Raw genomic sequence first — 71,597 nt, forward strand, 5'->3', positions numbered from 1 at the left:
TCAATACAAATATGTTAGCAATAGTCTTCATCACCTTTGGGAAAACAAGGTTGCACTACAAAGAAAAAGTAGGCAGGCAGGAAAAACAGGGCAACTGAACGTTGGCAGGTCCTCTGTCAGTAAATGCCGATTGTTTGCAAAATCTGAGCGAGGAGCCACAATTCTAGTCTTGTGTAGGCTTGGAGGTAACCTGGTCACTGTCTGCGTTGTGACCAAGAAAGGCCTGGGAAGAGCGAAGCACGATGGCCCTCGAGTCCCCCAGTGTCAGTGATGTGCCTGACCCTGGGTGGGGCACAGGCTTGTCACACAGAGAAGGCGGCACAGAAGGGCCGCCCCAGAGGTCAGAGTGATGGGGTCTGGGCTTGGTGTCGGGGCCAAGTGTGCACGTCTGAGATCTCTGGAGGCACAGAGGCCTGGCTTCGCCAGTTGACCCAACAGGTCACCTTGAGCACATCACTGTGAGTGGACTGGTGCACCTTACTATCACCGCAGGGGCTGCGTGCAGCCCGTAGGGCTTGAGACTTGCACTGGACAGTGTCACTGGGTTGGACCATGCCCCTAACAGGCACCTTCCCTGTCCTTTCCACTGCCAAGGAAGGTGGCGTCCACAGGAAGCCTCTCCTGGTTGCCAAGAGTAGGGGACCTGGGCTTCATGCTGCTGTTTGCCGGGCTAGGCTCTGTGCCCTGGGGCTACTGAGCACATGGGTCTGGGGCTCCAGCCCTCTTCTGGTCCTTTCACGTGTGGGTGCTCATGGACAGTAGGGGGATCTGCAGAGGAAGGTGTAGTGCTCGCAGGGCCTGGGAACCTCACAAGAAACCCTTCTGCTGGTACAGGAGTTGACTCCTGGACTCGTCTGGCACAAAGGAGAAAGCAGGGCAGATGGCAAAATGCCTGAGTGCCCTGTAGACAGCATGCCCAGTCCGGGTTCTGTGCTCTCAGAAGGGAAGGAAGGGGTGATGGTAATGGTGGTTGCCAAGTTTTACTGAGCACCTAATACATTTCCAGAATGATAGGAAAGGTTTTTTTGAGCATGGGTTAATCTTCCTATAAGATCCTATAAAGAAAGATATTATTCTTTCCATTTTCTAGAGGGGCACAGTTGAGGCTTCCAGAGGCCGGGGAACCTGCCCAAGGTCTTGTGGAGCTGAGACTCACAGAATCATTGGGTTCAAATGCCTCACCCAGGGGTGGAACCTACTGCTCTGTGCCAGCAGCTCCCCACGCCTCCTGCTAAGTCAGGGTTACGGCTACACGCCCCAGACTCACTCCTTCAGTTCTGCCGATGTCTCTGGAGGCAGGGTCGACTCCTGTACCACAGGCTAGCTGGCCCTGAACAAGGCTGGCCTGGAGGAGAATACCCATGGCAGGGATGACTGGGCCCTGACCCAGAGGGAGGCCCCTCAGAGGATCCCTTGACTCAGACTCAGTAGGCCTTATGATGTCAAGGAAAAAAAATCTATAAACAAAGCACAGCACATCTACCATAAGGACTGTAATGCAGACATGAGAGGGGAATTAGATGCCTGAAGGGGTAACATGTGTGAGAAGGTGGCCGACACAGGGCCTGTGTGCAGACCTCAAGACCCCACCCTGGACCAGTGTGTGTGTGTGTGTGTGTGTGTGTGTGTCAGTGTGTGTGCCTGTGCATGCGCGCACACGTGTGTGTACATATTTGCACATGCATGGGAAGCATGGGGATGAGAACAGAGAAAGGGGCCTGGCGGGATGGCAGGGCTGTGATTCCCTCCTTTCTCTGAAAAGGTCCTTAATGAAAAGACCTGATAAACGAATGAAATGCAGGATCTCTATGTCAGGACAATGGGTAAAGTTTGAATATGGACTGAATATTAGAAAGCAGAGTCGCATCACTGTTCAATTTCCTGGCCTCGATAATTGTGTGGTATTCCTGCAAGAGGGTGTCCTCACCTTGTTAACGATTGTTGAATTTAAGGGTACACGCGAATTCATCGTGCTCTCGCAACTTCTCTGTAGATTTGAGATTTTCAAAATAAAAGCGTAAAAAAGGAAAGAAATCATGGTCTGGGTGTTGATGGCTGAAGGCCTGAGGACTCCCCAGGGGAGGCGAGGGTACCCTGCGACCTGACCTGACCTGACCCGACCCGGGTGCCCAGCTGGTCTTCCCAGGGTGTGAAGGTTTGTTCAGAGAGGTTTCAGGCCGCAGAGGCTCTGAAGCGTAAAGTGGAAGGTGGAGGTCAATTGAAAATCGATAATGTGGGACAAGCAGGTCAGCTCCAAGTCAGGGAGGCCTCCTTCTGGGGACAGGCTGCCCCTCCCCACGACAGGAGCCCCAGGGCAGCAGGGGAGGGCTGGGAGAGAGTTTCCCTGACCCCGGAGGCGCCTGGCCCATCTTAGGTGCCCAACTAATACTCAGTGAGCGGTTGATATGTTCGTTTAACAAATAGTTATTTGTTCATTATATGTTCGTTTAACAAATAGTGACTGTGTCAGACTCTGGACTGGGGCCAGTGGCCAACCGGACCAACACAGCCTTGCCCCTGGGAGCTTGTGGTCTAGTGGGAGAGCCACACCTATAAACAGCAGCCTGGGTGGCAGGAGGAGCCCCTGAGAGAGGAGGCCCTGGGTCACTGGGAGGGCCTCTACCCCATAAGGTCCCAGCAATGTGGAATCAGAATCAGTCAGCCAAGGGAGAAAGCAAGCGGGCAGCAGGCGTGCTCACAGCGGTACAGGGTCCTGCGCTCAAGAGCCTGTGCTGGGTTCAATGCTCAGCTGTAGCAAACCCGAAAGTCTTAATAACTTTATCTTTGAACTTGTGTCCTCTAAGTGCTGTCCTGGGCTGAGGGAGCATGGGTGATCGGGGAGATACGTGGATATGGGCAGAGCCCTGTTTGCATATGTCTTCAGAAATCTCAGGAGCACAGGGTGCTGGTGGACCGTGTGGGGCTGGGATTCAGGGAGGACAAAGAGCTCGTCCTGTGGACAGCGGATGAGGTGTGTGTGTGTGGGTTGGGGGTGTGCTCAGCCGCAGAGGCCCTGCTTTTTGTTAGAACCAGCATCGTTGGGCCCTGGTGACACAGGAGAGGAAAAGCGAGTGACTTTCCTTCCTGTCTCTTTCACCTCCTTCCCGAGGTGGAGAGTGTTGGTAGAATGTGCCGTGGTGGCAAGGAGTGAAAGTGAAACAGTTTGTTGTATGACATGTTCACGCCATTAAAATGTACCTGCAAGTTACAGAAGTTTTACTGATTCTGCATATGAATTAAATACTCTTATGCTTGCATTTAAAACTGGCATAGGACAATAGAAAGATGAATGGTAAAGTTCATACCAACAATTAAACATTCTAGTTTTTCTTTACCTAGAAGGACATTAAACATCAAATGAAAACACAGAGAAAAAAAGGAAGACAGAGAAAGGAAGAAGCTTCACAACATTTAACTGCATGTTTCCCTTGCCTCATTCTGCACTGGGTTGGGAGGGCCACGGGCAGGTGGAAAGGGCAGGTGGGAGGATGTGGGGTAGAAGGGAATGGTGGGAGAGGAGGCTGTGAGAAGGGCCGGTGTGGTCTGGGGAGACGGTGGCCGTCCACCAGATCATGGTCACTGTAGGGAAGTAGGGCAGGGTGACAGGGGACCACTCAAGTGTGCTATTCAGTGTTCTCTTAGGGGCAGCCTGGGAGTGGGGGCGCAGGGCAGAAAGGGAGCAGCCCCTAGGCTGATGTCAAGCAGACAGTTTTATGCATTGGGTCTCCATGTAACGTTTCACTTGAACAAGGCTCTGAGGCCAAGACGTATTTGGAGAACCATGGAGTAGGCAGTCCCAGTTCAGGGCTGGCTTTCTGCCTTGCCAGCCTTATGTCCCAGAGCCATCTGGAGGTGGGGGACACTCCCTCCCCACCTGGGTCTGTGGGAGCTGCGGTTAGGGGGAGTGATTGATTTCATTGCCTCTGGTTGTTGTTCACCATCATGCCCCACCCCCAGCCTAGAGGTGATCTTGGCCCCTCGTGGGGTCTGCCTGCAAAGAAGGTCCAGCGTCTCTCCTCATCAGCCCTGTTCTGCACCCCCAGTTGGAAGATGATGGCCTATCTGGTGTCTGGGGAGCTCTGCCTTCCACTTGAAAGCGTGGATGATTAAAGCCTAGGCTGGTGGTGATGGAAGCGGTTCCATTAGCTCTGGGGCCAAGTGGAACACGGCTGCCTCCCTTGTGCACTTGCTTCAGGTCCTCTGCAGCGGTCCCGGGCAGGCTGGAGTGTGGGGGGGAGGCACCAATCACACACACACACACACACACACACACACACACACACGATCTCCTCTGGGAGATCAGCAAGGTGGGGCTGGGCAGATTGGTTAGGGACGTGCGAATGAAGAGAAATCAGCCTTCCTGTGAGACGATGCAGGACTGGGCTATCTCAGTGTGTTATTTAATCCTCACAGGGGTTCTCATAACTATTATCATAGCAACTGCTGTTTCCAGAGCACTGACTCTGCGTCAGAGCTTTTCACCGTTATATCTCGGATCTTCACGTGAGTTTAACTGGCCAAGAGACAGGGGCACAGCCATGTCATGCACTCGGGCTCTGGAACCAGACTTTCTGCAGTTCCCGAGTGCTCTCTGGGATCCCAAGCCGTCCTCCTCTGTTGCCTCACTCACTGTGCCTCCCCCAAACACCTGCCAGATAGACGCCTTGAAGCAAATCCTTGTCTCGGCATCTGCCTTTGTGGGAACTGAAACTCAGATACCTTCTGATATACACAGAGAAGGTCCCCTCCGGAGTCCTCAGCAGAGCTGGGCCAGACCCCAGACCCCGGAGTCTGGCATCCACTTACCTGCAACCCCAGTGATGTTGTCAGGACAGAGTTGACAAATGGTTCTTTCAGTGACTTGGCCCATTTCAGGACCACCAGTAGATGCCAGGAGCATTCATTAGGGAGAAATGGGGATTTTTGAGAATGATTCCTGAGAAATGTGGATACTCAGATGCCTTAAAAAATGAGTCCTGGGAGTCCAGAACGTCTGTGGTGTGACAAGCCCAGGGACTGCATGTGTTGGAGCTGGGAGGTAGGCAGTATGGACGCATAGCTCACAGGACGAGTAGGCACTTGGGGTTAAGAGGCAGAGCCAGGGCAGGGCCAGGCCCTTAACTCCTTTGCCCCCTGCTGTTCAGGTTGACTCAGTGGACCTTGGGGGTGATGGTTCTCAGGGACAGGCATTACTCAAGGACATGGCGAGTCTTGCCAAGGCTGCAGAGCGGGAGGCCCAGCTTGGGGATCTCCAGACTCCCAGATTTTTTGAAGAGGTTTTTTGGGAAAGTCACCAGTGACCTGGCCTAAACAAGCAAGGGGAAAGAGAGAAACAATGAGTCAGAGGCTAGCAACTTCCACTGGGCTCTAGACCGATTCCAAGAACAAAAAATTTTTTTAAAGCACAGAGAAATTTTTAAAAATTGTTGAAACACATGGCAATTTAAAATAATGTCTTTATTGAGCTATAATTCACATACCATAGAATTCACCCTCTGAAGGGTGTATAGACTTAGTGGTTTTTAGTATATTTACAGAGTTGTACAACCACCAACACTATCTAATTTCAGAACATTTTGATCACCCCCAAATTAAGTACCAAACCAAATTATCAGCACACCCCATTCCTTCCCCAGTCCCCAGCCCCCAGCCCCTGCCAAGCACTAATCTACTTTCTGTCTCTAAAGATTGTCTATCTGGACATTCATGTTAAAGGAAACATACAGTATATAGTCTTTTGTGATTGGCTTTTTTTTTTTTTTTTTTACTTAGCATGTTTTCAAGAGCCATATATATTGTAGCATGTGTCAGTACTTTATTCTTTTAAAAATTTTTTTTAATGTTTATTTGGTTTTGAGAGAGAGAGAGAGAGAGAAAGAGAGAGAGAGAGAGAGAGAGAGAGAGAGAGAGAGAGAGGAGGAGGGGCAGACAGAGAGGGAGACACAGAATCTGAAGCAAGCTCCAGGCTCCAAGCCCTCAGCACAGAGCTTGATGTGGGGCCTGAACTCACAAGCCATGAGATCATGATCTAAGCTGAAGTTGGATGCTTCACCGACTGAACCACCCAGGCACTTGAGTACTTCGTTCTTTTTTATGGCCAAATAATATTCCATTGTATGGATACACCAGATTTGTTTATCCATTTATCAGTTGAAGGACACTGGGGTAGTTTCCACTTTGGGGTTACTATGAATAATACAGCCAGTGAACATCTCTGTACCTTTTTGTGTGTAATGTATTTCAGTTCTTTTGGGTAGATACTAAGGAGTGGAATTGCTAGGTCCTACAGTAGGTGTATTAACTTTTTGAGGTACTGCCAGAATGCTTCCCAAAGCAGCTGAACCATTGTATGAGGGTTGTGATCTTTCCACATTTTTGTTAACATTTGTTGTTATTTGACTTTTTGATTCTAGCCATCATGGCAGGTATGAAGATGTATCTTAGCATGGTTTTGACTTATTTCCCTGATGATTAATGATGTCAAGCATCCTTTCATGTGTTTATTATTCATTTGTATGGATTCTTTGGAGAAAGGTCTATTCAGATCCTTTGCCTATTTAATAATTAGGTTTGTCCTTTTATTATTGTCAGATTTCTTTATATAGTCCAGATTTCTGTCCCTTATCTGATATATGATTTACAACATTTATTCCATCCTTCTCTTTTCACTTTCTTGATGGTGTCTTTTGAAGCCCCAAAGATTATAATTTTGAGGAAATTCTATTCATCTATTTTTTTTTTTGTCACTTGGCTTTAGATGTCATATCTAAAAAAACATTGCCTAATTCAAGGTAATGAACACTTACTCCTGTGGGCTTTTTCCCAAGAGTTTTATAGTTTTAGCCCTTACATTTAGGTCTATAATCCATTTGAGTTAAATTTGTACGTGGTGTGAGGTAGAGATCTAGGTTCATTCTTTTGTATGTAGATACACAGTTATACATGTTTTTAATATTTGTTGAAAAGATTACTCTTTCTTCATTGAATGGTCCTGGCACCCTTGTAGAAAATCAATTGACTATAAACGTATGTGCTTACTTCTGGCCTCTCAATTTCATTCCATTGGTTTATATGTCGGTCATTAGCCAGTACCACACTCTCTTGATTATTGGGGTTTTGTAGTAAGTTTTGGAATCAGGAAGTTGTGAGTCTTCCAATTTTATTCTTTTTTCTAAAGTTTTGTGTTTTTGTTTTTTTTCTCTTCTGGGTTCCTTGAATTGCTGTATAAATTTTAAGACTAATTCTGCAAAAAAGCAAAAGCAAAACAAAAACAAAATCTGGGATTAATCTGGGATTAATCTGTAGATTAATTTGAGAAATATTGCCATCTTAGCAATATTGAGTCTACCAATCCATGAACATGGGATGTCTTTCCATTTATTTAGATCCTTTTTAATGCCTTGAAGCAATGTTTTATAGTTTTCAGTGAACAAGTCTTGCACATATTTTATTAAAATTTTTCCTATTTTATTCTTTCCAATGCTATTGTAAATGGAATTTTTCTTAACTTCATTTTCAAATTGTTCATTGCAAGTATATAGAAATACAAAGGATTTTTGTCTACTGATTTTCTATCCTGAAAACTTGCTGAACTCATGTATCAGTTTTAATAGCTTTCTTATGGATTCCTTAAGGTTTTTTTATAGATTATATTACCTATAAATAGAAATCATTTTACTTCTGCCTTTCCAATCTATATGGCTTTTTTTTCCTCATCTAATTGTCCTGGCTCAAACCTCCAGTACAATATCAAATAGAAGTAGTGAAAGCAAACATCCTTGTTTTGTTCCTTAGTGGGAAAACACAAGTCTTTTACCATTAAGTATGATGTGGGCTTTTCATGAATGCCCTTCAGAAACTTGAAGAAGTTCTCTCCTATTCCTAGTCTACTGGTTGTTTGTCACATGAAAATGTGTTGTATTTTATCAAATGCTTTTTCTACATCTATTGAGATAATCATGTGGATTTTCCCCTTTTATTCTATTTAATATGGTGTTTTAGGTTGCTTCACTTTTCAGTGTTACACCAACCTTACATTCCTGGATAAATCTCACTTGCTCATGTATATAATCCTTTTTTTTATATGTTGCTGGATTTGATTTGTTAGTATATTTGTGTCTATATTTATAAGGGATATTGGTCTATTATAGTGTTCTTTTATTGTGGTATCTTCATCAAGTCTTGCAATCATGGAATGGTCTCATGGAAGGAGATGGGAAGTTTTCCCTCCTATTCTATTTTTTCTAAGAGTATGTGAACGATTGGTGGTAATTCATTTTAAAATATTTCGTATACCAGAGCGGCTGCACCAGTTTGCATTCCCACCAACAGTGCTAGAGGGTTCCCGTTTCTCCATATCCTCGCCAGCATCTTTAGTTTCCTGAGTTGTTCATTTTAGCCATTCTGACTGGTGTGAGGTGGTATTTCAGTGTGGTTTTGATTTGTATTTCCATGGTGATGAATGACATTGAGCATCTTTTCATGTGGAAAAAAATTTTTTGGTATAATTCACCAGTGAAGTTCTCTGGGCCTTGGCTTTTCTTTGTGGGTAATAATTGGGATAATAATCAACTTATTTGTTAGAGGTCTACTCAGACATTCTGTTTATTCTTGACTCCATTTCAGTAGTCTTTGTCTCTACAGGAATGTGTTTATGTCATCTAGGCATATAATTTGTTGACATATAATTATTCATATTATTCCTCTTGAACCCTTATATTTCTGTAAGGTTAGTAATAATGTTCCCTATTTCATTGCTTATTTTGTTAATTTTACTCAGGATGACAACCAGGCCTGAAACTTGCCACCCCACCCCTTACCCCCACCCCTCACCCCCACCCATCCTCACACAGAGCCTGAGGTGGAGTTTCACCTCCCTACTGGGGCCAGGCTGAGTGTCAGTCTGAAAAGCTTTCTCCTCCCAGCAGTGACACCCTCTCATAGTATGGAAAATATAGAAAGCCAGGGGGTCCTCTCACATCCTGGGCTGGATAGCACCATTATGTCTTCTAGCCCTCATGGGGCCCTGGGAGGTGGGCACGATCCCAAAGTGGAGAATGGGTATCCTGCCCCAGTGCTTTCCTGTCTTTGGGGTGAATGACCATGAGTCTCTGGCAAGGCCCGGCTCTTGCTGGGCAGTCCCTTCCCTGCGTGTCCACCCCCACCTGGCCCTTCTGGGACCAATCTGGCCCATGGCCAAAGGCCCTCTCTGCAGCATGTCCTCTCCTACCAGGACCCTGCAGAATGCACTCCCTAAGGGCATTCCCCCTCCTTGCATTCTAGCACTAAAAATATGCCTTAGCCCATGTCAGGTGCTGCCTACACAGAGAAGAAGCTTCTCAAGGGCAGAACCCCAGCAGCAGACCTGGAGACCCTCACAGGGAGGAAGGTGAGGCCACCAGAGGAAGTCATTAGATCCACTGTGGCGCTGTGTCACCGCCTCTCCTCGCTTGGAGCCCAGGCCCAGGCAGAAGGAAGCAAGGGGCATCTCAGCACAAGTCTGACAGCCCTGCTGCCTTCAGAAAACAGGCTCCATTCCATCTTCATGTATTTATAATAGCGCTCCCTTGTTTTTTGTCAAGCGGTGTTCTCTGTTTATCAATAAAATCAATGATCCAAATCCTACACAAGGGGCTGATGTGAAATCTCTGCTGGGAAACTCCTCCTTCTAAAGCCCTCCCTCTTTGAAAGGCTCTTTCTGAAAGGAGGTAATGGTCTGGCTGTGCACAAGACATGGGAGGCACAAAGGGCCATGGCTCTGCAGCCTAGCCAGAGGCCCTCTTGCTTGTCTGCACCCTGTACACCACGGCTGTCCGACCCAAAGGGACGTGATACTCTGAATACAGAGCATCAGCAAGATGACAGCTCAGTGGCCCAGGAGGGACAGGCTGGTTCTGGACCCACGGCCCTGCTGCCACCCTCAACACCACGTCTCCACTTCAGCTCGGAGCTATAAGCCGGGCTGGCCATGGAGAATGTCCACATTGGGCCAGGCGGCCTGGAGGTCAGTCTAAGGAGGGTTGAGCACTGAGCACTGTTGCTGGGCGAGCCCTCTGGAGTTTCTATGAGAGGCATTTAGTGGACACTGGCAGGTCTTCTAGGCCAGGGGCCTCTGAGCATGCAGCCCTGGGAGCTGGGCTCTTCAGCTACAGGGCACAACCTTTTTGTGGTGGTCAGTTGTCTCTAGTTTTTCTGCCACCAATTAATATTTATCCAGTGTCAGCTATGTGCCAAGCACTGGGCTGGGCATTTAAAATCCTGCAAGGATTTTATTGCTTTTATTTTTACTTTATTATTTATTTTATTTTATTTTATTTTATTTTATTTTATTTTAGAGAGAGAGTATGCAAGCAGGAAAGAGGGGCAGAGAGGGAGAGAATCTTTTTTTATTCTAAGTTTATGTATCTATTTTGAAAGAGACAGAGAGAGGGAAGGGGGAGGGGCAGAGAGACAGAATCCCAAGCAGGTTCTGCACTGTCAGTCCAGAGCCCGTCATGGGACTCGAACTCATGAACTGTGAGATCATGACCTGAGCTGAAATCAAGGGCCAAGTGCTCAACTGACTGAGCCACCCAGGTGCCACCCCAAGGCAAGTGCTTTTAAATCATTATTTCACAGGGAGGGAACTGGGGCTTACAGGGGGTAGGTAGCGTGCCCCAGGCCATAGCTGGTTGAGTTTCTGAGTCAGGCATACACCTCAGCCCACTGAATTTCACAGCCCATGTTGCCTCTCCTCATAGCAGCACAGACCTCGGGGTGGGTTTCCTAAGCCCATGGCTGCTGACCTTACAGACTGTAGAAGCTCTGGCTGAGGCATCAGTGTGGTCCTGCTCTCCAGGAGGAGCCCTGCCTGGGAGCATAAGAGGAGTGGATCCTTTCTGGGCACAGTGACCCCAGGGCCACACTTCATCTTTGGGTTTTATGCTAGTCAGGGTTCTCCAGAGAAACAGAATCAATAGGATATTCTCTCTCTCTCTCTCTCTCTCTCTCTCTCTATCTCTCTCTGCCTCTCTCTCTCTCTGACATAAGAAATTGGCTCACATGATTATGGAGGCTGAGAAGTCCCAAGATCCACAGTTGGTAAGCTGGAGATCCAGGAAAGCTGATGGTATAAGTTCTAGTCTGAAGGCCAACTCAGTATTTCAGTTTGAGTCTGAAGGACAGAAAAGACCAATGTCCCAGCTCCTCCAGTCGGGCAGGAGGAGTTGCCCTCTGCTCCGCGTAGCGTCAGGCTTTTAGGGACGAAAATCTGCTTTCCTCAGTCTACAGATTCAAATGTTAATGTCATCCAAAAAACCCCCCATAGAACCACTCAGAATACTGTTTGACCAATTATCCGGGCACCTAGTCAAGGTGACACATAAAATTAACTATCACAGGCTCTTAGACTCCAGGCCCAGGAGTCCCAAGTGTGTCCCAGCTTCCATTCACACACCTGGTCTGGGACAAGCTTAGGCTGTGTGGCCTGGATGCAGATGACACCACTTAGCAGTGTGTCCCCTGGGCATGCCCTTTACACTCTGAGCCTCCTTCATCTTCTGCACATAGGTGTACTGCCCATAGCCAGTGACCCATGTAGTATACAGACTAGGGCACTGGGGCTCAGAGAGGGCCTGCTGCCAGTCAGAAGCATTGCTGGGATCTGAACCCAGGCTATCTGGCTCCCAGTCCCAGACCACCCTGCCACCTGCCTCCTGCTGGGGGGTTGTGCCGCTTCCCCTGCTCCTGCTGACTGGTAGCTCTTTCTGAAGCTGAGTGGCCTGCCAGCCCAGGGTCCCTGGAGCAATCTTGGATGTGCATGCAGTACGGTGTTGAGGCAGAGTGGGGGGCTTTAAGGGTGATGAGGAAGACCTTCTCCTTCCAAGAGAGGACCACATCTCTCCAGGAACCCCAAGGGGCTGGCCTTGGGGAAGGCATGTCCAGGAAAGGCAGAAGGATGCTGGATGACCTGAAAGGGGCAAAACTCCCCATGCCCTGGTGAGATGGCCCTCACATGGAGACCCCTAGACTTGGCATAAGATTCCAGACAGAATGGTCTTCACATGCAGTTTAAAAGTGGCTTCTTCCAAAAATCAATACAGGCTCTTATAATATTGAAATACATGCTGAGATTTGTGGAACTCAGTCCAAAGTCATCATGTTTGTGTGTGTGTGTGTGTGTGTGTGTGTGTGTGTGTGTGTGTGTGTGTGTGAAGGAGGGGGATGGTGCAGGGAAGGTGCTAGTAAGCTTGGAGAGAGGTTATAGTCTTAAAAGCCCTTGATAAGCCTTCCAGCCCACAGGATGGCCTATGATGTCCTCAAGGGTAGATTCTGATTTCTGCTCATTCTGGAGACAGGGTCTCTGTAGGCCAAGGATGAAGAGATAGAGGCTTCTGGGATCAGGAAGGAACATCCCTAGAAGGGAAAGTCCTGGCCTTGGGCCGCTCACAGTGAGGCCCCACCTCACACAGAATTCATGCTCTCCAGGCTTCAGGGTTCAGCACACCCACCCCCGTCCCTCAGATGAGGCCCTGAGGGAAAGGAACAGAATCCCACCAGGCCCCCGACGCCAAGACCAGCCAGGCTCTGCTCTGGTCACTGCCCCACAGGGGACCCCAGGAGTCAGCCCTTCTTTCTCCATTTCTGCCATGTGTAAGCCTCACGGTAGTTCTGTCACCACTGGCTGTAAATCAACTCTGTTTCTTACCTAGTGTCATTCTCAGCAACGACAGACTTCATTCAAACCATACATTCAATTACTTGGGTTCGTTTCCCCCTCCACCCACAGTCTCCCTGAAGGTGATCTGGGCAAATTCCTGGCTTGGAGAGTTAAGGCACGCTTAATCACTGGGTTGCCCCTAGGCTGTTGAGGCGGCTCCACCCAAAACAGGGTCCAGCTGTTCTCCAGGAGCCAAGCTGGATTGGGATGATCTTGAACACACCCCCACAACCTTCAGGAAAATGCCTTTTTCTTCATAAATCTGGGTCACACGCTCTGACTTATTTGGCCTCACAGGAGTGAGGGTTCAATGCATTCGAGCAGGCTACACTTTCTCCCTTTGGTTCACTCTCTAGAAATGGCCCTCTTTGTCTCCAGTGACACCGGTATCTTCAAGTCCATGCTGTCTGCAGATGAACACGGCCACAATTAGTATTTATGTGGCAGGGTTCCCCCATCTTCTCGCCTCCTATGCTCCAGTGTGAAGTTCGTAAGCAACATGTGGCTGGATTTTGCTTCTGTGTCCAATCTGACAGTCGCTGTTCAGTACACTTGTGGTTGTTGTTTTCATTGATCTATGAGAATTTATTTCCATCACTTAATTTTTGTCCTGAATTTTTCTAGACCTCTATTTTCCCTCTGCTCTCCTAACATCTACTTGAGAGACTGAGTTTTCTGTATTTCCTTTTCCTCTTCCTGATATTTGGAAGTTGTGGTAGGCTGACAACTGGTTCCCCCAAAGATGTGATTAAATTAACAGTCTCGAGAGGAGGAGCTTATCCTGGGTTATCCAGGTGGGTCTTAAATGCAATCACATGTACCCTTATGTCAGAGAGGCAGAGGGGATTTTGACAAAGACTTGCGGAAGAAAAAGCTTTGTGAAGACAGAGGCAGACATTGCAGTGCTGAGACACAAGCTCTCGCAGCTACCAGAAGCTGAAAGAAGCAGGGAAGGATTCTCCCCTAAAGCCTTAGGAGGGAGCATGGCCCTGCCTTCTTGACACCTTGGTTTCTGTCTTCTGGCCTCTGGGCCAATAACATTTCCGTTGTTGTAATTCACCACATCTGTGGTAACTTGTAATAGCCGCCACAGGAAACGAATGCAGAAGTCATATTTTCTTTTACTTTAATAAATTGCCCTGAAAGTTTTAACCCGTGTACTAGAACATGCAGACTAGTTCTGGACACAGTCAACCTCTCTGCCCCACTCCTTAAATATGCACTGGATTTTGTTCTTAATATATCAGCCTTGTCGTGTTTGTACGGCCACAAATTAATCATTATTGTTTTTCTTTGAACTGTCAATGCTTTATTGGATCTCCCCACAGATTTACCAACTTGTTTGCTCACCATTGTTTCCTTAACATTTTTTATTGTAATAGGATATTTTATTGTAATAGAATATATAGAATATATTTAAGTTTAATGGCTTAAAAATTTTAGCCATTTTTAAGTGTACAGTTTCATGGCATTAAATACACTCACAATGTTGTGCAAACCTCACCACTATTTATTTCCAAAACTTTTTCATCATCCCAAACAGAAACTCTATGGCAACTAAGCAATAACTCTCCATGCCCCACCTCCAACTTTCAATAAACTCGAATCTTCTTTCTCTCCATAAATTTGCCTATTTTAGATATCTCATATAATGGAATCATACCATATTGGCCCTTGTATGTCTGGCTTATTTCACTTAGCATAATATTTTCAAGGTTAATCCATGTAATAGCATGTACCAGAACTTCATTCCTTTGTAAGGCTGAATACTATTCCATTGTGTGTACTCACCACATTTTATTTATCCATCCATCTGTTCATAAACATGTGGGTTGTTTCCACTTTTGATTCTTGCAAATAATGCTGCTATGAACATTGACATATAAGTATTTGAGTCCGTTTTCTATTCTTTTGCGTATATATCTAGGAATGGAATTGCTGGGTCATATGGTAATTCTTCTCCAGACGTTGTACCATTTTACATTCCCACAGGCAATGTAAGCGGATTCCAATTTCTCCATACCCTTGCCAACAGTTACTTTCCACTTTTGGTTTATTTGCTTTTAATTATAGCTATCCTAGTAGGTGTGAGGTGGTAACTAATTGAAGTTTTTTTTTTTTTCATTTCCCTAATGATTACTGGTGCTGGGCATCTTTTCATGTGCTTATCCGCATCTGTATATCTTCTTCAGAGAACTATTTGTTCAAGTCCTTTGCTCATTTTTACATTGGTTGTTTTGTCTTTTTGTTGTTGAGTTTTAGACGTTCTTTGTATATTCTGGACATTAAACTCTTATCAGATATATGATTTGCAAATATTTTCTCCCATTCTGTAGGCTGTCTTTTCACTTTCCTGCTAATGTCCTTTGATGCACAAAACATTTAAATTTGATAAAGTCAGAGTTATCTGTTTTTGTTATTGGTGGTGGTGCTCAGGTTTTTGATGTCATAACTAAGAATCCATTGCCATACCTAAGTTAATGAAGATTTACCTATATACTTTCCTGTAGTCTCATGGTTTAAGCTCTTATATTTAGGTTGTTGATTCATTTTGAGTTAATTTTTTGCATATAGTGTGAGGCAAGGGTCCAGTTTCATTCTTTTGCACATATATATCCAGTTGTCCCAGCACATTTGTCGAAGAGACTATTCTTTCCCCATTGAATGGGCTTAGCACCTCTGCTAAAAATCAGTTGACCATAGACTGTACTCTTAATTTTATTCCATTTGTTTGTATGTCTATCCTGATACTAGCTCCATACTGTTTTGATTGTTATAGCTTTGCAATGAGTTTTGCTATAAGTGTGAGTCTTCGACATTTTTTTCTTTTTCAACATTGCTTTGGCTATTCAGGGCCTCTTGAAATTCCATCTGAGTTTGGGTATCTGCTCTTCCATTTCTGCAAACAAGCCTTTTGGAATTTTAATAGGGTTGTGTTGCATCTGGACAATATTAAGTCTTCCTGCCCAAGAACATGAAGTATTTTTTCACTTATTTAGGTCTTTAATTTTTTCAACAATGTTTTAGAGTTTTCAGGGAACAAGTCTTGTATATCCTTTGTTAAATTTATTCTTAAATAATTTATCCTTTTTGATGCTATTAGAAATTGAATGTTTTCTTAATCTCATTTTCCAATTGTTCATTGCAAGAATATACAAATATAACTGATTTCTGTCTATTGATCTTGTATCCTGCAACCTTGCTGAACTCATGTGTCAGTTTTAGTACTTTTCTTGTGGATCCCTTAGGATTTTCTACACATAAGATCATGCCATTTGTAAATAGAGATAGTTTTACTTCTTCCCTTCCAATTTGGATGTCCTTGTTTCTTTTTCTTGCCTAATAACTCTGGCTAGAACCTCCAGTACAGTGCTGAATAGCAGTGGTAAAAGTGGGCATCCTTGTCTGATTCCTAATTTTAGGAGGAAAGCTTCCAGTCTTTCACCATTGGCTATATTACCTGTGGGTTTTTCATAAATGCCCTTTATCATGTTGAAGAAGCTCCTTCCTATTCCTAGTTTTCTGAGTGTTTCTATTGATAAAGACTAATGAATTTTGTCAAATGCCTTTTCTGTGTTAATTGAGATGACCATGTTGGGTATTTCCCCCTTCATTCTACTAATCTGCTTTATTATGTTGATTGATTTATTATATTGAGCTATCTTTGCATTCCTGGCATAAATCTCACTTGTCATGGGATATAATCCTTTCAATATGCTGCTCAAATTGGTTGGCTGATGTTTTATTGAGGATTTTTTTAATGTTTATTTATTTTTGAGAAACAGAGAGACAGAGCATGAGTGAGGAACCTGAGCCGAAGTCAGATGCTTAACCGACTGAGCCACCCAGGTGCCCCTTATTGAGGAGTTTTATATCTATATTCATAGAGAATATTGGCCTGTAATTTCTTTTCTCATGATGTCTTTATCTGGCTTTGGTGTTAGGGTAATGCTAGCCTCACAGAAAGAGTTAGCATGCATATCTCCTCTTCTGTGTTTTTGAAGAGTCTGAGAAGAACTAATGTTAATTCCTCTCTAAATATTTGGTGGAATTTAGCATTGGAGTCATCACTTCCTGGAATTTGCCTATTCTCTAGGTCTCAATTCCTACTCTCTGCCTCTCATGGGCCCAAGCCCTTGACCCCTCTCTTCTGAGGACCTTTAAAACGAGAAGCAGGCTGACATGTTCACCAAAGTGCCAATTTACTGAAAACCAATTTGCCAAAAGTCAATTTCTCAAAAAATCAATCTGATGAAGACAGAACTTGTCAGATGACCAATTTACAAAATTTGCCAAACTGAGGAATATTTGTTTCTTTGATGATAATAAAGTATGCAGCTATTGGGTGATATAGTTTTATAGTTTTGTGATGTTTTAACTAGATGGTTGTTGTTTTATTTCATGACAGCCCTTCAAGAAAGGTTCATGTAGCTGGATGCTAACATCACACAGTGCAGTCTTTTTGTGAGTATATTCAAGCCTCAGCCCTTCCCCAAGCCACCCCCCTGCCTCCCTCTTGGTCAGTGCAATATCAGGAAGGGAATGGGGCTCTCTCTCTTCATATATGTCCCTGGAAATGTCCCTCACTTTCTCAAAAGCTCAGCCATGTATTTAAATGTTGCTTGTTATATTTTTCCCAGTTTTTCTAAGGCATGTCTGTGTGTGTGTGTGTGTGTGTGTGTGTGTGTGTGTGTGTGTAGAGGATTTCCAGGATCTCCAAGACATAGCATTGCTGAAATGGAGCCTGCTGTGCCCTTTATACAGATCAGGAAGCACAGGTCTACAGCACGAAACCCAACTGATGACTGCAATGCAGCACCTGGGGGCAGAATTGGGATCTGAACTTGGATCTACCTCCTGCCGCCTCCTGAGCTGATGGCGAAGGGTCTTCCTTTGAATACTTGAGTCCTCCTCCTGGTTCACAAAGTAGCTTTGAAGAGGAGGGGATGTGAGTTCTCTAGGTGTTGACTCTACCCATTGCCAGGACCCTGGACATCTAAAACATACACTTCAGTGAATTCACGCAGCAGGTGCAACACCACACTATCAGTGCCATTTACAGACAATGTAACTGAGGCTCCAAGGGGCAAAACGGCTCCCTAACTTCCCCTAATTGGCAAACAGCAGAGCTGGAACACTTATCCATTCCCCTGACTCCTAGTCTCGTGGCCTCCAGAGTGATGTGTCTTTCCATGTCTCAGACTCTGGCATAAGATGGCCCATGAGGCAGAAGGCAGGGGGTGCCCAGGCCTGAAGAGCAACAGCTGTTGGCAGAGATATCTCCATCACTAAGGGTATGAGCAGTGGAGGTACCACCTACAGGCCTGAGGAAAGGGAGGCTGGGAACCTATATGGGAAATCTGAAAGCAGGTCAGGAAGCCGCCTCCAAGTCTGGATTCCCACCATGGGTATCTGGGCAGATTGGCACAACGTCGGGCTCTCTCTTGGCCTCAGTCTCCTGGCATATAAAATAGGATCATATTGCCTGCTCTGTGTCTTAAATATAGACTTTCCTGGGTCTGGTTTCCCCAGGAGCTGAGAAGGTGTTAGTGCAGACATTGTGAATGTGCAGGTAGCAGAGGTAGGTGCAGTAACTACCAGGGACCCCCTAGAATTATGGGGCGTCAGAGCTCAAAGTGTCAGAATAGCTTCAACCTTGTTGTCCACTCGGGTAGCTTGGTGTGGCTTCCTGAAGCCACAGTGGGAGGGGGATCTGCAAGTGATTACCAACGCGCTCCACGGGGAAGGTGGGAGTAACGCTGGTGTGAGTGGAAGCTCCACAGACGGAAGCAAAGGGGGTGCCGAAAGGACAGGGCGTTCAGGTTCTGCCACTGGGTCCAGACCTCCCGTCCCCAGCCTCGCATGCTATGGAACCATCCAGGCCCATTCTTGTGCCTCTTCCTCCAAGTACCAGCAGATTCTGCCGTGCTGGCTCAATCCTGGAGTGCAGGTTAATGTGCTGTTACATATTGCATGAGGCAGCCTGCTGATGAAGCACCCGCGATTCTTGCTTACAGGCAACCCTGCCCCTGAACCCGATGCCCAGAGGGTCCCATTAGCTCAGCTGGGCAGGTCGATTGCACCTCAGATGGGCCTAGCTGGGCTGAGGCCGAGCTGCTTCCCTGAACGCTTTGTGCGGGGAGGAACATCTTCCCTCCATCCTGGGCCACAGCTCATGGGCGTGGCCTTGTCTGAGGCCACCTGAGCCACACTATCGGTGAAGCAGAGCACAGCCACTCCCAGCTGGCAGTGCAGAGCCAGATGAATGTGGGACTGGCTCCGAGCTCCATTCTCCGGGAGTGGTGGTCACAGCCCGCCATGACCTCTTCTGACCTGCCTCCCCTGACCTGCTCTTGCCCAGGACTGCACCCACCCCTCTCTACCACCCCTCCAGCCTCCACGTGGCTGCCTCCATCAGTCATTCTTTTAGCCATTGAACCTCACCTCCACCTTGAGAGAGCTCAGATGGCACGTGTGACAGACTGTCCTCATGACTGGGTGGCACACCGGGCTGATCTTACCTGGTGTGGGAGGGTAGCTGTCACAGGTACATTGGCCTGTAGGGTTTATTCTGTCCAGAACTCTCCAGGTGGCCTGCAGAGCAATGCAGGCTCTATCATGCTTCCGATCAACATTTCCCACAGTTACGACTGCCTTGTTCCTAGACCTGTTTCAAGAGAGACAAGGCGGGGTGCTTACTTCCTGGTGGGAAGACATGGGCAGTTCTGGGGGGTCCCTGGCCAGCTCAAGCCCCTCAGGCCTGCTGTCCGTACATCTCTTTGGAGCCACCCCCAGGCTGGATGGGCATGGACATCTCTAGGTACACATCCCATGTAGGCCAGAGAGAGGTCTGCGGTGCTGCAGTATGGACCCCATGGGGACACCCAACCCTCCACTAGCAGATGTTTCCCTACAAGCCAGGTCTGGGCTGGCTAACACGGGAAGCCATGGGGCCATTGAATGGGGTTCCTTTTTCTCATGGACGTGCATGCATCTACCCACCCACGGGGAGCTCCTCTGGGCCTAACCCTGCCCAGAGGTGACATGGGTTTGTTAAAAATCTTTGGTCCGCCCAGGGGTGTTCAGTTTGGGAGTTAAGCTCTCCAGCTGGTATTTCTGAGCTGGTATTTCAGAGGAAGTGATATCGGCCCCCCAAATCACATTGGGGCTCACCTTGTGGCCCAGAAGAGGCAACGGTGTGAGGGGGATGCAGGAAGGAGGTCTGAGGCTCCAGTACCTGCCCTGTGTGGCAGAGATGTGGGGTCCTGCACAAGGGGCTGACTGGAGCCCATGGTCTCTACCCCACAGCGAAGTTCTGAAGAGTAGCAGCCTCACCACCATGCACAGGTCCTCTGGCGCCCCGCCTCTCGGCTCAGCCTGGCCCTCGGTGCCAGGGCACAGCTCCCGCACCTGCCCCTGCACCGGAGCCGCTAGCCAGGCCAGTGCAGGGCTCAGGCTTTCTGGACTCTGGGAACCCAGAGACTGGCGGCTGCCCTCCCCCAACCCCACTCTCAGGAAATGAAAGCAGGCCCACTGGGATAACCACCCAGGCTTCTGTCAACATCCTATCCTTGGGGGTGCCCCAGGGGTCTGTGAAAATGGAATGCCAGCCCAGCAACGTGAGGAAGGTATAGGTAGGCATCACTCTCACCAGTCTCCTGATAGGAGCAGTGTCAATAAAAGTGTTGCCATATTGCATTAAACTGAATTATGAAGGGGATCTGGCTTGGGGCAGCAAAGTGCTAGGAGCTGACAGACATGAACCTTCTGGCCCAGGGGGAGGGAACCGAGGACAAAGGGCTCCGGGCCCCACCGGGCCACCACAGTGTCCAGAGGATGGGGTCATGCCAAGACCCTCACGTCCTGGCAAGGAGACTGACTCCCAGGGAGGGTGGCCTGCTCAAGCCATATAGCCAGCTGGGCCAGGCCAGGCTGGGGACCTCTGAGTCACGAGCCAGCCATCTCTCTGCTACCTGGTCTGGGCTCCACACCCTGGGAGACTCATCATCCCATGTGCTTATGTATCTTACAGGGCTTCAAGGGACTTGGGCAGGCACAGTGGCTCTCTAGCTTCACAGGCCTGGAGTTGTACCCATCACATAAGGGAGAGTGGTTAAGGGCCACAGGCCACAGGTCAGAGAGGATGCAGGCCCAGGCCTGGGCTCTCAGTTATACCCATTCTCGAACACTCATGAGGGACACTGTGGGGCATGGCCACCCAATTGAGGGTTATGCAAAGGAGAAGCAGGACATATTTGGGGCCCAGGTGTCAACTCCCTACTCTGTCACCCCATGTCACCTCCACATAGGAGGGCTCTAAAGCATCCTGGAGGGGCCCAGGGAGAGGCAGGCCCACGTACAGCACCACAGCACAAGCCCTACCAAATCCCATGCTAGACCTGGGGTGGAAAGGAACCTTCTTGTACTCTCCCCCCAACTCTGGAGCCCAGATCTGATGTTCCCACCTCCCGCCTGGCTGCCTCTCCTTCCAGCCCCTCTACTAATAGGGAGAGCTTCCATTAAGGCTGATGACAGGAACTGCCACCCAGGAGACACCCTTTGATCTCAGGGCAGCAGGAAGCAGAGGGGGAGGGGGGAGGGCGGGTTACCCTTCTGACAGCCCACAGCTGGTGTTGACTGGGTCTCTAAGTCTCCTATACCTTGTGTGGGGGGGCAGGCAAAGGGGCAGGAGAGCTGGGCTGTGGTTGGCAGGGAGGGGAAGGCCCCTACCCGGGTGGGGATCTCGGCAGAGAAATGGCATAGCTCCAGGGCCCTCTCGAGGGGGGTGCCCCAGATGGAGCTCGGTGGGCCCTGGTATGTCCTGACCCAGTATGGGTGTGGTCAGCTCCAGGAGAGTGGGGTCTTTCATTTTCTAGAATCCCTCTGGGGACTGTTCCTGCCCTTGCAACAGTTACAACCTTTAGGAGCCAAAAGTGAACAAGCTGTACTGAGGCTCCTTAAAATGCTTCCTGCACCGCATCTCTGGGGGTCACCGATTTGGGAGCTTGGGAGCTCTGGGGGTCACCGATTTTGGGAGCTTAACCTCAGGACTGCCCCCACCAGCAGGACCCTTCAGCTGCCCCACCTCAACTTCTTAAAAAATCTGAGGACCTGACCCCACTCTACCCTTTTGTGCTGAGGCCTGAACACCCTCCTGATGCAGCCTGCAATTAAGGAAGATCCTGATGAAGCTTGAGGACACAGACCCTGAGCTGGCAGGGCACTCCAAGGCGTAACACCCCCTCTCCATAGCTGCAGACCCTAAACAGAGCCTGGCATTCAGCCTGCCCCTCCTTGGCTCAGCCTGGTTTGCCCTTATGGGTGCAGGTTACTAAAGCCCGAGTGCCCAGCCCATGGTCCAGTGGAGCCCCTCCTTCCCAGTGCACCAATGGTCCTTAAATGTTCTCTCACCAGGGCATATGCTTTTGGGGACCCGCACTCTACAAAGCTGTCTGAGCTTGAGGACAGCACCTTACCCAGCCAGGCCTGGGCTGGAGGCGAGGAGGCAGTGACCCTCAGCTCCTGGACGCCCCATCCAGAGGCAGGGATGGTCAACCTGCATCAACAGGCAGCTCCTGGTCAACCCTCTGAGCCTCTCCCTGCCAGTAAGAGCCAGGAGTGGAAGGGGGTGGGGAGGGATGTTGTGAAACACGGCACCCACTGGGTCCTCTGGTTTCCCCAGAATCTTCTTGAGCAGAGCCATCCCCAACCCCCTGACTATGTAGGCCTACAAAGTACCGTGAAAGGCAGTGGGACCAGTGAGGCCTGCAGGGCAGGAGAGGCGCCATTCTAGCATACATGATGGAAGCTGTGTCCAGTGAGGACCCCGCCAGGTACAGTGAAGCAGGCTAGGGGCCCCCAGCTAGCCCCACAACCCCCCAGGAGGAGTGAGGCCCAGCCTCAATGGGCTCTCAGGAGATGCCTTCTCTGAGCCCCTGAGGCATAGGCGCCCACACAGGCTGGCCCACCCCCGTTCCAGGTACGTGGCATCCCAGAGCCCAGGGCCTTCCCAAGACTTGGCCATGACCATCACCAATCCAGGTCCAGGGAATTCTGCACATGCGTTGTTGTGGGGACGGGTTAGACAGACAAACCTAATGTCAGAAAGGAAGCAGAGACTGAGAGAAAGGAAAACAGGGACTGGCAGAGAAGAAAACAGAAACAGGGAAATGGGAAGAAGACAAGGCAAAGACTGAAGAAAGACAGACAGAGAGAAGAGTGCGAGGGACCAGAGGGGAGAGAAGCACTGAGGCCCAGGCCAAACTGAGAGAGACAAGGAGCAGGCTGGTAGCTCGCAGAGGATGGGCTGAGGTGGGCATGGCCACAGCCAGTTCCTGGCTGTCAGGGTAGGGCACCTATATGCGCCCAGCATTTCTAAGGGACTTGGGGTCTGTGGTTTGGGGGCTCTCCCACCCCTGCTCTGCTGCTGTGCAGGGTGCTGGAGCTAGCGGGCTCCTAGAGACCAAGGCCAAAGCCCATTTCACAGAGGCAGTTATTGTAGCCAGAGGAGAAGGGGTTCTGGGGCCCCTGAGATTAGGCCTGAGCCAGACCAGACCCACAGACCCTGATTCTACACCCAGGCTCCAAAGCCATAGTTGGGAAGGTAGATGTGAGGCCACGGGACCCAGGCTGCCCTGCTCCAGGGACTGGGCAGCCGAGGGCCCCATGCAGCCGGCACGAGCCAAGAGCACTGCTTTGCAAGGTAGGAATGACCCTCCCACCACTAGCCCCTGCCACTCCCGTTATACAGCACAGGGCCCCCATTTCACAGGCACATGGGTGGGCTGATAGCCTGGGTCAAGAGTGAACAGGAAGGTGTCAAGGGTCAAAGCCATCCTGTGGGAGGCAAGTCTAGTGGGTGCTATGCCTGAGCCTTGCTGCACTCCTTGGCCTCATCTGGTGCCTGAAAGAGTCCCCTTCAGGGATGTATCTGGCCTTAGAGCCCATGGTATCCTGGACAGTTGTCCCAATTTGCTCTACTGTGGGCAATGCCAGTCCCTGGCTTACACTTCCAGGAAGGAAGTTGCTCAGGCCATTGGTTTGAATTTGGTGCCTGGCCCTCACTGTCTGTGTGACTCTAGGAGGGTCAGTACACCTCGGGTCTTGGTTTCCTCCTCTGCAAAGTGGAGATGGGCATGCCCGGCCTCGTTGGGAGGTGAACACGTGGGTGAACATTAAGAACTCCAGCTGTGTTACACAGGGGTCCCCCAGGCAGGCTGGTCCTTGGGGTTCTGGGCCCAACATGAGCCTGCAGAATGCGAGCCTGAGAGTACCCACCTGGCGTGCTCTGGAGTCGATACCTTGGACTCCAGGAAAAGGGAGGGTCAGCAAAATCGGGGAGCCAAGCCCTTGCTGAGAAACAGAGGAAACCGTCCCAGGAGAAAGTGCCAGGCCATAAACGTAAAAAGGAGAGTCCGGCAAGACAAACTAATGGTCCTTCAGTGGGAGAGGCAGACAGCTGGGATTCACAGGCGGGCTTCCAGATCAATACTTGTGTGCTGATTTGCTGAAGAGGCTTTTATGAAGTTTAAGCAGAGTTCATTGTTAAATACTCTTATGTACAAAGGATGTGGGCGGCCGTATTAATTCCTTTTCTCTTACAGATCAATAATTACATTGCTGATTTGCTTAAAAGGCTCAGGTCGAGGCAGGGGTGAGGGAAGCGGGCCTCACTGCTCCAGAGCACGGTTGAAGGCCCAGGAAGACCACGCTGTGATTGATGAAAATCGTGAGGGTCTGGGAGAGGCTGGGTGACAAAGGGACATATGGCAAGTCGTATGGCCTCCAAGGCAACCAGTTCAGGATGACCCTCAAGGCTGATCCTCCTTCTATCTTCCTCTCTCCTTCTTGAAGACTTCTCCTGGAGTTAAGCTGACAGTGAGTTCTTGGCTTTTTCTAGAGGCATCTGTCTTCATCCCACTCTCAGGGACGCTGTCCTGGCCTCCTCTGCTCTTGGTATGGGCTGAGCTCAGAAGAGCTGGGGGAGGAGGCCCTTTCTGGTGAGTCAGAGCAGGGAAGAGGCCTTCCAGGAGAGGAGGGAGGGAATGGACAGGCCCAAAGAGGCCAAGGTTGTCAAGAGGCCAGCACAGACACTGTTCTCAAGGTAAACAACCAGGGAGACACCAGGAATCTGTGCCCCAAGCAGGTGTCACATTCAGGCCAGAAAGCAAGCCCACCTTGCAGGGAAAGAAGGCCTGGTGAGGTGGCCATGGGCTTTGATGGTTGGCCTTGATGTTCACTCTTCAATGTCACAAAGCCAGTAGGGTGAGGCTGATAACTCAGTGTGTGTCTTCTAAGGGTCGCCTGATCACTGCTGACTGCCAATCCCAGCATTGTCTGGCAAGGTGTTTGCATGCCTTGGGTGCTTGGGTGGTCTACACAACAGCCCTGTGAAGTTGGAGGTAAGGAGGCTTGGGGCTACTCTTTCCAGGCCCTGGAATAGGCTTCTAAGCTGGGTGTACTTGAACAACTTGGAGGTTCAGCTGGAGGATCCTGGTCACCTAATTTTATCCATGCTTAGGAGCCACAATGCACTTTTTTTTTTTTTTGAAGGAAGGGAGGAAGGAAGAGAGGGAGGGGGGGAGAGAGAGAGAAAGAGAGAGAGAGAAGGGAAGGGAAGAGAAGAGAAGGGAAGGGAAGGAAGAAATAAGGAAAGGAAAGGAAAGGAAAGGAAAGGAAAGGAAAGGAAAGGAAAGGAAAGGAGGAAGGAAGGAAGAAGGAAAGAAAGAAAAGAAAGGAAAGAAAAAGGAAAGGAAGGAAAAGGAAGAAAGGAATGTAGGTAGGAAGAAAGGGAAGGGAAGGGAAGGGAAGGGAAGGGAAAGGAAGGAAGAACTGAGGCAGTGTGGTAAAAGCTTCTCTTGTCTGGGTGGTTAAGCACTTTCCTAGTCCAGGCTGGGACTGATATCATCTGTTGATGGCTGTATAGGGAAGCCTTGTCTGAATTCAATGGTGAAGAGTGCTTACAATTGATTAATAATGTCTGCCATGGCCATGTCAGGGGAAGTAGTGGCACATAGGCCATATTTTCAGCTTCACATGACCCACAGAATCTGGCACCGAGAGTACCATAAGGTTTGCAGAATCTCTTAATAAAAGTGGTATCCTCAATGAGGAGGCTCCTAGGGTCTCCTGTCTGACCCTGCATATGTACACAGGTGCACAGATGCTGTTGGGAGGCTATTATGAATTCTATTTCATCTAATAGCCTGGTCAGGAAATGGAAAGGTATATTACAGATCATTAAGTGGGTAAAGGAATTTGACAACCTTTGATCCGAGTCGGGAAAATAGATGGCATGAATTAATTTGCCGGCTTGTGGAGAGAAGAAAAGTCATCCTTCAATAGCAGTGACAGGAAGGGAGTTCACCCCTCGGGGGACTGATTCCAGGGAAGGCATGCAGCAGCTCTCCTGAGCCTCCAGGCTGCCCTCCCCCTATTACCATCAAAGGCACAGACATGACCCTTGCTCTATATAGGCCAGTGTGCTGGCTCCCAGGGAACATCCCCTGAAGCAGGGGCCAGCCCTCGGGGACAATACGTGCACTAGGCACCCCTGTGTGAATGGCGTGTGTATACGGTGCCTAGGACCCATCACAGTTTGCCAAGACCTCTAGGACAGACTCCGGGGGGGGGGGGCATGTGCCACTTGCTGTCACTGCCTTGATCCTGTGAGGGGGCCAGGGATAAGGGTCCCAGGGTGGGACCACCATGGTAGGCTCATGTCCAATCATAGACATTTCCCTTGGATGTCCAGTGGGTATTCAAAAGTCACCTGTCCTGATCTCCCTCCCCAGTAAGCATCCCTCCTTCCCCTGATCCCAGCTGATGCCACCTCCATCCTTCTGGTTTCTTAGGCTATAAGTGCCGCTGTCTCCTTGGGTGCCTCCTTCTCTCATCACCCACATCCCACCTTCTAGCAGATCCCATGGCCTGCACCTTTCACATAAACCTGGAATCTGACCTCCCAGCCCACCCTATCCAAGCCCCTATTGTCTCTTACTCAGTCCCTGCACCAGCCTATACCTGTTCTTCTGTGCCCGTCTGCCCGACAGTCTATCTTTTTCCCAGAAGCCACAGTGGTGGGCATAAGTCAGGACCTTGCAGTGGCTACCCATCCTTCCCCATGGCAACTTCTGTGACCTCACTCCGCTCTCCCTCAAGCTCCTGCCACTGACCTGCCACTCATCTCTAATCCACCAGGCCTCCCCCAGCCAGGGACTTGGCTCTGATACCCCACCCCCTCACCCCACACCTGGTACCTCAATGATGTCTGTCCTCAGTGAATGCTGCAGCCCTTTGGGCGGGGTTCATGTTTGTTTTGTCACAGCTGTGGCCGGTGCCCAGAGCCAGGCCTGACACAAGGTAGACCCTCAATCCATATGTGTTGAGTGAGTGACGGAGAAGCCTGAACAGGCTGAGTCGGCACAGTGCTGGGCATGAGCTCATGGGCTGCCGGGAGCTGCCCTCTGAGTACTGTACCCCACTCTCTCCTGGCCTGGAGAAGCCCCCAGTGCAGATGAGAAGCACCATCAAAGCAAGAGCTTCTGGGTGAAGTGCCGTTCACAGGCCCAGGGAAAGACATGCCCAGCAGAATCCTTCCCAAAGGATGAGGGGATATTACCTGGGCAGGACATGGGGAAGGCTTTCCAGCCTGACAGAGCAGCAGAGAGCAAGGCTGGGAGGCAAGCAGTGTCTGGGTCTGAAAGGACACCACACAGGACGCACAGTGGCTGGGCTCATGACAGCATGCCAGAAGAGGGCTGGTGGGGGTGGGCCTGGGGTATAGGCGGGGGCTAGGCACAGGGATGCCAGCAAAGATTGCATCAAAGAGCCCCAGCATCTCTTGAAATGCAGTGAAGAATTTTAATGGGGGGGGTGTGACAGCATCATTTCTGTATTTCATGAGTCAAACTGGTAGGTGTGGGATAGACTGGAGGGGAGACCAAAGTCAGGGAGAACAGTGAGGAGGCAGTGCCACAAGCTAGGCAGAAGTGGGAAACTGAGTCAACAAAAGGAAAGCAGGAGTCGGGGAAGATGTGAGCAATGTTCTGGAGAGATCCCAGCTTCCCTACTTACCAGCTGTGAAGACTCAGACATATTCCTTTATTTTTCCCATCCTCAATTTACTCACCTGTAAATTGGGCTAGCAACGACAATCCTCCAAGGGGAGGCTGAAGTTAGGTATGCAGAGCATCTGTCCAGGGCCCGTGCTTCCTGCAAGCTGACCCATTGCCCCAGTCCCTCCTGGTCCCCCAGAAGGAGCCGAGGGCACATGTCATCTCTGAGCCTTCACCTCCCCTCAATGCTCACGTTCTTTGCCTGCCTGCTGAGAGCTCGGTGAGAGCAGAGCTTTGATGGGTAATGAGACCTTTCTTGAGGAACACCCTGTGTTCAGCTGAAACTCGTCCTTAGTATGCAAGGGCGCTGGATCCATTAGCTTTGAGTGCACCGTCATATTGCTGGAGCGATTGTTCCTCAAATAGAATTACTTTCTACAATTATCCTCAGGCCCCGGGATATGGGCGAGAGGTGCCAGGAGGCCAGAGCCAAATCAAATCAGGGACCTGGCTCTTCGGAATGAGTCTGGCACTGGGGTCCATGTGGCACATATGTAAGTGGGGACCATTGGACTGTGCCATCCCAGTCACTCCCCCAGCCCCAAACCGAGGAAACTGGAGCCCTGGCCGACAGAGGTGGGGCAGGCAAGGGCAAGGACACTGCTGAGTAAGTGAGGAAGTGGCAGGCAGGCATGAGAAACACCAGAAAGAAGGACTCTGTTTAAGACAGTCCACTTTCTGTGGGGTACCTGGGTGGCTCAGTTGGTTAAGCGTCCATCTCTTTTTTATTTTTTTTAAGCAAAGTGGTTTTTTTTCCCTAATGTATGTTTATTTTTAGAGAGAGAGAGAGAGACAGAGACAGAGACAGAGCATGAACAGGGGAGGGACAGAGAGAGAGAAGGAGACACAGAATCTGAAGCAGGCTCCAGGCTCTGAGCTGTCAGCACAGACCCCAATGCGGGGCTCGAGCCCACGAACCGTGAGACCATGACCTGAGCTGAAGCTGGACGCTTAACCGACTGAGCCACCCAGGCGCCAAACATCAAACTCTTGATCTCAGCTCAGGTCTTTTTCTCAGGGTCATGAGTTCAAGTTCCTCATCGGGCTCTGCACTGGGTGTGAAGCCTACTTAAAAAAAAAGACAAAAGACACAGCCTGCTCTGAGTAGAGCCAAGTCTATGGTGGCCAGGTGGCTCTGTGCCATCCGCCCTCCCTGCCTTCCCTAACCTCCTCGACTGCATTATCCCAAACAGATTCAGCAGCTCAATGTCAATGACATCAATAAAAGTCACACCCAACGTTGTCCTAAAGACTTAGATGCATCCCTCATTTAATCCTTGGGTCAACCCTGTAAGTGGAGAGAGGGCTCAGGGCGGGGGCTCTGGCTGGGCAGGAGGGAAAGCCCCTGAGGGGTGCTGGCGTGGAGGGGAAGGAAGCAACCCACGGGGATATGGGATAAAGGGTACCAAACAGAAGGCACAGCTGAGCAAAGACCCAGCAAGTGGACACCTGTGGTGAGGTTGACAAGGGCAGAAGTGGCCGGAGCATCGGTGGGTGCTGAGGCAGGAGAGGAGATGAAATTGGAGGGTGGCAAGGGGCCAGGAGACGGTCATGTAGAGGGGTGAGGAGGGCGGGCTTGGCCTGGCTGCAGTAGCAGCCGCTGGGAAATAAGGCCAGAACTACAGGACCCAACAGGGCGCTTAAAAAGATTCCGATGCCGTGGAAAGGGGCAGCTCAGGCTGGTTGAGCCAGTGTGATTGGCAGCTGAGGTGATTAAGGGGCGGAGTCTAGGCGAGAGAGGGGCCAGGTGAGGGAGAGGTCCAGGTGAAAGTGTGTTCTGGTAGTCTGGAGCTGGGCGTCCTTAGCTTGGATGTGGGGGGTGAGGGAACGGTGGTGAGGGGACTCACCGGGGTTTTCAGTTCAGGCAGGGAGACCTGGGGTGGATCCTGGTTCACTTCTGGCCCCCTGGGTACCAGATGCTGTAGGCGTCAAGGGGACACAGTGTGGAAGTAGCTGGCGAGCGAGACAGGAGTTCAGGAGAGGCGGGGTCCAGAAGAGGCGGGGCCAGGAAGAGGAGGGTCCCAGGGAGAGAGGCGGGGCCAGGAAGAGAGGCGGGTCCAGAAAGAGGCTGTGCCAGGGAGAGGCGGGGCCCAGGGAGGCGGGGCCAGAGAGAGTAGGGCACTGGGCTTGGGTCTGAGTTAACAGCCCCTCCGAGCTGAGTGGGGGAAGCTTAGAGATGTGCTTCCCCGCCTCAGTCCGAAGTGTGGCAAAGGACAGGGAGGAGCTGAATGAGACCACAGGAGAGGGACGGATTCGGGGTGCTCTACCTCTGCGAGTGAGGGAGAGGAGGGTGCAGTTTGGTGCTGAAGGAGCTGTCTCCTGGCAGAAGGCCTGTCTGCCCCAAGCTCCAGGTCATCAACTCCATCTGGGCTGGGCTAGGACTGGTGCTTCCTCTACGCAGCTACACGCAGCTCTCCCCATCTCACATGCTGCCTTTCCATTCCCTGTCTTGAGTCTGGTCCCCAGCGATCCCCAGGATATTTGTCACCATGCCCCCTCTAAATCCCCACCAGGGCAGGGCCCTGCACCTGCCTGTCAGACAGAAAATCCTGGACTGTATCTCATACGTCTCTGTACCCCCCCATAGCACTTAGCAAATAATAGACGCTCTGAATGCTCGATCCATTAAATTAAATAAACCAGGGCATTTTCTTATCTCATTCCTGTTCAGAAGCGGGCTTGCCTTCCCTTGCATCTGGATCCATCATTCAGTGCACTCTAGCCTGTGGGGCTGAGAGTCCCAAGCATGCCAGATTTGGATCGCAGTTAATATCGGTTTTATTGTCCTTCCACACCAGTACCACGCCACATGATCAATTGCCCTCCTGGCTGCTGATAAGGAGCGCTCTCAGCTTGGTCAGACAAGCCCTCAGGCGCCAGGGCTTGAGGACCCTGGCCTCCTGGCCCCCCACCCCCATTTCCCCAGCTCCAGAAAGCTCTGCCTTCTACCAGTCCACCCCCTCCCCCACCCCCTCTGAGATAGCTCTTGGAAGGGAGTGGAGGTGAATGTTCTTGAATATCTGTGGTGGGCAACACAGAGTGGGGACAGAGCAGTTCCTGGCATCTGATCTAGGGACTGGTCTGGGAATGAGGTTGTTCTCCTCACAGTGGAGGATGCTGGGATGGTCACCTCTCGTTGGCTTCCGGAGTGAGAGCTACTTGTTTTCATGTGTGGGGCCCCACACCTGAGCTCACCATCCAGAAACAGCCCACCCTCTGCCCACCAGTCATCCTCTGTATGCGTGGGGTCACTACCTCAATCACCCTTGTCAGGGCTGCTCCTTGGAGAGTGTCACCTGGCCTGGAGCTGCCAGAGTAGAGCTCCCTGCCCTGGCAGGGTGGGGAGAGGTGTGGCACAGTGTGAAAATGTGGTATCATCCCCCATTTCGAAGTCTGAGCTGTGACTCAGGGCACAGAGGACCAGTCCTCGGGTTGGAAGCCACAGAACCAGGGCAAAGTCTACAAGTACTGTTGTGTGAGGGCCCATGACTGTACCCTGTTTTACATTCTCTAGTTCACTCCCCCCAAAACCTCACCTTCTCCTGCTTGGACAGAACACGGGCCCCTCTCCTGGTGTTCAAGCCCAGATGTTCAGAAGTTTGTGTTCTGCCCTTTCAGAGTCCCCCCACTTTGCCCAGTGATCCTCAGTGCAGACTTAGAGTCTGAGTGGCAGATGGCCCCTGACCCCTCCCCACCAACATACCCACCAGCAGAGCTGTAGAATAGAACACATCGGGCTAGACATGGGGTCCCTGTAGATCCTTAGAGGGACTGAGAGGAAGATACTTTTATTCCCAGCTTGCAGATGAGGAATTAAGAATCAGAACCTCCTTGTTCCTTTCCATGATGCCTCTCCTTTGCTCCACAAGGGGCTTACCTCTTCCAGGAGGACCTGCCCTCATGGTTAGACACTGAGTGAAACCTGCCCTCAGGCCAGTCTGCTCTTTCCAGGCCAGCACCCTAGCTCTCTGGGTGTCCCGGCCACTATTCAGCATATTGAGGCCAGGTATCAGTGCCAGCACCCCTTACCTGGCTGTTGCCACCTCTGGGTTGGGGAAGGGGTGTGGGAGGGTGCAGCTCAGAGTGAGTTTACCCAAAGCTGCCATTGCCCCTCGACGTATCTGCACAACTCAGAGGCAGGGAGGCTCCCCCGGCTTTGCTCCAAGGTAAGCTGCTGCTGTTCTCATCCTCTGCTCCAGGCTGGACAGCCAAGCGCAGACAGCACTGGCCCGCACCGGCATTAGCCACGGCACCTGTAGACTCTGGTGGGTCCCACGACGGGGGCACAGACTCTCCAAGCCAAAGAGGATGGCAGCAAAAATGCAAGACGGAATTTCTGAGTTGAAAGACCCCCCTGTGCCTACCAAGAGGTCTGGCCTTTTCACCTCTCGGTTCTGTCCCCTGCAGAAGCCCCTCTTTCACTCCCGTCCGGCCAGACCCGCTGCTTCTCACTAGAACAATCAGGTCCATTAGTTGTCATAGCAACCAAGACAGGGCAAAGTCATTTTCTAGAAGGGGCCCTGCGCAAATTATGGCTTTACACCAACTTATTGCCAATCTTTTTAATTAAAACATTTTGCTTTCAACTCTACTAATGGCAGAGATCAGTAAACAAGGGAGATTGAATTACTGCTATTGAAGCTCCCACATCTCTTAAATGGCTTAATTACTGGTGGGAACACAGTGAGGCCAGAGTGGGGCAGCAAACAAGCAGGTGCATCTAACCTGCGAGGGCCAGCCTCTGCCAAGGTAACCAAATGCAGCCCAGAGCACTGAAAGGATATACCTGTAAGAAAAATTTTAGAACTCCTGAAGGAGGTAAAGAGATGCTAGAGTTATGGTTACAATTCAGTTTCCAGGACCGATGATGTCAACGTTGCTGACTGCTCAATTTCTGTTTAATTAAATTGCCTGGTCTGACACCTGGAGGCAGAAGCGTGTGTCCCTGTGTCCATGGCATGCGGTGGACTGATAAGGGGACCGAAGATCCCACTGGCCACTTGTTCCAAAGACCCCTCCCACCCCTCCTCCCCATTAATGTCCTCTTAACAAAAGCCCCCAGGGAGCACTTCCCCTCCCAGCAGGCCCCTTCAGGGTGGCTAGAAACTGCTCAGCAGGAAATGCCCTCAGATGAGCCTCTAAATCTAGGGAAGGGAAAACAAAGGCGCCAGAAAAGGGCCTCACCCAGTCAGCAAGGGTCACACAAAGAGACTAGAACCCAGCCCTGTCACCAAGCCTCCTTCTGTGTGTAATGAGCCATGCTAATGACAGTCATCTCCTTCATCTTCTCCAGGGTGTATAATACCCAAGTAGGAACGTTTAGCTTTTTTAAACTGAAATTTCCTGTTCATCACACCTGCTTCAAGTGTGTGTGAGGGTGTGTGTATGTGGGTATCAGTATACATGTAGGTGTGTATGTGAGTGTATTGTGTGCACATGCGCATATGTATATAAGAGTATAGAGGCATCTGGGTAGCTCAGTCAGTTAAGCATCCGACTCTTAATTTCAGTTGATGTCATGATCCCAGGGTTGTGGGATCAAGCCCTGGCTTGGGCTTCTCACTGAGTATGGAGCCTGCTCAAGATTTTCTCTCTTTCCCTCTGCCCCTTCCCGGCTCCATTCATCTCTGCCCCCCCCCTCTCTTTCAAATAAAATAAAATAATAAAATAAAATAAAATAAAATAAAATAAAATAAAATAAAATAAAATAAAAAATAAGATCAAAATAGTACATGTGTGAGTGTGAGAATGTGTGTGTGTGAGGTGTGGGTGTGCAAGTGTAGCACAAACACCACACTGATATTTCTAGGCTCTTTGTTCCTAAGGATTGTTCCTAAGGTCCTATAGGACCAGTTAAGGTCTCTATAACAAAGCAGATCTTGGTTCCTTATGAATGAAACAGATATCACAGATGCACCTAAAACCAGACCATAGAGGAAAGGAAAGGAATAAAAGGTAGATCCAGAAAATCCTAGACCAATATGTGAAAAAAGCTGACACAAGAATAGTAATAGCAGACATACTGATGTGAGGCAGAAAACATTAATGAGCATAAAGGACACTACAGTTAGGTCTGCCAATAAGATTCACCGACCACAAACTGTGTGCACTTAATAACACAATCTTGCACATTCAGTACAATTTGCATAAAACTGACACGTTCTCCAGCCCCTTGGAAGCCTTAGGACACTTTTAAAATCAGAAATGTATAGCTCAAGGAGACAAAAAAATGGTAAGCAAAAGGAAAGGAAGTCTCAGGAAAGTTCAAAGAATGATATCATATAGCCTGCACTCTGACCACAATGCAATAAATTGGAAATGAACAATTAAGAAGTACTCTCTAAAAGCATGCTTGGAAATTTATAAATGTACTCCTAAATGACTGAAGTCAAGATGAAATTTCAATCTTTCGGCATTATAGGGCAAGAAAGTACTATATATCAAAACTTGTGGAATGTAGCTAAAGCAGGATTTGGAGGAAAATGTATAGCCTTGAACACATTAATTGACAGCAACAAAATTTTAAAATTTTTAAATTAAACAGGAAGAGTAAGTAAAGAAGTGCTAGGGGCACCTGGGTGACTCAGTCAGTTGAACGTCCAACTTAGGCTCAGGTTGTGATCTCGCAGTCTGTGAGTTTGAGCCCCAGGTCGGACTCTGGGATGACAGCTCAGAGCCTGGAGCCTGCTTCGGATTCTGTGTCCACCGGCCTCTCTCTGTTTCTCCCCTGCTCGTATTATGTCTCTCTCCGTCTCAAAAATAACTCAACATTAAAAAAAAAAAAAAATTTAAGTGCCAAAAAGCAAACATTCATGTAAAATTTAAAACGTAACAAGAACATTAATAAGACTGAAAGTTATTTCCAGTGTTTTTAGAGACTGACATGATCGATAAGGAAGGAAGGAACCCTGTTCTGAGGACCTGGGTGCCCCCTCCCAAGACTTGGTCTCTGACCCTGGTGGAACTGCCCCTCCCCACCCAGTTCTCAGGCCAGCTGGATGCTTGCTAAGTCCCTCCAGTTTTGTACAATAGTAGCAGTCATTCCGCCTGTCTTTACCCTGACTTCTGCCTTCTTCCCGGGGATATAGCATAAGCAGAGGAGACTTAGGGACGATCAAGCACCTGGTCAACCACAAAGCTCCATGTAACAGGTGAGATTCTATGTGAAGCGGCATGTTAGAAATTTAATGAGCATGAACACTTGCCCAGCGTCTGCAAGCAGCTACACAGCTTGCTGGATGAGCACTGCCACGTGCTATTCCAGGCTTGGGAAAAGGGGAATGGAACTAGGCTTTGCATTCCTGTCCCCCCAAAATGTGAAGAAGAGCCCCCGTCCCACTGGGGAGTGTGTTGCGCCACAAGATAAAGGTCTCAGGGTACAGGGTGATGTCCAGCTGTGGCCTCCAGCCCTGCCCAGAGTCTGTTCAAGGGCTCTGACTCCAGGGGTCACAGGAAGAGGAAATTGCCACCAGAGGATCTGAATCAGAGAGGGGCTGCCCCCAGGCTCAGGCACTTGCCCTCTTGGGGTCTGCTCAGGAGGAAAGCCAAATTCCCCTGGCCTTTCCTCAAGCTCCCTAGTAACAAGAGCTTCCGTGAAATGCCACCCTGCTGCCAGCTCCCCACCAAATACTTTCCCCGGTGAGTGAATTTCCTCCTCAGCCATCCCGGGAAGACACCATCATCATCCCCCTCGCTTCATGGGTCAGGGAGCCAGAGCTCAGAGAGGATAGATAACCTGCCCAGGAGTCCAGCGCGGTAAGGTCGAGTGGGGGTTTGACTAGGGAGGGCACTCAGACTCCCAGTTTCCACCCTCACATGCTGGCCCCATTCTGCCTGGCCCTCCCACCAGATGGAAAGGCAGCCCCTGCCCCCTGGCTCAGCCTCTGCCCCTTGGTAGGGACATGCAGTCACCGGTTACTTCCCTTCAGAGCACCCCCCCCCCGCCCCCACTCTGCTTCTCAGGGACGCAGCCCTGTATCAGTCTCATCCACCAGCAGAAGGGAGAGCTGGCGGCTGTGTTACAGAAAAGCATCTCTCCCGGCGGGGTTGGAGATAAGGGGCACTGCATTAACCCCTCATCCAGCCTGCAATCCTCCCTGTGCTCTACGGGCTGGCTCAGGAAGCAGCAACAGCAATAGTCAGGGCCCCCATCAGTCACCCTCCGCGGGGGCTGTCGATGTGGAGGCTGCAGGCAGGGGGGCGGTGGGGGAATCCATCTCCTTCCCCTTGATATATAGGGGAATGGGGACCCCGAGCATCGAGCCATTGGGAATTTCTCATCTGTTCATGATGTGTCCCCGAAGTGAATGTTAATCAATAGGTCCAATCTGCGACCGCATCCATATTCGCAGCCTGGTAAAAATGGCCTCATTATGCTCACAGAAGGTGTTGTGTCCCCTGTCCTGGATGCCCAGATCTTTGGACTGCTTTGAAATGACCAGAAAACCTCTGCCCAGGAAACATGCATCCCACAGCCCTGAGCTCCCTCTCAGGCAGTTGCCGGCCTCGGCCTGGTCAGTGCCCCCACCGTGCTCTTGCTGGACCCTGGGCACTGACGTGGCTGCTGGTGGCACTGTGGGTGTCCCCGGGGATGGATGAGCCCTGCCAACTGGCACTGCAGATTGGGGTAGGGGTGTCCTGGCTTCAAATCCTGCTCCAGGGCCTCAGCTAGGCCCCCTGCCTCAGTGTCTGCATGTGTAAATCTATAAAATGAGGTGGAGTCCTAGCCCTCACCACTGCCCTGGGTGAGTCTGCCCCGATCCTGACTTGGCTGTCTCTTCTCTGGACTTCAGAAGGATCTAGGTCTGGTCAGAGATGATGGAATGTGAAGACAGAGCCACTGTGAGGCTATCTCCCTCCACTGTGAATTGGGGGAGCAGGGGATTTGGGACATGACTCTCCTAACCCCAAGGGAAAAGCAGGGGTGTCAGAGACAATGGCATGGTCCACAGTGGACAGGACGTTCCATCCTGATCTGGGTCTACTTGGACCAAGCCAGCCTTGGGCCAGTTGCCAACTTGGAGAGCGGCATATGGCCGGATTTCAGCCTCCACCTGTCCCTTGGCAGGGTGTCCTTGGGTGGTCATCAGTGGAGGCCCTGATTCTTGGCCCTGTCAGGAATGCCAAGATCCCAGGTTGGAAGTTCCTGGTGGGCCACAGCTCTGTCAGTCCAAGAGAGGAAGACAAAAAACTTCCCTTCAAGGCAACTGAACCCTCACACTGGGGAGACCTGGAAGCTGGCATCTCACCATGAAGTCAAACTGATGGTGGACAACCTCACTGAGAGCCTTCTGGTCACCACCAAGGAAGCGCCTGCCCATGAGACAGTCCCCCCTAAACGGGCTAGGAAGTAGCCCTAACCAGGGCTAACTCCTAGTTACAGGAAATATAGGGGACAGAGGAACAAGTCTGATGACATGATGAGGTAGATCCTGGACACAGGTCTTCCATGAAATGATCAGGCTGGATTCTTCATGGAAAGGGCTGTTCTCAACTCAAAAGACCATGGAGGGGCGCCTGGGTAGCTCAGTCGGTTAAGCTTTTGACTTCGGCTCAGGTGATGATCTCGCACTCTGTGAGTTTGAGCCCTGCATCGGGCTCTGTGCTGACAGCTCAGAGCCTGGAGCCTACTTCAGATTCTGTGTCTCCCTCTCTTTCTGTCTCTCCCCCACTCATATCTGTCTCTCTCTCTCTCTAAAAAATAAATAAACATTAAAAACATTTTTTAAAAAAAGACCATAGAGGCATAACCAAATGACAGCATGGTCCCAGATTGATTTGAACTTAAAAAAAATTTTTTAATGTTTTATTTATTTTTGAGAGAGAGAGAGAGAGAGAGAGAGAGAGAGAGAGAGACAGCATGAACAGGGGAGGAGCAGAGAGAGGGAGATACAGAATCCCAAGCAGGCTCCAGGCTCTGAACTGTCAGCACAGAACCCCACACAGGGCTCGAACCCATGATGTGAGATCATGACCTGAGTCAAAGTCAGACACTCAACTGACTGAGCCACCCAGACACCCCAATTTGGACTGTTTAAAAGGCCATAGAATAGATTCTTGGGTTGATTTGGGAAATCTGAATATGGAGTGGAGATTCTGTGATATTTTGGAATGATTCTTAGTTTTCTTAGGTAGCACAATGGAATTATGGTTATATAAGGAAATGTCCTCACTTTTGTGTGATACAGGCTGAAATATTCAGGGGTAAACTGCCCTGCCCCATCGCCCCCACCCCACCCTTCACCCTTGTAGACATCACTTCACCAAGGAGGCTTTCCCAACTGCCGGGTGGAGCTGGCACGACTTCATTAGGGGGTCTTGTTTTTCTCACCCGATGACCCCTTTATTCTCCACCAGACTGGCAGGGGCTATGTGTCCAGCCATGCCCGCTAAGGGGGCCGCTGGTGCCTGCTGTCTACCAGACCAGGATCTGATGACCCCGGACCACTAATGGCAGCTTCCAGGCCCACGGGAGAGACTGGGGATGCTGGGAGGGACGGCCAACAGCTGTTATGGGGCCATTCCCTCTCAATGGCTTCTGTCCTTTCCCCAGGCTAATGCGATCCCACTGTCCTCGGCATCACCCATTTCCCACCCTGGTCATATTCTTCCAGATGCTGCTCGTGAGACCAACGGCCAGCCTGAAGCTTCCTAGGTGAGTCCTGGAGCCAGCAAAGCCCTGCTCCTCTGGGCTCTGGATGTGCCCAGGTGTGCTGGCTCCTCCCTTAGTGAGGCGGTGGGTGCTCCAGAGGTGAGAGGTGGGCTCTCTGGGGCTGCTGCCCTGACCCCATAAAACACCTGGTAGTGTCCAAGAGCAGTTCCACGTGGCACAGCACCCTATTCAAGGATATTTTTCATTGGGCACAAATTAAGTATGTTCTGAAAAGAACTCAACAGAACTGAATTTGATGATGTCCAGTCCTTCCTACTGGGAAACGTGGCAGCTTTCTGATAAAGGAAGCACAGGCTTCCTGATTCTCCTGGTGAGTCAGAAAGGTGCCCCTGGGCCCTCCTTCCTCAGGGTTGGAGGGAGAGCGGCCCGAAGGGGTCCACTTTAAGGGTTTATTGTGCAGTGGTGAGTTAACTCATAAGAGGTTCCTCTCATTCAAAATCATTCTGATTCAGGTTGGATTGAGTCTGCTCAACAGAAGAACCATATTTGAAGTGGTCAGGATTCCGAGCAGGGGCAGGCACTCGGGTGTAGGTCAGAGACCTGGCCCTGGGGTTCTCTGCAAGGGAGCCCCAGCTTATGCTCACCCCAGGAGACCTCCCTGAGCCTCTGTCTCCCGTTTACAAGTGAGGATAACCAGAACAATGACTCTTTTAGGTTTGGGGGAGGGTTGGCTGAGGTGATCCCTGCACAGCACCTGGCCCAGTCCACCCCAGGTAAGCGAGCACCCCAGGGCTATCGCTGGACCATGGCAAGTTCTCACCTAAAAGGCAAAGGCCAAAGGCCCACCCAGACCTGCAGGTACTGCCAGAAAGAGGGTGTGGGCTGAGCTTCTGGAGCACTGGAGGCTTTAGCCTCACCATCTAGATTTCAGTCAAACAGGCCCTGACGTGGCAGCTTGTGGCCCAGGCCCCACGGCTGCCCACTCAGCTGCCCCTGGAGGACCCGCCAGGCCCAAGCCGCACAGGGCTACCTCCTCACTTTGGGCACACTAGGGGTCCAGCCCCGACCTTGGGCCTGCAGATAACGCTGTGAAATTGCGACATGGCCGGCTCTGTTCTCTCCTCACACACTCCCTGTGGCTGGAGTTAGGCCCAAGCAGCGACAGCGGAGTCAAGGAAAGAATGACACCGTGTCAGTCCAGGCCCCCGACAGAAGGGAAGAGGCCCACCCTGGCGCCAGCCCTCACCTTGGGGTGGGTTCTTTCTCTCTGGAGAAGCACGTTCCTCCCGTGCTGAAGGCTGGGTGGCATGAGGCTTGGCTGACGAGTGCCTGTCATTCCCTGGGGCATCCTGGAAAGGCGAGCAGGTGAGCACCCGAGGAAATGTCAGCCACACACACGCCCACCTTACTCACACTCATGATGACTTTGGGGCCAAGACAGACCCTTTCCAGTTCGCGGGTGAAGAAACTGGGGCTTGCAGAGTCAGGTCTAAGATGTGCGGCGTCACCCCGGGGGTTCATGTGAGACCCTAAGCCCAGTGTTCCTTCTGCTTGGCCTGGCGTGTTCTTGTGAGGGAGCACGGGGCTCTACAAAGTTCAAAGCCTCTACCTGTGCACTGAGCTGCCCGAGATAGGATGCCTGGGTGCCATTTTCTGGCACCAACTGAGTGAGACCCTTGGGGGCCCCGCTGGTCTCTGAGCTGCTCACTTGGATCTAGGCCACAGCCTTGTCTGCCAGCAAAAAGAGTCAGGGCTCCCAAGGAGCCAGCTCTGCCTCGCTCATCTTGGGGTCCTAGAGGGCACAGGGGTGCAGGGAGTGGACCAGTGTATGAACTGGACTTTTTCGCATCACCTCTGGAATAGGCTTCCACCTCAGGGAAAGACCACTGCCAGGTTCCTACCTACTGCAGGTCCCCCTGGACCCTGATTGTGCCCAGCAACCTCAGCACCCAGGCAGACCCACCCTGGAACACCCTGGGGCCTGTTGGGGACAACTCACCCAAAGTGACATCTCTGGGACTCTCCGTGGCCTTCCCCGAGCAGCCCAACCTTCCCACGGTCCACGATGACAATAAGGATCCAGGTTGTGGAGGAGGGAGAGGTGGGCTCATTGCATACTGGGGCACCCAGAAGGGCTGCCCCAGCCACACCTGTGATGGCCCTGGGAAGGCTAGACCTGCATAGTGACTATGTTGGAGCTGGAGGTGGGGCCGAGAGGGTCCCCAACCAGCCCACCCCCAGTCCACCTCAGAGCACAGGGGACAAGGCCAGGGAATCAGTCTCTTGTCCCCGTCACCACTGTCAACTTGCTCAAGACAGCCCTTTGCCCAGGCTTTAGCTTTGCTCTTGGAATGTGTCCAGAGAGAGAAGATTTTTCTTTTCCTGGGGTCCTTCTGGCAGGTAGATGTCAGAGGTGAGAAATCAGAAGCACCGTGGGGACCCCATGCCCACTCTGTGCAGGGGAAGACAGGCTGGCCCCCGTGCCCTCCTACTGGATGCCATTCCAGTAGGCATAGGGCTGCATCAGGCAGAGTCAAGGAGACTTTTCTGCTGTTGTGACTGATGCTCAAGGACGGGCAAATTACAGCCCGTGGGCTTCTTCCACGCACTGGCAGTTTTTATAACTTAAGTTTCACTGGGACATGGCTGTGTCTATTTGTTTGCATGTTGTCTGTTGTTTTTGCTTGAGTAACTGCAGCAAAGACCCGTACGGCCTGCAAAGCTGAACACACTTACTGTCCACCCCTCAAGGGAAAGCTTGTCATCCCCTATATTAGAAGCACACACTATCACAGGCTCAAAATTCCTGTGGCCTCTGGATCAAACTGTCAATTTGCAGGAAATACACAGGACAGAGGCACACGTCGTATACCACTGTAGGGCCGCAACCAGCCAAATGCAGATGGAGGGACCCCACAGGCAGACGTTTCTTCAGTGACTATTACGAAAGAAAAAAATATGGAGCAGGGGCAACAATGATAGATTGGACAAGTGGGCCTTACTTGGATCCAGTTCAAATACACTGTAAAAAGGGACAAGTGCAAGTTGAACGCTGATCGGCTAGTTAATGAAAATAAGGAGTTATGGTTAATTTTGCAGATGTGATACCAGTATTGTGGTGACGTTTTACACGTGTCTATTTTTTCAAGATACACGGTGAAGGGTTTATGGCTGAAATGATGTGATATCTGGTTTTGCTTCAAAATAATAAAAGGGGAGTAGCCGGGATGTGGGGTTGAGCAGGAAGGGCCGTGGGTTGATGGCTGGGGGCAGGATGATGGTGGGGCGGGGGTCACAATACAATGCTGTCTACTTTTATGTATGTTTGGGATCATCCATAATAGAGAGTTAATAAAATAAAATGAAACCAGACAGACCCCAAACGGACAGTGGGATGTTCCTCAGCAGCCCCTGGCAGCAGCATCTCCAGCCCTGGCTCGGTTCTCACAGCCCTGCTCCCAGGGACCAACCAGGAAACAGCTCACTGGCCTGGACCGTGCAGGGGTGGGGTCTGACCAGCCCAGGCAGGAGCAGAGCACACACCGGGCAGCCCTCCTCCTGGGGTCAGAGGCCAGCCGGGCCAGAGACCGTTGCTTCCCAACACAGAAGACAAGGAGGAAACGTGGTTGGCAGTGGGATGAGAAAGGAAAGTAGAAATGAACAAGAGAACAACTGCAAAGGCAAAAGCAATTTAAGAGGACCCGCTTCACAAAATTGCTATGCAAAGTTGAATGCCTACACAAAAAGAATGATTGTCGAGGAATATATCGATGCCCAATGTTAGCCCCTGAGAAAACATAAGCTTTAGTAAATACTACAAAGGCATTTGACACAATTCAACCGCCATCACTCTTCATAAGATAGGGAATAGATGGGGAATCCACGCAGACATGCACCAACCCACAAAGCAACAGAACCAGAGCTCTATGGCAACCAATGTCGAAGAGTGAGGCCAGGACACCCACTGGCGTGTGATACTGTTCCGGAAGTAGCCAATCAAGAGGGACACAGGAAAAGGGAGGGGGCTACAGTGATCCTTAATGCTGATCGAGGACTGACTGCTGAACAAGCCAAAACCAAACAGCTGAAAGTACGAGAATTCTGTAGAGTTGCTACTAACAAAAATAATACACACGTAGCGGGGGCTTTCCAACACCTAAACGGCAACTAAACAAAGATATAATGGAATAAAACATCCCATATGCAAAGTAGTTCATAAAAGCAAAAGCCATCCAGAAAGGGTCGTAACCACAAATACATAGGACTTGCATGAAGAAAACCGAACTGCCGTGGAAAGACAGGAAAAGGATTGTACAAGAAGGGTAACATCCACTCTGCAATTACAGTCATTAGGAGAGATGGGTACTGCATTACGGGTTTACAGGGCAGAGTCCAAACTTATGCCAAAATGTATGGAAATTCAGTAGGAGATAGGGTCACATTAGGCAACAAGGGCAAGGAGGGACCCCTCAATAAATACTGATGTGACCACATATTCGCCATTTGGAAGAAATTAAACTATATTTTAGATAGATTAAAGTTATTTTACTCTAACTCAATTCCCAACATAAATTTAAGCATAAAACCTAAAACCATAACATTACTGGAAGTAAAGGTAGATTTTTTTAAAAAAAGTAATTAAGGCCTCTCTAAGCATCACCAAACAAAATTGATTTTGGGGCACCTGGGTGGTGCAGTCAGTTAAGGATCCGACTTCTGCTCAGGTCATGATCTCACAGTTTGTGACGTCAAACCCCACATTGGGCTTTCTGCTGACAGCACAGAACCCACTTCGGATCCTCTGTCTCCTTCCCTCTCTGTCCCTTCCCTACTCATTCTCTCTCTTTCAAAAACAAAACATTAAAAATTGATTTTAAAATTATTGATACAGGGGCGCCTGGGTGGCTCAGTCGGTTGAGCGGCCGACTTTGGCTCAGGTCACGATCTCGCAGTCCGTGAGTTTGAGCCCCGCATCGGGCTCTGTGCTGACAGCTCAGAGCCTGGAGCCTGTTTCGGATTCCGTGTCTCCCTCTCTCTGACCCTCCCCCGTTCATGCTCTGTCTCTCTCTGTCTCAAAAATAAACGTTAAAAAATAAAATAAAATAAAATAAAATAAAATAAAATAATTGATACATTTTTTCAGAGAAAAATTTTAAAACATTGGTTTGGTAAAGTCAACAGACAAGGGAAAATATTTGCCACACATATGACAACCGAGGGGTTCAATTCCCTAAGCTTACCAGGAGCTCTCATACACCAAAAAGAAAAAAAGACAATCTAATAGAAAAAGGGGCCAAAATATTAAAAAGCACTCAACTTCACTCAGATAAATGCAAAATAGATGAGATGCTCTTTTCATTTGAGAGCATTGATAGTCTGCACCGTTGAAACATAGGCATATTGGTACGGCCCATATCAAATGCAATTTGGCAAGTTTTCTTTACAAATTTATTTGCATGTACTCTTGGGAGCAGGCAGATTATTTTGGGTTGTACTACCATGAATTTATCCTAAGAATACACTTGCAGAATTTGCCAGGTAAAATTTGTATGAGTAAAATATCCTGTTGTGCTGTCGACAGGGGCCAACGGCTGGGAACAGCCTCAATGTCCATCACTGGGAAGCTGGGGAGTCATAGGACGCGGATCCAGAAGTGGGGGGGGGGGGTCAATCCACTATGGAACCTTCAAAAGGAAGTTCCATTTGTAACCGGGTTCAGGAGAGCATATAATCTGGGGCACCTGGGTGGGGGGCAGTCTGTTAAGTGTCTGACTCTTGATTTTGGTTCAGGTCACGATCTAATGGTTGTGAGATCGAGCCCTGTGTGGAGCCAACGTTGGGTTCCATGCTAGGCATAGAGCCTGCTTAAGATTCTTTCTCTCCCTCTGCCCCTCCCCCACTCAGGCTTTCTCTCTCTCTCTCTCTCTCTCTCTCTTTCTCTCAAAAAACGCCTATAATCTGATGCATAAACCTTTTCTCTGAAAGTAAATACAGTAAGTGGTTAACAGCAGTGACTCTGGGAGGGACCGTGGGGAGGGTTGGCTTTTACTTTTAATTTCACCTATTTCACCAATTCAGTTTTATTTGAAATTCATCATGTGCAGGTCTTACTTTTATTAAAAACCAAACCAATATAGCAACAATAATGAAAACACACAAACAAAGCAAAACAATAAAAACCCCAATTACTTCAACAGAGGGTGCTGAAGGTATGGACCTATTTATCCTAAAAGTCTATGAATAGTAAATCATTTCAGGAGCTTCTGGCCAGGCATGCTGGTCCAGAGACGGAATAGGTGTGCTGGGAGCAGAGAGCCCTAGTTCCCGCGGGGTTGGGGGCATGCTGGGACAGGTGTCGGGGGCACGCTGGACCTCGACTGGGCTGTGTGAGGGAAGAATGGCTCTTCCTTGCACCAGCCTGCCCGCTGGTGAGGGGCATGCTACACCTTTCTCTCCAGAAGGTGCCCCTGAAATCCAGTGGGATTGAATGAGTTATAGAGAAAACACTCTGATTCAAATGGTTTCTAAAACCCACATTAAGAGGTTAAAATGCATTGCAGTGCCGTATCCTTAAAAGTCATAAATGTCTCTTGTCTCCAGGTCTCCTACCCCCGAGCTGGACTCAGTGCTTTTGGTGCCCCGTGGTGGGGCCTTGCTCTTAACGGCATCCCGCGGTGGCGTGGGTGGGACTGGATTGGTGTTCTCTGAAATCCCCGCAAGTCCTGAGATGCCAGGCCTCACTGGGTCTAACATGTGAGCCCACTACATCCAGGCTGGGGTTTGAAGGACACGGGGGTTCTGGGACACAGCTCTGGGCTTGAGCCCCAGGAGGAAAGCCACTGGTCCTCTCTCCCATGCCTTCCCTCCCCAGAACTGGCTGGAACCTGCACCCAGGGGTGCACAGAAATCATCTGTGGGGGGCTTTTGCTGGGCAGGGGTGTGGTTGAAATCGCCCATGATCCAGTTCCTCCTGCCCCTCCACCTGACCTGGGGCAACACTGCTCAGACCAGGGCATTCTAACGAGGACCTCAGCTGTGGACAGGCGTGTGTGTGGGGGGGGGGGGGTGCTGTGGCACAGCCGGTGCCCTGTCTGTGGCATTACAAGCCCCTCCCCTCCCAGACACGCAGCCCTGAGCCCCATGCCTGGCAGAAGGGTGCCTGTGGGGTGGAGGTCCGGCTGGTGGCGGCTTGGCCCTAGCATCCCTGGCGGTGGGGGTGGCCCCGGCCTGACTCCGGGGCGAGTCTGGGGCTGAGCGGAAGCTGACATGTTAATGCTGGCGTGCTGGGGCCGCAGAAGCATGGCCTTCATTCGATTTGGGAGGGCCTCTCCGGGCCCAGGCCTCTGGTTTGGCTCCTATTGAATTAGTCAGCTGAACAGAGCAGGAAGGAGCTGTTCACCTAATTGCACTTGATGGATCTCTTCGTTCTGTTCAGATGCCAGACACAAGATAGCCGCCCCCTCTTTGCATCTGAGCCCCAAGCTGGTGCTTTGGGGTCAGCAAATAGCTGCTCCACACAGAGGGTTTGGGGGCCCAGCCCCACCCCCTCCCCCGCTTCAGCGGAGAGGCTGGGCCCCCATGGGGAGCACTCTGGGCAGCAGTTACCAAGGGCTGGAGGGCAGGCCAGCGGTGGGGGAGATGACCGCACTGGCGGGACCCTCGGGCACAGCCGCGTGTCTTTGACTGACTCCGCGGGGTTAAGGGCTCCTTGTCTGGGTAATTGTCTCCCCTTTAATTACCGTGACTAAAAGTGCCTCCTAATTTACTTTAGGGCCCTCAGATGACATCTTAAGAAGGATGGCATCCGCTCCCCATCACAAGCGCGGGCCTCCGCAACCATTCAAAGACCCCCAGCTTCTGCCCTCGGCCTCTGTCCTGCATCGGCTCCTTGCTCATCCCCCCTCACCCCGCCCCGCTTCGCACGCGGCTCTGGTGAGGACGCTAGTGAGAAGCAGAACAGGAGCGGAGACAGGCTCCCTGTCCTAGGGGACCCTGGCCGCTGAGAGCCAGGAGACGAGGGCCTGAGCCCTGGTTGCTATGGAGCCGTCACCTAACGTTTCTGTTATGCCCTAGGTGGCAAGATCCCTTTGTTTAGGACAAATTCTGTTGTGCAGCGGGAATGCTTGCCAGGCCCGGGAGGAAGAAGGAAACGATTTCAGAACACTTTATGCAGGGGGAAGGAGTCAGCTTCGTGGCTCCTGGTGTCAGAGGAGGATGACCCCCTAATACCCCACAAGGCACCGCGGACCAATTTAAATTATGAGATTAACACAGAAACCATAAACAGCTAAATGGTGAGGGTGGGGAAGGCCTTTCCAACCATAAAAGCCCAGTGAAAACCATTTAAAACATGAAGGATTCAACTCACATCAGAATTGGAAAGCAAAACAAAATGAACACACAAGGCTCCTGAGCCAAGTTCAAAGGCAAACGATGCCGCCCTCAGGGGAAATGTTGTCACATGTATGATAACCAGAGGATTGCTGTCCTTGCTGTCCTTACTGTATAAAGAGCTCTTTTAATTCAATAAGGAGATGATGAACGTGAGTGGGGAACAGAAGCAGTCACGTTGTAGAGGAGACAGGCAAGGCAGCCCCGGGAAACGTGGAGAACCAGGGGATCCTGGCCAGAGTCGCAGGGTGATTTTGGAGTTGCTGCTTGGTGTATGGCTTCTCTGGAATTGCATAGCGCCCAGAGGACAGCCAGTGCCCAAAGAGCTTAAAACCCCAACTGGATAACACTGGGTGTCCTGAGAGGAGCAGACGCAGAGAGCATTGGAGAAGCAGAAAGGAGGCAAGGGTTCCGCAGAACCTGGGAGGGGTGCCGGCTGGGGTCCGGTCGCCTCACCAGCAGAGCAATCCAGACCCCTGCTCCTGCTTGGAGGAGGGGGCCCTGTGGCTGCGGAGGAGGACTTTAGAGCCAAGGAGAGGAGAAGCAGAGTCTGCAGACCTGCAGTTTTCGGAGTACAGATCTTGCACCTCTTTGGTTAGGTTTATCCCTAGGTATCTAATGGTTTTTGGTGCAATTGTAAATGGGATCAGTTCCTTGATTTCTCTTTCTGCTGCTTCGTTATTGGTGTATAGAAATGCAATGGATTTCTGAACATTGATTTTATATCCTGCGACTTTGCTGAATTCATGTATCAGCACTAGCAGTTTTTTTGGTGGAGTCTTTTGGGTTTTCCATGTAGAGTATCAGGTCATCTGCGAAGAGTGAAAGTTTGACTTCTTCCTTGCTAAGCGAAATAAGTCAGGCAGAGAAAGAAAAATACCATATGATTTCACCCATATGTGGAATTTAAGAAACACAACGGATGAACATAGGGGAAGGGAAGGAAAAATAAGATAAAAAAACAGAGACGGAAGCAAACCATAAGAGATTCTTAAATATAGAGAACAGGGGCGCCTGGGTGGCTCAGTCGGTTGAGCGTCTGACTTCGGCTCAGGTCATGATCTCACACTCATGGGTTCGAGCCCCGCGTCGGACTCTGTGCTGATAGCTCAGAGCCTGGAGCCTGCTTCGGATTCTGTGTCTCCCTCTGTCTCTGCCCCTCCCCTGCTCATGCCCTGTCTCTCTCTCTCTCTCTCTCTCTCTCTCTCTGTCAAGAACAAATAAACATTAAAAAAATTTTAATACAGAAAACAAACTGAGGGTTGCTGGAGGCAAGGGGAGTGGAGGATGGGGTAAATGGGTGACAGGCATTAAGGAGGGCACTTTTTGGGATGAGCGCTGGGTGTCCTATTTAAGAAATGAATTCCTGGGTTCTACTCCTGAAGCCATGACAACACTATATGTTAAGTAACTTAAATTTAAATTAAAAAAAAAAAAAAGACTGCAAACCTGAAGGGTATGTGCGTATACTAGGACCTCGGGTGTCCCAGTGATAACCAGTGCCAACTAGTCACTGAGTCTGGAAAGTCTCCGTGAGAGACCCCAGGACCCCAGAGCAGCCCCACACAGAAGTTCCAAGCTTGAAATGAAATCCAGTGGATTTTAAAAGAGAAAAAGATGAGCTTTTGCCTCATACTTGTGAATTACGCATTGAGAGTCAATATTTGCTTTACTCGCAAGGAATGCAAATTAAAACAATAAAGTATAAGATCCCACCTCTAAGAAAGGCAAATGCAGTATTTAAAAAAAATAATTGAACATTCCATGTAGGAGAATGTAGGGCATACTTCTCGGTGAGAGTGGATTTGGGCATAAATATTCTAGAGGGTAATCTTAAAACTGATCATATCCTTTGACACAAAAGTTCCTCTTCTAGAAATTTATCTTGAGGACATAATCAGAAACTCACCCAAAGATTTATGTATGGATTTGTTCACAAGTAGTTCAACTTATAATGGCAAAAATTAGAAACAAATTTAAATGTATACTAATGGGGAATTATAGTATATCCACATATGTTAAAATCATATTTTAAAAAATCTTTAGTAACACAAAGATATGCTTGAGTTACTACCATAAGTGAAAGACAATGTGTTCAAAACACATAAACATTTTATAAAAAAAGAAGTTCATATCAGAAAAGTCTGGAGGGACCTAACTGGTAGTCAGGAGTGGTGGAAGGGGCAAGGTTGTTTTTGTTTGTTTTGGTTCTTTTAATCTTTTCTTTTTAATTCTAGAGGCAGAGAAAGAGCACAATCAGGGGGGAGGGGCAGGGGGAGAGAGAGAATCTCGAGCAGCCCCCACAGTCAGTGCAGAGCCAGACGCGGGGCCCGATCCCACAACCCTGGGACCATGACCCAAGAGTCGGATGCTCAACCCACTGAACCACCCAGGTGCCCTGAGCCAAGGTTTTTAAATACCTTGTTTTCACTACAGTTTTTTGTACTTTCCAAATTTGCTCCAATTAAAATGTAATTACTTTATACTCACATAAAATAAAGCTATTTGTGAGTTAATAAAAAAAAAAAAATCAGCTGTTGGGGCAGGAAGGTTTGCTGAAGATCTGCTCTGTGCAGGAACCACGCTCTGAGACCAGAAGATTTTGTCTTCCCAGAAATCCGTTATGACGAATATATCATCCCCATTTTCTGATGAGCAAACTCTGAGAGCCTCAATCACCACTGTGGCTAACGTGTTACTGAAACCTGACCATCCCACCCAAAGGTGTCCTGAGGCCCTCTGTCCTTCTGGTTGAACGACCGCCCCAGCTTGTGAGGTCCTGCTCCCGACTGGGCCAGCTGAGCCCTCTAGGCCCCATGGCTCCCAACAGTTTCCCCAGCTTTGGTCAGCTCTCCTCGCCGACCCTCAACCTGTCTTGCTCCTTTGTGTGCTGGAGATCGGGTGGATGGACAGGCTGGTGTCTGCCATGTGCCAAAGGCTGGTGTGGGTGGAGAGGCCTCCTCTGGGTCCACAGCCCCATCCGCACAGATGCCCCTGTGCCTCTCTCCCTTGTCCTTCGCTCCTTTCCCTGGGCTGCCCCAGCCGCTTGCTAAAAGGGGCTCCTGGGAGGTGGGCACAGCGGGTGCTGGGCCTCCCAGCCCCTGATGCTCATGGGCCTCTGCAGGTGGTGCTGTGCTCTGGGTCTGGTATCCCTGCGGAGCCACACCTTGGTGTGGGGGTGAGTGGCAGCAGGTAGCCTTGCCAGGCCTCCCAGGCCACACGGAAGTCTGACTTTTACCCTGAAGGAGGAGCCCCAGTGGGGAAGAGGAGGGCTGTGAACCAGCCTTCATTCCACTGGCCCCTCTGACTGGGTGCAATGGGAGGAGTAGAGTCCGGGCATTGATGGCACGTGGGATGAGCCCTGGCAACCGTGAGCACTCAGAAAAGTTCTCTGTGGGGATCACTGCTGTTTCGTGCAGAGAAGACCAAGGCCGGTCCTGGGACCTCAGGCCAGGGATGGCCAGGAAGGGTGCCCAGAGAGAGAAGAGCTCTTTCCTCCCTGTGATTCTGGGGTGAGCATGCCCCCTCCCCTCCACCTCCCCCCACCATGTGACAGCACGTGCCACAGCAGGCACCTCACCATGGGGGGCCTCTGGGCGGAGGCCAGAGCCCCATTACGTCAGCACTCCCTTGGTCTCCGAGCCTGCGAGCCAGCACAGCTGGCCACCTGGCCGCGGCTGCTGTCCCCGGGAAACCTCGGCTTGAGGATGACGCATCTGCCCAGAGCACGGTAGGAACTGCCTCCTGCCTGGCAGACCTCCCTCACGGGGACTCCTGGTCCCCATCCTGACATAACAGCTGTAGCTGCAGCCCCTCACCCCACTTCTCCCCACCCCTGCCTCAGGCCCAGCCTGCCCCAGGGAGAAAGATGCAGAAGCCCTGAGGCATGGGAAGCCCAGCTTGAGGAGGAGGGAGGGGAGGGCAAAGGGGTCTTGGCAGAGACAAGGGAGGGGAAGGGGCCCAGCTGGAGGAGGGATTGTGTGCATTAGACTGGCGCTATCAGGGCGACACAGAGCCCAAGCGGGGTCCATGCCTGTGAACAAGCACCACACCGGACGGGAGCACAGAAGGCCAGGGCTACGGGAGGCACGCCTGGGGTCCAGAGGATACTCACTGGAGCTGGCGGGGAGCAGCTGGGCTCCCCACACTAGCACAGAGCAGGCTCTGGTTTCAGGCGCCCAGGCTGATCCAGTGTTGATCAGTAAATCAGGTCAACATACTGGGCTCGAGGCACAGAGAACTGGCCTGCTCTCCCCCAGCTCCCATTGGCTGAGGTAGGATGTGTGGCCACAGTAAGGCCTGGGCAGGGGCTCCGGTAGTGTGTGGCAGATGGGGGCCCTGGAGAACTCTCTTCCCAGTTCTTCGTGCCCCAGGACGGGAGCACTGGTCCCTGAAGCAGGAACCCCCAGCGGAGAAGCCTGTGGAGACCGGCAGCCCAAGAGTGTGGACATGGGATGGGCCTGCTGGGAGTCGGGGAGGGGGCAGTCTGTGGGAGGCCTCAGACCTAACTGTCTGGGGACATCCTAGAAACAACGATGATATGGCATAAACATTAGACACTCTGTTAAACCATCACACACGCTGAGAGAGGCAGGAATTGTTTCCTCTCATTACAGAGGAGAAAACAGAGGCCCAGAGAGGGCCAGCGTCTTGCCCAAGGTCACACGTGCAGCAGCTAGAACAGGGCAGGACTTGTGTAGGGCCCTCCGAAACTGTTTCATCTTCCTCGGAGAGGGGAATGATGGTCAGGAGGCTGAGCCAGGGTCGGCTCCGAAACACCAGGCAGCATCACCCTCGGAGCCCGGACCACCTCTGAGTGAGGCTACGTTGGAAAAACAATATGTGGGTTTTAATATACCATCAGGATGATCTTTATAAACATCGCAAAGCTAATACTGCATCAACAGAAAGACCTTCTAAAAAGCAGCTTAGGAGGCCCCGGGACAGAAGGCCTGCACTGTGTGGCTTGAGCCTTTGCCTCCGGGGGCCTCGTCCCTCCTGTGTGGGGGGCTGGCTGAGCCCCAAGGACAGCTGAGTGTGCTTTGGAGACAGCCAGCAACCGCTATTAGCCCTGAGAAAATTCTAACAATTGCTTTTTGGAGTATCTTCTGCAGGAGGGGCCGGTGGGCAGGTGGTCAGGGGTGGCTGTTTTCCCAGTGAGTGAGGCACAGCACGGACTGGGTGGGGTGGAGGCTGTCCTGGCCGTTCCTGGACTGGCTCTGCAAGGCCTTTCCCTTCACCTGAGCTCATCTGCTCCTCTGGGCCCTGTGGGCACTCAGTCCACCCAGAGTGTTTTCTTTTGCTCCCAGTTGTCTGTCCTGGAGCCCCAGAAATGAAAGCCTCCCTCCCACCATCTGATCTCATCAAGTCCAAAAAGGCTGCCCGGGACAGGAAGGAGTTTGCCACTCTGACAGCTGGACAGAGGCCTCTAGCAAGGTGCTTGGTGCCAGGCACGGCTGCGACATAGACAAGAAAGGTCCTGGCCTGAGAAGCTCCCTCCCAACCAAAGCTTATGTGAGCTGGGAAGGGCCCAGGCTCTGACCCGACCATCTTGCTGCTGCCAAGGACAATGCTCTGCATGGCTCATAGGTCCAGATGTCCGCCGGAGACCTCACTCCTTGGCCAGAATCTCTGTTGAGGCTCTGGCTCCTCCTCTGAGAGGAGCCCCGGAGGAGCTGGGGGCCAGGGCCAGGCCACCTCTGACTCTGCATTAGCAGCCCTTAATCATGGCCTTGGCATGTGACAAAGACACAGCTGGTTCACCCACAGCTGAGCCCCTGCTGCCCTGTTGCCCTGCCAATAGCCATCCCACGGATGTAGGACAGAGGGGTGGAGGCAGTCTTTATCCCAGAATCAGGGGATTCCACTGCACAGGATCCACAAGCCTCCTGAAGTTGTAGCCAACAAAAACTGTCTGCTATGTTGTGGTCTCTATGTCCTTGCCTGGCTTTCATGGATTCTTAAAGGGGCCCATGACCCAAAGAAGGTCAGAAGTGCGATCTAGGACACAGAGGGCTCCAGGACTCCCTGGCCCTGCACAAGCTACAAGCACATGTTATGGGTGGAGTTGGATAGGGTGGGTGGGAGTAGGAAGAAAGGAAGGGATGTCAGGCCCCTTTGTGGATAAAACATCTCTTGCACATATTTCAGAATCTTAGAAGACAAAACGCACTGCATAATTTTCAAATTATAATTTAGAAACTTAAAAATCGGATCATTCTGCACACTTTTTTGATAATATTATGGCTAAGTACCTAGATCCTCTCTTCCACTAAAAATGTGGATGAAATATAAAAATAATCTAGAATACGTGAAAGAATTAGCCAAAAAGCAAGAACTTCTCAAGTCATAACATTCAGACAATACAAAAAGTCAGACAAGCAAGCCAGCATTTGGCCTGAGGGAATTTGCCAAACAAAGTAAACTCAAACTTTGAGTTTCACGACTTCTTGGTGAGTAGTGGACAGAAGTCAAAACCCATGACTGGCTCAGCTTCCTATAGAATATCCCCATAATGTTGGACCCTAATCAGCTACGTTCTCAGAGGAAGGGTAAACTAGAAATAAACCTTCCTTCTCTCAAGGGAATAACAGTATCAGGTACCTTGATCATCAGTGCTGAGAGGAGACAGGCAAAAAAAACCCCAAAACCAAAACCAAAAACCAACCAACCAACCAACCAACCAACCCTGCTGAGAATCTATAAACATAAGCCAGTGGCTTTCTTGTAGGTTTTCAGTCTTAATTCACAAGATCTTAGTGGTCTGAAACTTTGAGCCGGTAACTCAATTTTCAGTATGCATAGTGGTGGTGTCCACAGGTACAAAGCAAATTCTCCCTGAAGAACCCACAAATCATATATTCCAAGTGCCATAGACTGAATGTTTGCATCCCCCTCCCCCCAAATTCATACATTAAAACCGAATCCCTAAAGTGATAGTATTTGGAAGTGGGGCTTTGGGAGGTAATTAGGTCATAAGGGTGGAGACCTCATAAATGGGATTAGTGCCCTTATAAAAGAGACCCCAGCGAGCTCCCTTTCTCCTTCCATCATGTGAGGTTACAGTGAAAAGATTGCCATCTATGAACTAGGAAGTAGGCACTCACCAGACACTGAATCTTCCAGTGTTTCATCTTGGATTTCCCACCTGCAGAGTTTTGAGAAATAAATTTTGAGAAATAAATAAATAAGCCACCCGGTCTATGGTATTTTTGTTATAGAAGCCCAAACAAACTAATACACTAAGAAAATTAAATGTTCGTGGTCAAAAATAACTAAACACAAACACGAATCAAGGAATAGAATTGAGAGCCCAGAAATAAACTATATAATATGGACACCTGCATATGCTTGAGCTAGTATGGCTGACCAGTGCAAAATGGGCTAGAAATGGTCCTTAGAATGGCCCAATGGTCCTTAGAAAATTGCAAATACATATGGAAAAAAGTAAATTTATATCCCTATTTCACACCATTATAAAAATTTATCCTACATATGAAAGAAATAGAAGACTGTTAGAAGAGAATATGTACAATTGTCTTCATGAATTCAAGCTGGGAAGGATTTCTTTTTTTTTTTTTTTTTTTTTTTTTTTTTTTTTTTTTCAACGTTTTTTATTTATTTTTGGGACAGAGAGAGACAGAGCATGAACGGGGGAGGGGCAGAGAGAGAGGGAGACACAGAATCGGAAACAAGCTCCAGGCTCCGAGCCATCAGCCCAGAGCCTGACGCGGGGCTCGAACTCACGGGCCGCGAGATCGTGACCTGGCTGAAGTCGGACGCTTAACCGACTGCGCCACCCAGGCGCCCCGGGAAGGATTTCTTAAACAGGAAATAAAAATCATAAACCAGAGAGGCAAATATTGAGAAATTCGATCACAGGAAGATTGAGAACCTTTGTTCATTCAAAGGTATCATTAGGAGAGTAAAACTATAAACTACCAACTAAAAGAAGATAATGTACATTTATAATACATTCAGTGATTTTAAAAATGATCATTCTTGACGTTGCAGATATAGTTCTCTATTTAATAGATTTTTTAAGGCATTTATTTCATGATTTCTTAAGGAGTCTCCTTCCTAGAATGCACATCTGTTTTAGGTACTGAAAGCCACAGTACTGGTCTCATTGCGTAGAATAATAAGGATAACCGCCAGGCCTATCAAACTGGTCCCCCTGTACCATATGGCACCCCATGACTTTCTTCTCAAGACAGCTTTTATTTTTTTTTTTTAATTTTTATTTAAATTCCAGTTACTTTACAGTATTATATTAGTTTCACATGTACAATATAGGGATTCAACGGTTCTATACATCACAGATTACAGGTGCTCATCATGACAAAAGTGCATTTCTTAATCCCCATCACCTACTTCATCCATGCCCCACCCCTCATCGCCCCTCTGGCATCCATCAGTTTGTTCATCATAGTCAAGTGTCTGTTTCTTGATTTGTCTCTCTCTCTCTTTCTCTTTGTTTGTTTTCTTTCTTAGATTCCAACATAAGAGGGAAATCATACAGTATTTGTCTTTCTCTAATTTCACTTAACATTATGTTCTCTAGCTCCATCCATGTCATTGCAAATGGCAAGATTTCATTCTTTTTATGACTGTATGATATTCCATCACACACACACACACGCACACACACACCATATACATATATATATATGTATATATATATACCACATATATATATTATATACACACACCATATATATATATATATATATATATATATATATATATATATACACACACACACACACACCATATATATATATATCTCACATCTTCTTTATCCATTCATCAACTGACGGATACTTGGGCTGCTTCCATATCTTGGCTATTGTAAATAATGCTGCTATAAACATAGAGGGGCATATATTCCTTTGAATTAGTTTTTCTTTTTTTAATTCTTTGGATAAATACCCAGTAGTGCGACTGCTGGGTTGTAGAGTAGTTCTATTTTTAACTTTTTGAGAAACCTCCATACTGTTTTCCACAGTGGCTGCCCCAGTATGCATTCCCACCAAAAGTGCATGAGTGTACCTTTTTCCCCACATCCTCGCTAACACCTGTTGTTTCTTGTGTTGTTGAATTCTGACAAGTGTGAGGTAATGTCTCATCATAGTTTTGATTTGTATTTTCCTGATGGTAAGTGATGATGAGCATCTTTCCATGTGTCTATTGGTCATCTGGATGTCTTCTTTGGAGAAATGTCTGTTCATGTCTTCTGCCCATCTCTTCCCTGGATTATTTGGTCTTTTGGATGTTGAGGGTTTTGTTTGTTTGTTTGTTTTTGAGAGAGAGAGAGAGAGAATGAGCAGGAAAGGGGCAGAGAGAGATGGAGACACAGAATCCGAAGCAGGCTCCAGGCTCTGAGCTGTCAGCACAGAGCCCATCATGGGGCTCAAACTCACGAACTGTGAGATCATGACCTGAGCCGAAGTCAGATGCATAACTGACTGAGCCACCCAGGTGCCCCTGGATGTTGTTTCAGTTCTTTATAGACCTTGGATACTAACTTTTTATCGGATATGTCATTTGCAAATATTTTCTCCCTTTCCATAGTTGCCTTCTAGTTTTGTTGATTGTTTCCTTTGCTGCACGTAAGCTTTTTATTTTGATGTAGTCCCAATATTTATTTTCGCTTTTGTTTCTCTTGCCTTGGGAGACATATCTAGAAAAAGCTGTTATGGCCAAGGTCCCAGGTTTCACATTTAGTCTTTAATCCATTCTGAATTTATTGTTGTGTACGGTGTAAGAAAGGGGCCCAGTTTCATTCTTTTGCATATTACTGTCCAGTTTTCCCAGCACCATTTGTTGAAGAGATGGTCCTTTTCCCATTGGATAGTCTTTCCTGCTTTGTCAAAAATTAAGTGACCGTAGTGTTGTGGGTTTATTTCTGGGTTTTCTATTCTGCTCCATTGATTTACGTGTCAAGACAGCTTTTAAAGGTTTTCTGTTCCCTTTCCTTGCATCTATGGTCACTGCTATCAGCAGTGAGTCTCTTTCTCAGCAAGTTCCTCTAATGGGGCTGGAGTCAAGAATATGAGACTGTAAGAGTAAACTGGCTCATTGAAGAACTCTCCTCCAAATAGAGTCACCTGTCCGACTTGATACAAACATCTGGATGCTCAGATACCTTTTAAAAAGAAAGGCTTTCTTGAGATAAAATTGACATCCAATAAACTGCGTATATTTAAAGTGTACAGTTTGATGTTTTGACAGATGTACGCACCCATGAAACCATCACCACAATCAAGATAATGAACTCAACCATCCCCCATCCAAAACTTCCGTGTGTGACCTCTCCCTCTGGTTCTTGCCTTATGTCATATCTAATAAACCACTGCTGGATCCGAGAACGTGAAAAATCACACCCATGTTCGCTGAGATTTTAACAGTTTGAGCTCTTATACTTACATCTTTGTAAACGTTTGCAGCTGAACCTCCATGGGCATCTCTGGAGAGACGATTTACTCAGGTAATGACTATATAGCACCATGTATCAAAACCTATCAATCACCAGGCATTTTACACATCTTACCAACTGTCAGTTTTATCTTCACACACCCTAAGCAGTGGGCAATATCACTCTTTTCACAGATGGAGAAGATGAGGCTCAATGACTGTCAATAATGTGTCAAAGTTCACACATTGGCCAAGACCAGTGCCCATAGTCAAGCTCAGCTGGGTGTGACCTCTGAGCTACGTGTTCCTTGGCGGGCTACACTCCACACCCATCTCTGTCCCCAACTTGGGCTTGAGAGAGACTCAGCATTGGGTGGGCTACAGAGACCCCCCACCTGCTCTGCTTCCAGGGGGCCCCAGAGCACTCGTAAGCTCGCCAGGGAGAAGGCAGTGCCCACTTTGGCTGGCCCCCACCTCTCCGTGTGGTCAGGAAGGGCATGGTACCAGAGAGGAGGGCCCAGATGTGTATTCAGATGCTCCCCTCAGCCAGAGGAAGGATTGGGGGCACAGAGGGTTAGCCATCCACCTGGGATTAGATGGAGGGCACACGGGCCCTGGACAGGACTGGCGAGTGGGGCCCTGTGCATGGCCCCGCAGCGGAAAGTGGTGACCCAAATTTAAGGAGACCATAAGGGAAGAAGAGAAGGGCAAGAGAGTGAATACCAACCTCCTTTGATACACCCTCCCTGGGAGATGCATATGCCAGAGTGGGGTTGTGGGCGTTTATGCACCGAAGCCCGGAAAACACACGTGTTCAAAGTGTCCCTACTCCTGCCTGTCCCACTGGCCACCAGACATGCCTGTCCCACTGGCCACCAGACATGCAGCCAGTTGGCCAAGTCCCATGTGGGCATAGAGCCAGGCAAGCAGGGGCTTCAGCTGCAGAAGTGCTCCCCCTATGCCCACTCCACCCTCCTTCCCAGGTCCCTGCACAGGTCAGCAGGGACTTCTACCTGTGAACTTGACTGCAACTGTCCCCTCTACCTGGCCTGCAAAGTTACACCAGTCCAGCTTTAGCCCTTTGTGGGCCTTCCCTGATGGCTTGGACAGGGTGAGGAAGCCCTTTCCGGATCCCATATCACAGGGCCTGGGTCTCCTTGAAGTTTGGCTTCTGCAAGTTCTGTCTGCGAACAGGAGCCGCTTGGACAGCCTCTAGGCCAAGGTGGGAAGCAGGCATCTGCGAGACCTGGCAATGCCGGGACAGGTTGGACGATCCCAGCTCACCCACCCCTGAAGGAAGTAAGGCCTGGCCAGCTACAGCCTCTGAAGCCCAGACTCTCCAAGAAACTGAGTCACAGCTTGGGGTGGCCCAAGTAGGAGGCATCCCTGGGCAACTGCAGCAGGGATATTTTTAGGTTCTGTTGTGTTTCTCATAAGAAAATATTTTTAGACCAAATTCCCCCTGAGTGGCAACATGTAGCTTCTGGCTAATTATGCAATTAATCAGCAGGGCTGGGAGCGCGTGGGCGAGCCCGTGAAGGGCACACAACGCTACTCCACAGACTGGGACACATGCAGGAAGGCCACAGCCACCAAGGGCAGAGACCACACTGAGTCTGAAGCCCTTACATCACCCTCTCTCAGACCTGCCGGGCCCTGACTCCTGCAGGGAAAGCAAGCACCCTCCCCATGGCCCAGAGCTGCAGCTCCCACAAGAGGAAGCTATATAGTCAGGGTGGACAGACTGCCCTTCTTCTGGGACGTGGGACACTCAGCCGAGCCTGGGCTCTGCAGAAGTCACAGACCTAGGAGCCAGCTTGCTCGGTGAGCCTGTGGACCCCCGGTGCAGAGGTGCTGCACACAGCTGTCTGGGCCATACCCCGAGTGGGGGCACCTGCTGGGAGAACAGGGTTGTGCTCCCACTGGGCCCTGTGCACCCCAACTCAGGTTAGGGCTGCCTCCTCTTCCTAATTCACGCCAAGGCCCTAGAGGTCAGGGAAGCTCCCAGCCATTGCCATTCGGCCCTGCTGAGTGAACATGTGGCTAGGGGGAAGCTCATGTCTGCACCTTAGAATGCAGGGAGCAGGCTCCTCACCCCAGGATTCTCCCCAGGATCCTTTTGCGCGTCTAAAATCAACTGGGCTGCAAAGGCAAGGGAACTAAAAGCAAAAATGAATTACTGGGACCTTATGAAGATAAAAGCTTCTGCACAGTAAAGGAAACAACCAACAAAACTAAAAGGCAACCAATGGAATGGGAAAAGATATTTGCAAATGACATATCGGACAAAGGGCTAGTATCCAAAATCTATAAAGAGCTCACCAAACTCCACACCCGAAAAACAAATAACCCAGTGAAGAAATGGACAGAAAACATGAATAGACACTTCTCTAAAGAAGACATCCGGATGGCCAACAGGCACATGAAAAGATGCTCAACGTCGCTCCTTATCAGGGAAATACAAATCAAAACCACACTCAGATATCACCTCACGCCAGTCAGAGTGGCCAAAATGAACAAATCAGGAGACTATAGATGCTGGAGAGGATGTAGAGAAATGGGAACCCTCTTGCACTGTTGGTGGGAATGCAAATTGGTGCAGCCGCTCTGGAAAGCAGTGTGGAGGTTCCTCAAAAAATTAAAAATAGATCTACCCTATGACCCAGAAATAACACTGCTAGGAATTTGCCCAAGGGATACAGGAGTACTGATGCATAGGGGCACTTGTACCCCAATGTTTATAGCAGCACTCTCAACAATAGCCAAATTATGGAAAGAGCCTAAATGTCCATCAACTGATGAATGGATAAAGAAATTGTGGTTTGTATACACAATGGAGTATTACGTGGCAATGAGAAAGAACGAAATATGGCCCTTTGTAGCAACGTGGATGGAAATGAAGAGTGCGATGCTAAGTGAAATAAGCCATACAGAGAAAGGCAGATACCATATGTTTTCAGTCTTATGTGGATCCTGAGAAACTTAACAGAAACCCATGGGGGAGGGGAAGGAAAAAAAAAAGAGGTTAGAGTGGGAGAGAGCCAAAGCATAAGAGACTGTTAAAAACTGAGAACAAACTGAGGGTTGATGGGGGGTGGGAGGGAGGGGAGGGTGGGTGATGGGTACTGAGGAAGGCACCTTTTGGGATGAGCACTTGGTGTTGTATGGAAACCAATTTGACAATAAATTTCATATATTGAAAAAAATAAAAAATAAAAAAGGAAAAAATCTTCACTAAAAAAATAAATAAAATAAAATAAAATAAAATAAAATAAAATAAAATAAAATAAAATCAACCGGGCTGCCCTCCAGTACTGACCCCCATGGGGCCCTCCAGGGAGAGGCAGTGAGGAGAGAGAGCTTTGGGATGCTTCACTCAGAGCAGAGAAATCCTCATATTCAGACGCCCACCAGACCTTCATAACACCAACAGAAGCGGGCTGCTATAGAAGGTGAACCAGACCCAGGGCTGTAGCAGCGGGGGCCCTTCTCAACACTTTCTTTTCTTTCCACTGGGCTTAGAGACCTTGAATCTCCCCTGTGCCTCCTCTTCCCTTCCCTGTGACAGAAGGACAAGGGAGGCTCCCTGGCAGGACCGTCTGGGCATTAGGGGAGGGAACCCGTGTGTTCACCCACATGCACTGGCTCAGCCGGCATGGCAGGTGCAGGGCAAAGCTGGGGATGGTAAAATGGTAAAGCAGGTTTCAGCCTGAGGAAGGGACTTTCTCCCTACAGATATTCTTTCCCCCTGTTTTGTTTTCTTAAGTAAACAGGACCATGTGGTGATTCTGAGTTTTGAGGAGACACGCTTTGGAACAAAATGACCCACGAATCGAAACATGCCCCACCGTGATCAACAGGCCCAGCCCACTCGTTCAAGTGCAGTTGCTCGGTGACAGAGCCCGTCCTCTGCTGAATTCCAGGAGGAGCCCAGCCGCTGGCAGACACATCCCTGCTCTGAGGGACAGCAGCAGGTTCTGTCCCAGTGACCACGGCAAGGGTCAGTCTTCCAACCAGTGCAGCTGTCACCCCCCACGGGTCTCTGAGAGCAGCCCAGTCCGGGGCAGGGGCAGGACGAAGGTGCCGGCTCCTGTCCCTCGGCTGTTAATGCCATCTGGCCTTTGCCCTGGGACTCTGGAGTTTCTGCCATGGGGCAGGGGCGGGAGACTGGAGTCGGTATTAGTATCATTTCTGTCTTTCTCTTTTGCTGCCTGCATCCAAGTGTCGGGGGCTGCATTTTGACTTTTCAGAAGATCCATGTGAAGAGTGCTTCATTCGGTCATCAAGGGTAGTGACTGCTGAGACGGAGAGGGTGGAACTGGCCAGAGACACATTCGGTGGGGCAGAAGGCCACCTCCCAGGTCGCCGTAAGATTGCATGCAAATAAGAAAAGCATGTGCGCCCATCATGGGAGGCGCCCTGGTTCCTGGCCCCGCCGTATGCCCGCAGCACCGGCCCGTAAGCCTCCCACCTCCCCAGTGGTCCCAGAGCCTCATTCCTTGCCTTTTGCCCTTTACGCAAAACCACCCAGCCTGACAAACTCTTTAGCCTTTAGGGTCTGGTCAGCTGTTGCTTGTAGTGAAGCCTTTCCCCAGGCCCCAGCCCACCCCAGGGCCACAGGTGTGGCCCGCGTGAGTCTGTGCACACCGCATCGGGCCCGGCAGGCGTCTGCTTGGATACCTGTCCCCTCCCCAGACAGAGCACCTCAGAAGACTGTGTTAACCGGGAACTGATTCCCTGCCACGGTCGCTACCCCGGCTCCAAGGGCTTCTCCCTGCTCTCCTCCAGAGGGTGGTGACCCCTCGCCCAGCACGAGCAGGGACCAGCCTGGCCTCGTTCCCAGCCAGCTGGAAGAGGTGGGCGAGCCTGCCGCTCACCACCCACGACGCTGCCGCAGCGGGTCCCTACAGCTTGACCCAAAATAGCCTGGGCCGGGAAACCGGAGCGTGACAAGGACGACACAGCCCAGCTGTTAAAGGAGGCAGCATCCTCACCTCCTCCCTACTCGTTCAAATTCAGCTCGAGCCCATCTCCCCCGAGAAGTCTGTGCCTCTGCCTCAGCCCTCCACGTGGGCTCCCGGGTCTTTGCCGCCCCCACGGCTCCTCGGGCTGGAGCGTGTCCCCCTGGGAGGTATGCAGCAGGAGAGAGCAACTGGGAGCAGGGGAGAGGGGGCACAGAGTTTTGGAAGACGGAAGCCGAGAAAATGGGGGGTACCTGACTCCACAGAGTAGAAGACGCTGGACCTTAGCTGCCGACAAGGGGCGGGATGGGGCGTCGATAAGCGGGAAGCAAGGCCAGCTTCCCAGGAAGAAGGGACCCTGGGGACACGAGGGGGTGCAAGCTGGCTGCCCACTGGCCGACTGCTGTCAGCTCCAGTGTCCCTCTCGCTCCCACGGCTCCAGCACGTTGGCCTGGGGACACACCAAGCTTACTCTCACGCGGGGCCTTTGCACAGGTGTTTCTCCTGCCCAGATGAGCTCCTCTTCTAGAAACCCACGGGGCTCGCCCGCACCTGCCAGGCCTCTAAGTGCGCCCTCTTCACACAGCTCTGCAGGGAGAGAAGCCCTCCCGTAGCCCATCCTGTTAGTGGCCAGTAAGGCTCTGCAGAGAGACTCGTGCAGGGTTCAAAAGTCGCTGGGATGATTAAGTCTAGAGTCAGCAGCCCTTTATCCGAACCATTACTTCATTCCTGGCACCGATTTGCTTCTGTATCTCAGCTTTTAATATTTCTTAAAGGAAATAACTACACAGATATTAAATTCTACTTCCAGTTTTAAATTCTGTGTCCTTATGTTTGGTTAAAGGCTGACAAGGTGCAAAACACTGTTCCCTTTTTAGCACCTATAGGATATTTTCACCATCTGTTACACACACACACACACACACACACACACACACACTGCATGGATCTGAGGGTTGGCAACCCTTAATAGTCCTGTTTCCTGGACCCTTTGAGAAGGGCTGCTACCAGGCGAACTTTGGGTCTTCAACACTTGATCAAGGTAACTATTTTTTAAAAGTCCAGTACTTGAGCATTAGGTCTGTTCCTCTTTTTAATGGTAGAAAGCAGCTTAACTTTGAGATCAAACTATGCTATATTCCAATACATAGGCACTGTCCCATCTTTAACATACAGGCACATGACATTAAACAAAATGTACAAACACTAAAGACCTCAAAATCAAACTGACCAGGAAAAGGAGTAGCAGAAATCCAAGTAGGCTGCCTCCTCCCAAGACGTCAGGTCAAGAACATTTCTTTCCCTTCCTCCTTTCTTCTCTGACCATCCTTTTCCTAATTCTTACACCATGAAACTTTTTTATGATTCTTTTGTCCACCTTTTGCCTTGCCCTGGCCTGGAAAGAATGTCATGGTTCACATGTCTCAGGTCACTGTAAAGGCAGGTAATCGGATCCGCAACCAAGTGTTGGATTTGCTACGATGCTGCTGATCCCGTAGTTCTGATTTCCACTGCCTCAGTTTCTCTGGAACAAGCTCACTGGATAAACTCTTCCGGGGGAAGTGGAGACACAGTTACGTGAAATACATAAATAGGCCAACTGGCTAAAAGAAATATCCCTGATGTACCAATCAAGGTCGAGTTTGTATAGTAGTCTCCACCCCCCCCCCTTACCCAAGACCCCTAGCAGATGCCTGAAACGGCCAATAGTACTGAACTTTATGTACACACTAAGTTCTTCCCGAAGCATACATGCCTACGATAACGTTTAATTTATAAATGAGGCACAGGAAGAATTTTGTTTATTGTTCACTTATTTATTTTGAGAGAGAGCACTCACTCACTTTATTTTGAGAGAGTGGGGGATGGGCAGAGAGAAGAGAAGAGAATCCCAAGCAGGCTCCACACACAGGGGTCAATCTACAAACCATGAAATCATGGCCTGAGCTGAAATCAAGAGTCAGACGCTTAACTGACTGAGCCACCCAGCTGCCCCTCATTGCCTTTTTTTTTTTTTTTTAAATTCGAGATGCTTCCTATGTGCCTCTAGGTTAGAATTGTTTTCTCTCCCTTCTGCCTAAACCTTGCACACCTGTTTTAAATAAACTCCACGTTTATTTTATTCATGATTCTTGGTATTTAAGGGAAACTACAATGTGAGTTGGAAAAGAATATATCTATGTCTGCTACGATATCAAAGAAACATTTTAATCCCAGCTCCACTAAAAAACCCTAACAAGAGACATTGCATGATTTTGGAAAAATGACAGTGAAAACGAATAAAAAGAAGCATCACAAAGGCCAAATTATCCCCCAAAGGTGGTGCTGGTAGGTCAGCACTGCTTCTTGACTCACACGTGAAAGTCACAACACGCTTGAAAATACTTAGCGCTCAAAGAAATATCCGACACAGAGAATTACTTTTATACGGTGGGCTTCCTTGGGACAAGGACTAAACTCAGATTCTAATACAGCACTTAGAATAATAGCAAACGCACAATGAGTATCTGTTGTATTGACACGTTCTTTTTATAACCGATGTAGTGAATTCTTGGTAACTCGTCTGTTATATAATATCTGGCGGTTAGGTTATTGCTGAAGAGCATTTTGCACCCCATCTGCTGCTCTTCAGTGGCATTTAACACCAGAAAAATATGAATGCATTTGTTTCTTATTCAGCTCCCTGACCCTCAAGAACGTAAGGCGTTCCATTTATTTTGTTCAGCGCTGTGTCCCCAGCACCTAGAGCAGTGTCTGGAACACAGTAGGTGCCAATAAACACTCACCATACGACTGGATGAATGAACTTGAAAAAGATCGGGTTCAGCTGTGAAAGACAGTTACTTAGCCATGTGTTAAAAAGAAAGCATGAATTTAAGTGGGTATCATGAGCTAACTCCATTAAAAGGAAGTAGAGACGAAACTCTCAGTCTCCTTGGAAGGAAGTCCATCACTTAGGCAACGTCTAAAATGCCAAAATCAAGAAACAGTAGTGTAGGCACTTTACTTGGAATCATAAAGGTAAATTGCAGAAGGAAGACCCAAAAGGCTTAAACAGGATGCTTTTGGGAGCAGGGGGGATTAGGGCATGGGGCCGCCATGTTTCTTTATAAACTTTGTAATATGTTCAAATGTTTTAGACAATGCTTACATATCACTTGGATTAAATTTTTAAAATAACTAATGAAAGATAGCCTTGATTTGATGTTTTATAAGATGTCATTAAATCCACAGGTTTATTTAATTTTCTTAAATCTAGGCAACTGTTTTAGTACTTTTGAAAATTAAATTACACTTTTTATTTTGAAATACAGATTCACATGCAGTGCTAATAAATACTACTGATAGATTTTGTGTATTTTTACCTCGTGTCCTCCAATGACAACATCTTGTGAAAACTATACTACAATGTCACAATCAATTGACATTGGTCCAGTAGAGACAGAACATTTCCATCACCACTAGGATCCCTCATGTTGAAACTTGTCGACACACACTTCCCTCCTAACTCCCCAAGGAGAGGAGTTTCCTGACCCCTCATCTTACCCCATCCTTAACCCCTGGAAAACATGAAACTCTTTTCCATTTCTACCATTTTGTCATTTCAAGAATGTTATACAATGAAATCATAACATATGTAACCTCTAGCTTGGGCTTTTTTCACGCAGCATAATTCTTCAGAGATTCATCCAGGTTGATGGTTATATCAACAGTTTGTTACTTTTTATTGCTGAGTAATATTCCACGGTAGTGGCATTATTTGTTTAACCATTCACGTATTGAAGGATATTGGGGTGTCCCCAGTTTTCAGCTACTACCAAAAAAACCCCAAACAAACAAACAAGATTGCTATGTACTTTCTTGAACAGATTTTTGAGTAAACATCAACTTTCATTTCTCAGATATAAATGCCCAGAAATGTAGTCACTGGATCATATGGTAGTTGCATGTTTAGTTTTTTTTAAAAAACTGCCGCGGCGCCTGGGTGGCTCAGTCGGTTAAGCATCCGACTTCAGCTCAGGTCAGGATCTCGCGGTCCGTGGGTTCGAGCCCCGCATTGGGCTCTGGGCTAATGGCTCAGAGCCTGGAGCCTGCTTCCGATTCTGTGTCTCTCTCTCTCTCTGCCCCTCCCCCGTTCATGCTCTGTCTCTCTCTGTCCCAAAAATAAATAAAAGAAAAGAAAAAAACCTGCCAAAACATTTCCTAGAATGGCTTTACCATTTGACATTCTCACCTGCAGTGTATGAGTGATCCAGTTTCTCTGGACCCTTGCCAGCATTTGGTGTTGTCACTACTTTCTTATTTTAGCCTTTCTGATTGGTGTTTAGTGGTTTTAACTTACATTTCCCTGATGGCCAATGATGTTGAACATCTTTTTCGTGTAGTTATTCGTCGTCTCTTTGGTGAAATGTCTCTTCATGCCCTTTGCCCGTTTTCTAATTGGGTTATTTCTTTCACTGTTGCATTTTGAAAATTCTTCGTATGTCTTAGGCTATTCTTTTGGCAGGTATGTAGCTTGCAAATATATTTCCCCAGACCGTAGCTTGTCTTTTCCTCCTCTGAATAAGATATTTTGCAGAGCTAAACTTGTTCATTTTGATGAAGTCCACTTTAACCATTTTTGAAAATAAATTATGCTTTTGGTGTTAAATCTGAGAATATTTTGCCTAGTCCTAGATCCTGAAATTTTTATCTTTTTTCCCCAAAGCTTTATAGTGTTAAGTTTTACATTTAAGTCAATTATCCTTTTTACATTAATTTTTTATTAGGTGTGAGGTTAAGGTTTGGTTGTGGGGTTTTTTGTTTTTTGTTTTTTGTTTTGGCGGGGGGTGGGGGCGTTGCTTATGATTTCTCCAGCACAATCAATTGACATTGATCCAGTAGAAAAAGTGATTTGTTGAAAAAGTGATCTTTCTCCCACTGAATTACTTTTGCACCTTTTTCAAAAATCAGTTGGGCCTATTTGTGTGGGTTTATTTCTGGCTTCTATATTCTGCCCCAGTCATCTATGTAACTGACCCTCTGCCAATACTACACAGGTCTTGATGACCATAGTTGCATAATGTCTTAAACTCACGTACGCTGATTCTTCTCACTCTAGTCTCCTTTTCAAAAGTGTGTTAACTATTCTAGTTCTTTTGCATTTCCATATTGATTTTAGAATGATTTTGTCTATATCTACAAAAAAAAACTTGCCGGGATTTTGATAGGAATTGTGTTAAACCTGAACATCAATTCCAGAAGAATGTTCGCCATGCTCAGTCTTCCAATCCATGAGTACAGTATGTGCCTCCATCATGTAGATCTTCTGTTATTTCTTTCATCAGTGTTTGGTAGTGTTCAGCACACAGGTCCTGTATGTGTTTTTGTTTGACTTACACCTCGGCATTTCATCTATTTGAGCGATTTTAAATAGCAAGGTAACTTTTCCAGCTTTATTGAGATCTAATTAACAAATAAAAGTGTATGTACTTAAAGCATACGACTTGAAGATCACTGTGAAATGATTCCACAATTAATCAGCACATCTATCACCTCACCTAATTGCCTTTTTGCGTGTGTTTGGTGGGGAAGCTTAAAATGTACTCTCAGTAAGCAAATTTAGAGGATATAGCACAGTATCATTAACTATAGGCACTATGCTTTACGTTAGATCCCCGGCACTTATTCCTGATATAACTGAAAGTTTGTGGCCTTTAACCAACATCTCTGCACTTCTTCCACCAACCCCAGCCCCAACCTCTGGCACCTAGTGTTCTACTATCTGCTTCGCTGGATTTGACTTAAAAAAAAAAATCCATATATGAGTGAGATCATACAGTATTTGTCATTCTCTGTCTGGCTTATTTCACTTAGCATAATGTCCTCCAGGCTCATCCATGTTGTCACAAATGACAGGCTTTTCTTCTATTTTATGGCTAAATAACTGTATATATGTATACCACATTTTCTTTATTTACAATACTTAGGTTGTTTCCATACAGAGATGTTGTGAGTAATGCTGCAATGAACATGGACGTGTAGATATCACTGTGAAGATATTGATTTCATTTCTTTTGGATATAAACACAAAAGTGGGTTTATTGGATCATGTGGTAGGTCTAGTTTTAATTTAATTTCAGTGTCTCCGTGTTCGTGCTCGTATATAGAAATACATTGGATTTTGTATGTTTATCTTGTATCATATGACCTTGCTAAAGTTCACTTATTAGTTCCAAGAGGGTTTTTTTTATTATTTCTTATAATTTCTATAATTTTTATTATTTCTTACAATCACGTCATCTGCGAACAGAGACAATTTTATTTCTTCCTTTCTAGGCTGAATGCCTTTTATTTCTTTTTCTTGCCTTATTGCACTGTCTAGAACTTTCAGCACAATGTTGAGTAGAAGTGGCAAGAGTGGGTATCCTTGCTTTTTTCTTGATCTTAGGAGGAAAGCGTCCAGTTTTTCACTATTAGGTATTATGATAACTGTCTGTTTTTTGCAGATACTCTTAGCAAGCTGAGGAAGTTCCCCTCTGTTATTTTTCTAAAAACTTTGTCATGAATGGGTATTGAATTTTTTAAAAAATTTAATGTCATAAAACATACACAGCTTAAAATTTATCATTTTAAGCATTCTACAGTGACATATGGGACATTCACTACCTTGCACAATCATCACTACTATCCATTTCCAGAACATTTTTTTCACACTGAAAGGGAACTCTATACCCATTAAGCAGTCATTCCTCATATCCTCTTTCTCCCAAGGGTATTAAATTTTGTCAAATGCTTTTTCTGCCTCAATTGATAGAATCATGTGATTTTTCTTTTTTCAGCCTGTTAATAGGGTGGATTAAAATGACTTTCACATAGTGAAACAGCTTTTGTATTTCTGGAATAAACTCTACTTGGTCATCGTGTATAATTGTTTTTATATATTACTAAATTGTGTTTACCAATATTTTGTTCCTGATTTTTGCATCTGTACTCATGAGGAATTTTGGCCTACAGTGTTCCTCTTTTTTGTATTATCTTAGTCTGGTTTTGTATCAGGGTAATACTAGCAATTATATTGAAAGGAGTTTGCTCCTGTTGTATTTCCTGGAAGATATTGTACAAAATTGGAGGTAATTCTTCTTTAAATATTGGTACCACTCTCCAGCGATACCATCTGGGCCTGTAAATTTCCCTTTTGGGAGGTTTTAAATTATTACTTCAATTTCCTTAACAGTTATAGGGCTATTCAAATGATCTATTTCATATTCAGTGAGTTGTAGTAGTTTGTGGTTTTTGAAGAACTTAACCATTTTATATAAGTTGTCAGATTTCTGTGTGTAGAGTTTCCCACAGTGTTCCCTAATATCCTTTGGTGTTCTCGGGGTCTGTAGTGATACCCTGTTTTATTCATAATATTGGTGATTTTTATTGGCCTTTTCGAAGAATCAACTTTTTGTTTCACTGATTTTCTCTATAGTCTTTCTGTTTTCAATGTCAGTGATTTCTGCTCTTATTTTCATTATCCCCTTCTTTCTACTTGCTTTGGGTTTATTTTGTTCTTCTTTTTCTAAGTTCTTGAGGAAGAAGTGTAGATTACTGATTTAATATGGTTCCTCTTTTCTTTCTTTTTCAACTCCAATTTTATTTTATTCTATTTTTTTACGTAGGCACCATGCCCAATGTGGGGCTTGAACTCATGACCCTGAGGTCAAGAGTTAAAGACTCTATCAGCTGAGCCAGCCAGGCACCCCTGGTTCCTCTTTTCTAATGTGTACATTCAGTGTTATACATGTTCCTCTTGGTCATACTTTAGCTGTTTCTTACTAATCTTAATACATTACATTTTTACTTCATTCAGTTTTACTTCTTTTGACATTTTGTCTTTGACCTATGAGAGTTTGAATCTGAATCTTCCTGTGTGGCCCCTATTGACACCATGGGATGGAGGGGGCTCATTCCTGCCCAGTGGAAATGAGTGTCCTGGCTCTCTACTTGGTCCTCTCTCACATTACCCCTACAGGGAGCTAGGGCACCTCATTACAGCCTGGTGACAGTGGAAGTCTACGCTATTCAGCCTTTGAGGACAAAGGGGGCAGTGGGACCACAATCTTTTGTGTGGTGTTTGGTTGGAGTCACTGATTATCATCTAAAATTTTCTCTCTCTTTTGCAGAGAAGGAAATGGAGAATGGGAGATGGGAAACCCTGTCCCAGACCTCCCAGCTGGGAGGAGTGGAGCTGTGTTGACAGCAATACCCAGCACCTGCACAGCTCGGTGAGCTCCCCGAGGAGGGGCTGGTTCCCACAGCTGCCAGCAGGGGGTCTGTGCTTGGGCAGGGCAAGGGGCTAAAGATGAGCAGGAATGATCTGCTAGTTCCCTGCTCAAAAGCCATTTTGGCCTCATGTCTCCTCCAGGATAAAATCTTACCTCCTCAGGCTGGTATCCAGGGCCCCTAAGACTGACTCTTCTAAAAGGATCAACTAGGTCAACTCTTGCTCTGAACCCTAGTGTCCTGCACTTAGAATGGAACCTAGGCCATATGCTCTTGAGGCCAGCCACCTACTTCTCTGGTCTTTCTGTTTTCCTGGCTCACTTGACTCTGTGTGCTCCCTTCTTCTTCTTGCCTGAACACTCCATACCCATATCTGCCACAGGGCCTTTGCTCTGCTCCTCCCTCACCCTAGACAGCTGTTTGCACAGCTGGCTTCTCCTTGTCACTGCCTCAACAGAGAGGCCTACATTTTTTATGATGCCCCCACCTTGCCAGCCCCTGTCACTCTCGTTCCCATTACACTATTTCATTTTTTCTCTTTTTTTCTTCTCTTTTTAACATTTTTGTTTTTCACAGGGCCCTGCTTTCAAGATCTGTATTCATACCGAAAACCAAGAGCAAGCTAGCTTTTGCCCTGCTACTTCATGGGTGCTGTTTCATTTTCTTCATAGCGCGCATCTCACTCTAAATTTTTCTGATGTGTATTTGTTTATATGTTTATTTTCAGTCTTCTCTTTGGGGCCCCACGGGACAGGCTTGTTTTGTTTCAGCTCAGGCTCAGTAAGCAACAAATAGATGTGTGTGTGCTCAGGGCTGGCTGGCTCCAGCCTCTTGGACACTGTTGGGTGCTGTCTGTAGGCCCGCGTGGTGCAGGTCAGACCGGCCAGGGTCTCTGTGCTGGGGGAGCAGCAGCACATGGGCAGAGGCCAGGCCTGTCAGCAGGAGACCCACTGAGGCAGAGGAACTAAGGAAGCCGCTAAGAGTCCATTTTCCCTCCTTGTTGCAGCCTTGACCAGAGGGCAGGGCTCTCTCTCACCCCTCCTAGGGAAAACCAGCTGTGGTCCTTCACACACACATTAGTCCTGCCCCTAACCCCCAACTCCCTGCCTGGAACAGGTGGTCCCAGCCCTGGAAGTGGAGGGTGGGACCAA

The 71,597-nt window shown here is 48.8% G+C and overlaps 1 long non-coding RNA gene across 3 annotated transcripts; it reads right to left on the bottom strand.

Moving 5' to 3' along the window:
• Positions 1-4,378: 4,378 nt before the first annotated feature.
• LOC122202595 lies at positions 4,379-26,893 on the bottom strand. Of its 3 annotated transcripts, none has more exons than XR_006194753.1 (4): positions 26,720-26,893; positions 19,219-19,364; positions 17,552-17,693; positions 4,379-5,306 (listed from the first exon to the last, which is right to left on the bottom strand). It is a non-coding gene; the product is annotated as an uncharacterized LOC122202595 (long non-coding RNA). The 3 variants fall into 3 exon arrangements; XR_006194754.1 differs by lacking the exon at positions 17,552-17,693 and adding an exon at positions 11,041-11,152 and having other exon boundaries at positions 26,720-26,891; XR_006194752.1 differs by lacking the exon at positions 17,552-17,693 and having other exon boundaries at positions 26,720-26,875.
• Between the last annotated feature and the right edge of the window lie 44,704 nt (positions 26,894-71,597).

The sequence above is a fragment of the Panthera leo genome, chromosome D2, assembly GCF_018350215.1.
Source record: "Panthera leo isolate Ple1 chromosome D2, P.leo_Ple1_pat1.1, whole genome shotgun sequence".
Lineage (NCBI taxonomy): Eukaryota > Metazoa > Chordata > Mammalia > Carnivora > Felidae > Panthera > Panthera leo.